This window comes from Oryctolagus cuniculus, chromosome 7 (genome assembly GCF_051225735.1).
Source record: "Oryctolagus cuniculus isolate XC-2025 breed Fujian yellow rabbit chromosome 7, ASM5122573v1, whole genome shotgun sequence".
Taxonomy (NCBI): domain Eukaryota; kingdom Metazoa; phylum Chordata; class Mammalia; order Lagomorpha; family Leporidae; genus Oryctolagus; species Oryctolagus cuniculus.
In genome coordinates, this window is record NC_142873.1 from 140,251,531 (window position 1) to 140,315,390 (window position 63,860).

The 63,860-nt window shown below is 53.2% G+C and overlaps 1 protein-coding gene across 3 annotated transcripts; it reads right to left on the bottom strand.

The window, feature by feature from the left end:
• Window positions 1–348: 348 nt before the first annotated feature.
• Window positions 349–34,285, bottom strand: AZIN2 (antizyme inhibitor 2). Of its 3 annotated transcripts, none has more exon segments than NM_001294156.2 (11): window positions 349–871; window positions 2,840–3,054; window positions 16,531–16,643; window positions 17,831–17,993; window positions 20,452–20,617; window positions 21,328–21,462; window positions 22,169–22,341; window positions 31,404–31,577; window positions 33,110–33,287; window positions 33,915–34,034; window positions 34,128–34,279. In NM_001294156.2, coding segments are annotated over 9 exon segments (1,383 nt in total). In that variant the 5' UTR covers window positions 33,215–33,287; window positions 33,915–34,034; window positions 34,128–34,279; the 3' UTR covers window positions 349–732.
• Window positions 34,286–63,860: the final 29,575 nt, after the last annotated feature.

The window sequence follows — 63,860 nt, forward strand, 5'->3', positions numbered from 1 at the left end:
CAGCTTACAGAACAGGAGGCAGGGGCCACTCACGACCTCCCAGACACCCATCTCTGCCCTTGACCTTTGGCGTGCGTTTCCAAAGTCCTATCAGGTCCTTTGGGCCAGGCCTTGGGCTGGGTGTTGGGTTCACGCAGAGGCCACTCGCCAGTCCCTAGCTACCCCTGCCAGCTCTGGAGGCCTGCGGGGAGAGGGATGAGTCAGAGAAGGTGGGCGCCCATGAGAGAGACCCACACCGCAGCTGGGGCCCAGGGGTGAGGTCAGGGCTGAAGCCGAGGATATGGGTGCACACGGGCAGCGCAGGCAAGTCTCGTCCGGGCTGCTTCATGAATTAACTGCTCGGTGCCACTGGAGTATAAGAAAACTAAATATTTATTTGCTTCATATTTACAAAGGGAGGAAGGAGATGGCAGGAGACCCCGTATTGCACCCCTCCCCCCGACACACACACACACACACACACACACACACACACACACCTGGCTGACCAGGCCCTTGCGAGGCACAGGAGGCAGACACGACTGAAGGGACAGGATTTATGTTGCATACTTGAACTACAGCGAGTGTGAGACTGGTCCTATTTACAGGGCAGAAACTACAGGTGGAGTGTGGGGGCAGCAGAGCAGGCACCTGAGTCCCGGCCGCAGGGCGCTCTGCTCGCCGCCTGCCCCACCTCTCCCAGAGGCATCGCTGGGGCCCCGCGGGGGTTCTCCAGGGGGGAACGGGGCCCGCTCACATGATGCTCGCCGGGGTGAAGACGGGGCCCACACACAAGGTGTCTGTGATCTCCCAGCCGCAGGACAGAGGCTTGCACACGCCCTCGGCGTCCTCCTCCTGGTCCGCGGGCAGCAGCTGCCCTCGCAGCGCTTCCCTGGGGGCGAGAGGGGTGCTGGGGGCTATGGGCCTGGGCACCTGGCTGGCGGTGGTTGGGGGCACCTGCTGACACCTGCCCACCTTCCCACACTGCCCCCTTCCACCACCACCACCACCCACAAAGGAGAAGGAAGTGCATTGATTGAGCACTGACTGTGTGCCAGATGTGCTAGGCACTTGACTTACGTTATCTAACGGTGGCCTCCCCCACACCCCACCAGGGGACATTTTTGCTGCTGAGAAAAATGAGACCCGGAGAGGAGGGGCCTTCCCAGAGCACATCTCTAGCAGGTGGTGGAATGTGAACCCAACAATCACACTCCAAAGTCCGTATCCTCGCACCCCAGGCTTAGGGCCTGAAAAACATCATCTCCTGCCTACCCCCCCAATCCCACAAACCATTCCTCCCCCTGCGTGCCCTCGTTCATAAATGGCTCCACCTTCTGATCAGCTGCGGGGGCTGCCCTTGGGGATCTTGTCCCTGCTCCCACCAGAAGCCCCACCAGACATCCTTGCATGGATGCACTGGTCTCCGCTCCCACTGGCATCCCCACGTGGTCTCCCGGCCTGCTCATGTTGCCTCCCTGGCCCAAGACATCTCCCCAAAGGGCAAACCCCCGCTCCGGAGCTTTGAGCAGCTCCCTAAGTGCTGGAGCCCCTACCCTCCCAGACTGGCACTGTCCTCCCTGCTCCCCTGTTCCTGCAGGCCAGTGACACCCCCTTGCCTGTCGGGTGCTGCTTTCCGAGGGGCGGCCCTGAGCGCCCCTCCCCAGCTCGCTGTCTCCCCCTCCCTGTGGCCCTGTCACTCTCTGCCTGCATCTGGGTGCAGCTTTGCGCCACAGCTGACTGCCTGCTGTTGTAGATGCTCCAGTGGCCCCGAGGCCGGGCACAGAGCCAGGCACTAAAGCGTTTGCAGGAATACAAGTTGATAAGGGAAACGTCTAGACTTACGCATTTCAACGCATCAACATTTTGGGGTCTTAGTGATGGATGCAGCTGACAAACCCACACCCTTAACCCCCTGTCACTCAACCTTCAAGGCAACCCCAGACCTAGCCCCGCTTCCCTCTCCAGTCACAACCAGCCCCTTAGTGCCTCCAGCACACATCTGGGCTCCGTTCCTCCTGCCGGCAGAACCCTGCCCATGCCCTCCTGCCAGCTGACTCCCGCTTCCTCCGGGAGGGAGGGCTCAGAGCTTCCACCCTGTGTCCGAGTACCTGGGCCCCTGCAACCACAGGGGAGACCTGGATGAAGCTCCTGGCTCCTGGCTTCAGCCTGGCCCCAGCCCTGGCCTTTGCAGACTTTTAGGCACCAGTTCCAAACCCAGCTGCTCTACTTCTGATCCAGCTCCCTGTTAATGTGCCCGGAAAGGCAGCAGAGGATGGCCCAGGTCCTTGGGTCCCTGCACCCACGTGGGAGATCAGAAAAAAAAAAAAATCCTGGCTCCTGGCTTCAGCCTGGCCCAGCCCCAGCTGTTGCAGCCATTTGGGGAGTGAACCAGCAGATGGAAGACCTCTCTCTCTCTCTCTCTGTAACTGTACCTTTCAAATAAATCTTTTTTAAAAATAAAAAATAAGTATATGTATACACATCTTATACGTGATTAATGAACATGTTTCGACTGGGGTCCCAGCCCCAAGAAATCTCATTACAGATAGGCAAATATTCCAAAATCCAAAATAAGCCCCGATCCAAAGCCCAGCTGGCCCTCAGCCTTTGGGACAGGGGATACTTGGCCTGGATCGTGAGTGCCTGTCTGCCCCTCGGTGTCTCTCACAGGGCCGTGAGCTCCTCCGGGGATGCTCAGCCTCACTCACGGCCACAGCCAGAGGCCAAGCCCAGGCCTCTCCTGGACTCAGCAGCCAAGAGCTACTTGTCAAACTGGATGACACGGAAGCAGGGTCCCAGATCTCAGCTTCCCCCAGGCTGCTTCTGCACAGCGTTCCCCCTACCCCCCAGTTCTTACCAAGCCACCCGGGACATGGCATAGGTGATGCGACAGGCCTGGGTCCCCTTGAGGAGGGAACCCGTGCCAATGGTGTAGGCGCCCATGTTGTCAAAGACCAGCCAGTCCCCTACGTGTAGTTGTGGCAGCCACAGGCCCTCGGCCACGCAGTCACAGCCCTCGGCCGTCGGGCCCCACAGGCTGCTGCTGTACAGGGGCTGCTCCGCGGATGGTTTCTGTAGGAGAGAGCGATGGCCACATCAGTTCTGCGGGGCAGGCCACAGCCTGAGCACTCCCTCCCTCCAAAGCCTTCCATGGCTCTCGTAGCCACTAGGACAAGGACCAGAGAGAAGCCTCCCCGCTCTGCTGCTTCTCTGCATGTGTTGCTTCTTAGACTTGAAAGCTGCCATGCCTTGTCTTCAATCCGGGTCCCAACACTTGCGAGCTGCGTGACCATGGGCAATACCCTCCATCTCTCTGTCCCTCAGTGTATTCATCTGTCACATGGGAACACTAGCGCCTCCCTGAGTGGAGAGCATTTAGAAGTGGGCACAGGTGCAGTGAGCAGGCACTGTGGTCACTGTCTTATTGTCATCGTTGCTGCTGCCCTGTGCTTTGGTTTTCTCTGGCCACTTCCCCACACCTCCACCCTCAAGCCCAGCCCAGCCCAGCTCCCTATGCTGGGAAGCCCTCCCCGAGCCCTTCATTCTGCGGCAGGCCCAGGGGCAGGAGCCAGAAGTGCCCAGGTGGGTGGGACGCAGCCCCTCTCAGGCTCTGACTCTGGCGTGGAGGACAGGTGGAGGTCACGGAAGACGCGTCGGGGCAGACGTGACTGCTCCCATTGCAGGGAGCCCAGGCTCCAGGAGGTGCAGTGACTTTACCAATGTAAAATCTACCTTGTGTTCTTAAATGAATTTCAAATCCAGAGAAGAAACCTGTAACACAGGTCATCTGGGGGCAACCAAGAGCTCAGTGCCATTTGTCGTGGTGCCAGGTCCTGCCTGGCAGTGCTAGAGGGGAGTCAGCACTCAAAGATGGGCGTGAGAGCACCCCAACTGTGCCCCTCACAGCCCCTCACTGCAGTCCTGTGACCCCAGTCGCTCTGGATTTCCCCGAGAAATCCCTGCTGGCTCCCCCGCCCCGCTGCAGTCCCCAGGCTGTTCCTCGAGGCCCCCGATCTGCCAACTCCTATTTCTCCATCTGATCCCAGGCAGCCTCGGGGAAGCCTCTCCTGAGGTTCCATGCTCCCCAACTTGGCTTTCACAGCATTTGCCATGTTTTTTATTTGAAAGGCAGAGTTATGGAGAGAGAAGGAGAGAGAGAGAGAGAGAGAGATCTTCCATCTATACTGGCTCACTCCCCAAATGGTTGTAACTGTCAGGGCTGGGCCAGGCTGAAACCAGGAGCCCAGAACTCCATATGGGTCTCCCATGTGGGTGCAGGGGCCCAAGAACTTGTTCCATCCTCCGCTGCTTTCCCAGGCGCATTAGCAGGAAGCTGGATCAGAAATGGAGCAGCCAGGACTTGAACCAGAGCCCATATGGGATGCTGGTGTCACAGGCGGCGGCTTAACCCACTGTACCACAATGTCGGCCCTGATATTTACCATTCTCATAATTCAATATTTGTGAAACACCTGCTCAGGCCTGACTTCACTATCAGACCATAAACCCCTCACGCGCAGGGGTCAGCAGGGCTCATTCACCCCAGCTCCTCCGTGCCTGGCAATCTGGCAGCCAGGGGGTGCTCATGTACTCTTTGTTTTAAATGACAGAATAAAAGACATGAGTGATAAGAACAAGAAAGAAAAGGATATAAATAAAAGAGCCTAGCCTTTCTCTGAAGGGAGGAAGGAACCTCCACTGTGATATGGCCTTGACTAAACAAATTCAGAGTTGGTGAACTCAAGGGGCTTCCATAGCCTAGACAGCTCATAGCAAGAGTCTCGGGTGATTGCTGACGTCATAAATAAGAGTGCCAATTGTTAAATCAACAACGGGAGTCACTGGGTTCATGCTCCCCATGCAGGATCTCTGTCCTCAATATGTTTATCTATGAAACTCAAAAACAACACTACTAGTCGAACAATACCCTATACCTGGTTCGGTTGTGTGAGTGCAACCTGTTGAAATCCCTGCTTAGTATATACTAAATTGATCTTCGGTATATGAAGGTAACTGAAAATGAAACGTGATGAAGGGCAGGATGGGAGAGGAAGTGGGTGAGGGGAGGGCCACGGGAGGGAGGGAGGTCGGGGGGAAAAAAATAAAATAGAAAAATAAATAAATAAATAAAAGAGCCTAGAAAAAGGCAATGGAGAAAAAATTGGGAAAGAAAGGTCACAGATTCCATAAAATAACATGCAGACATTTGGCCCAAAAAAAGCATTAATAAGCTATTCATCCCATTAATAAACAAAAACACACATCTTATTAAAATCAATAATGAAAAGGATCCTAAAGCCATGATTCATTCAGTCAGTACTTATTGAGCACCTGCTGTATTCCCAGATCTAGGAGCTGGGACAGAGCAGGGAGCACAGTGCTCCAGAGGTTCTTGCTCCAGGCCGGAGAGACAAGTGTGTCCTGTTTATTTAACATTCACCAGGGCGGCTTTGTGGTCCGCTGGGTCAAACGGTAGCTTGCAACTGCGACCCGTATGGAAATGCAAGTTGGAGCCCCAGTTACTCTGCTTCCAGTCTGGTCCCCTGCTAACGCTCCTGGGAAGCAGCAGATGATGGTTCAAGTGCTTGGGTCCCTGCCACCCACAAAGAAGACCCAGCTGGGGGCCGGCGCTGCGGCTCACTAGGCTAATCCTCCGCCTTGCGGTGCCGGCACACCGGGTTCTAGTCCCGGTCGGGGCACCGGATTCTGTCCCGGTTGCCCCTCTTCCAGGCCAGCTCTCTGCTGTGGCCAGGGAGTACAGTGGAGGATGGCCCAAGTGCTTGGGCCCTGCACCCCATGGGAGACCAGGAGAAGCACCTGGCTCCTGCCTTCGGATCAGCGTGATGCTCCGGCCGTGGCGGCCATTGGAGGGTGAACCAACGGCAAAAGGAAGACCTTTCTCTCTGTCTCTCTCACTGTCCACTCTGCCTGTCAAAAAAAAAAAAAAAAGTAAAAAAAATAAAAAAAAAAGAAGACCCAGCTGGGGCTCCCGGCTCCTGGCTTCAGCCTGGCCCAGCCCTGACTTCTGCGGCCATTTTGGGAGTGAACCAGCAAATGGAAGACCTCTCTCTCTGTAACTCTGCCTCTTAAATAAATAAATAAAATCTTAAAAATAATACTTTGCTATCTTTTACAGATGTGGTGTATGGCATGCTTTATAAATGTATCCACAAGGGGCTGGCACCATGGCTCACTTGGTTAATCCTCCGCCTGTGGTGCCAGCATCCCATATGGGTGCTGGTTCTAGTCCCGGTTGCTTCTCTTCCAGTCCAGCTCTCTGCTGTGGCCCGGGAGGGCATTGGAGGATAGCCCAAGTGCTTGGGCACTTGCACCCGTGTGGGAGACCAATAAGAAGCACCTGGCTCCTGGCTTCAGATCGGCACAGCGCGCCAGCCGTAGCAGCCATTTGGGGGGTGAACCAATGGAAGGAAGACCTTTCTCTCTGTCTCTCTCTCTGTCTAAAAACTCTGTCAATTTTTTTTTTTGACAGGCAGAGTGGATAGTGAGAGAGAGAGAGAGGAAAGGTCTTCCTTTGCCGTTGGTTCACCCTCCAATGGCCACCATGGCTGGCGCGCTGCGGCCAGCGCACCGCGCTGATCCGAAGGCAGGAGCCAGGTGCTTCTCCTGGTCTCCCATGGGGTGCAGGGCCCAAGCACTTGGGCCATCCTCCACTGCACTCCCGGGCCACAGCAGAGAGCTGGCCTGGAAGAGGGGCAACCAGGAAAGAATCCGGTGCCCCGACCGGGACTAGAACCCGGTGTGCTGGCGCCGCTAGGTGGAGGATTAGCCTAGTGAGCCGCGGCGCTGGCCACTACCTGTCAAATTTTAAAAAATGTATCCACAAGGATTGTTGAGAAAATGGGAGTTAAATGTTCATCCACAATGAATGCAAAGGCACCCTTGGTGATAAGTTATCACACACTCACTTCTCCATAGAGGTATAAATACAAAGTAGGTGGAAAAATTTTTTGAAACTTCATAAGAATAAAGTGATTTGTAAAGTCACTATTTAAAAAAGAAAAAAGTACAAATCTGCAAGATAAATATTCCAAAAGCACATGTCAAGCTTGTGAATCTCAGCTGGCGGCACGCGTGGTAAGTGCGTGGAAAAGACAAGGTCTGTACAGGAGCCTGATGCCAGTCAGCCAGCTGCAAGCCCTCTGAGGGGGTGGGGCTTCCTGGTCTACAGCGCGTCCACCACGCCTTCACACCCATCTGGGAGGCAATTGGCAAGGCTGCAAACTCCCATTTTACAGATGAGAAAACTCAGAGGAAGAGACCCTCCCCAGGTTCTGCAGGGGGTTGGTAGCAGGGCTCTGAGCTGCCCCAGACAAGGGACCTCCTAGCAGCTCCCCACAGATCCACAGAAGACAGGGCTCAAACCTACAAAAGACAGCTGGGCCTGAGGCCAGCATGGTGGCATGGCGGGTAAAGCCGCTACCTGCGGCGCCAGCATCCAATATAGGCGCCAGTTTGTGTCCCAGCTGCTCCACTTCCAATCCAGCTCCCTGCCAATGCCTGGGAAAAGCGGCAGAAGATGGCCCAAGTGAAAAAATGAGATGAATAAGAGCAATACACAAACAGGGTAGGGGCACAGAATTAAACCCCAATGGCCAAAATCTCCTTCGTGAACAGAGACAAAAATCTGACACGAAACCTCAGCTAACCAAATTCTAACTTATACTCAACAAGCTTCAGTGATCAATAATTGTAAATGGAAGGCAGGAAGAGCAAAGTCAATTACTGCCTTCATCCTAATACACAAAAAATACAGATCTGTGATTCAAATATAATTTTCCCAGTCCATGTTAACAGCCTGTAGCATCCATATTTGATTAAAACTGCAGAGAAGGGGCCGATGCTGTGGCTCAATTGGTTAATCCTCCACCTGCAGTGCCAGCATCCCATATGGGTGCTGGTTCTAGTCCCGGATGCTTCTCTTCCAGTCCAGCTCTCTGCTGTGGCCCGGGAGGGCATTGGAGGATGGACCAGGTGCTTGGGCACCTGCACCCATGTGGGAGACCAGGAAGAAGCACCTGGCTCCTGGCTTCAGATCGGTGCAGCACCAGCCGTGGCAGCCATTTGGGGAATGAACCAAAGGAAGGAAGACCTTTCTCTCTGTCTCTCTCTCACTGTCTATAACTCTACCTGTCAAATTAAAAAAAAAAAAAAAAAAAAAAAAAGAAGGACAAATTTCGGGGCCGTCGCTGTGGCGCAGCAGGTTAACGCCCTGGCCTGAAGCGCTGGCATTCCATAGGGGCACTGGTTCTACTCCCGGCTGCTCCACTTCCTAGCCAGCTCTCTGCTATAGCCTGGGAAAGCAGTAGAGGATGGCCCAAGTCCTTGGGCCCCTGCACCCACGTGGGAGACCCAGGAGAAGCTCCTGCTTTGGATAAGTCTTTTGCTAATAATTCTATTGGGTTGCTTTTTCCTAATTTTCTTAAGATTCTTATAAGGAGAATTCAAAAAAGTTAGTGGGAAATAGTGCTGTGGTGTAGCAGATAAAGCCGCCATCTGCAGTGCCGGCATCCCATATGCTTGCCAGGTCAAATCCCGGCTGCCCTACTTCCAATCCAGCTCTCTGCTATGAACTGGGAAAGCAGCAGAAGATGGCCCAAGTTGTTGGGCCCCTGCACCCATATGGGAGACCCAGAAAAAGTTCCTGGCTCCTGGCTTCAACCCGTGCAGCTCTGGCCGTTGCGGCCAATTGGGAAGTGAACCAGCAGATGGAAGACCTCTCTCTCTCTCTCTCTCTGCCTCTCCTTTTCTCTGTAACTCTGACTTCTCTCTCTTGGCCTCTCCTCTCTGTGTACCTCTGAATTTCAAATAAATAAATAAATCTTTTTTTTAAAGGTAAGCTTATTCTGGCACAAAGCAATTTTGAAATTCATGCATAATTTCTCATAATGTGCATTTTCATGAACTTTTTGAAGACATGGACTTCAAAATTGTTTTGTAACAAAATAAACTTATCATTTAGTTCCATTTGCTAGAAATCTTAAAGTGCTCCCCCACTTTTCATATTTTAAGATATTCTTCCCTGTTTCAAGGTCAAACAGAGATTCTCCTATATTGGTTTCTGGAATTTATATTTGTAGAGGGTGTGAGTTAGGGATCCAATTTCATTTCTTGCATATTGACAACCGGTTGCCCAGCATCAGCTATTCAACAATTCCTAATGACCTGTTGTGCAAACCCTATCGATACTGAAGTTTTGGGGTGGGTGTTGTGGAACAGTAGGTTAAGCCACTGCTTAGAATGCCTGCACCCACATCAGAGGGCCTGGTTTGAGTCCTGGCTACTTTACACTTTTGATCCAGCTTCCTGCTAATGCATCTGGGAGACAGCAGATGATGGCTTAAGTCCTTGGGTCCCTGCCAACCACGTGGGAGGCCAAGATGGAGTTCCTGACTTCTGGCAAAGACCTAGGTTTTGCAGGCATTTGGGGAGTGAACCAGCAGATAAAAGGTCAATCTTTCTCTTTCTCTCTCTTTCTCTTTCCCTTCAAATAATCTTTAAAAAAAGATTTATTTTATTTATTTGAAAGACAGAGTTACAGAGAGAGGTAGAGACAGAGAGAGAGGTCTTCCATCTGCTGGTTCACTCCCCAGATAGCTGCAATGGCCGGAGCTGCACCCATCTGAAGCCAGGAGCTTCTTCCAGGTCCCCCACATGGGTGCAGGGGCCCAAGCACTTGGGCCATCTTCTACTGCTATCCCAGGCCATAGCAGAGAGCTGGACCGGAAGTGGAGCAGCTGGGACTAGAACCAGTGCCCATATGGGAGGCTGACGCTTCATGCCAGGGCTTTAACCTGCTGTGCCACAATAAATAAATCTTTAAAAAAAAAAAACTTAGGTACTGTGGTATAATAGGTTGATCCTCCACCTGTGGCACCGGCATCCCATATGGGTGCTTGGTTCTAGTCCTGGTTTCTCCTCTTCCAGTCCAGCTCTCTGCTATGGCCTGGGAAAGCAGTAGAATATGGTTCAAGTGGCTGGGTGCCTGCACCCTTGTGGGATGCCTGGAAGAAGCTCCTGGCTCCTGGCTTCAGATCAGCTCAGTTCCAGCAGTTGAGGCCATTTGGGGAGTGAACCAGACGATGGAAGATCTCTCTCTCTCTCTCTCTCTCTCTCTCTCTCCCTCCTTCTGTCCCTCCTTCTCATGGTCTGTAACTCTACCTCTCAAATAAATAAATAAAATCTTAAAAAAAAAAAACACTTGGGGCTGGCACCATAGCTCACTTGGTTAAATCTCTGCCTGCGGCACCAGCATCCCATATGGGTGCCGGTTCTAGTCCTGGTTGCTTCTCTTCCAGTCCAGCTCTCTGCTGTGGCCCGGAAGGGCAGTGGAGGATGGCCCAAGTGCTTGGGCCCTGCACCCACATGGGAGACCAGGAGAAGTACCTGGCTCCTGGCTTCGGATCGGCGCAACGCTGGGGAGTGAACCAACAGAAGGAAGACCTTTCTCTCTGTCCCTCTCTCTCACTGTCTATAACTCTACCTGTCAAATAAATTAAAAAAAAAAAAAAAACACTTAAGTTCTCAGATATGTGTGGTTTTCTGTGCTGACAATGAAGTGTCAATGTGTGTTTTTTCTATTGCATGATTCAGTCCTGGTCAGAAGGCTAGGACTAGGAACTTCTCCATGTCTTATAGGTATTCACTGTTGGTATACGGCCGATCACAGCCATCCTTTGCATTTCTGTAGCATCATCTGCAATGTCGCCTCTTTCATCTGTAATTCTGTTTGAGGCTTCTCTTTTCTCTTAGTCTAGACCAATACGTGTAAGTGCTAACGCAGCACCTTCCAAACCCAGGCACATCTTTTAAAGCACAAATACTGGGCGGCGCCGCGGCTCACTTGGCTAATCCTCCGCCTGCGGCGCCGGCACACCGGGTTCTAGTCCCGGTTGGGGTGCTGGATTCTGTCCCGGTTGCCCCTCTTCCAGGCCAGCTCTCTGCTGTGGCCCGGGAGTGCAGTGGAGGATGGCCCAAGTGCTTGGGCCCTGCACCCCATGGGAGACCAGGATAAGCACCTGGCTCCTGGCTTCAGATCGGCACAGTGCACCAGCTGTGGCAGCCACGTGGGGGGTGAACCAATGGAAAAAGGAAGACCTTTCTCTCTCTCTCTCACTGTCTGACTCTGCCTGTCAAAAAAAAAAAAAGGCACAAATACTAGAATAAACAGGATGGCACCAGTCTTCCCTCCACGTGAAGCAGGGTGACTGGAGCTTCCACTCTGAATTTTGCACCCCAAGATTCCCACAAAACTCCTATGGCACATGCTCCCTCTGGGTCTCTATCTGCACTGAGCCACACCTTGCATCTATGAACGAGTGACACACGCTTTAAACTGCATCTTTACACCCAAAAACATGTCATTTTAGACCACACAATAAACACTTAAAATGTTTATATAATAAAATTCCACCCAACATGCAGTATTTGAAGAAAACCACGTGCTCACAGTGTATCAGTTTAAAGAAATTAAAACAATGTGCTGTGTGGTACTTTAGAAAAAAAGGGAATGTATATACAAAATTTTATATTTATTTTACTGTCTAGGGCTAAAATTTCTCCAATAAACACTCTGTTTCTATAAGAGAAAAACCTTACATATTAATAAAAAGGGAATATAGATGCTGCGGGGCATAAAAGGGAGACGAATTTCCTCACTGTTCATCACAGCACACTTCATTAAGACATACGAGTGCGTGTGGAAACGTCTATGGAAAAATAACAAAGAACCACAAAGCTAGAATAAACAAACAGGTTGAAAAAATACATTTGGATTCAATAGCATATTAAGTACACACACATACCTATGCAAACCAGTCTCTGTTAGACTTCACGACCTCCCAAATTAGGTGAACGGAGGATTTCAAAGGTTTTGACACTGAAGCCAAAGGGAATAAAACCACAAAGGATCAACATGCTTTCACCACGTCAAAGACCTACAAATGAAGGAAGTGTTGAGGAAAACTTCAGATAAACTAGCAACACAACAAAGGGCGTAGCGAGCAATGCCTGTGCAATGGGCACAGCTGGTCACCAGATATTCACGGGAGCCCTTGGGAAAACCACCTGGCATATACACCATGAGGCCAGGAAATGCTCCCAGCTTCTCGCCCAGTCCTCCTAGTCCTAGTGCAGACTCAGCCTAAGAATGAATGCGCTTTCCATGAGTGCCTCGAGCCGGTTCTGCAGATCAGCAGCGCGCATCCTAGGCAGAGGGCACATTCAGGGAAGCATGAGTCAGAACACAACCAGCAAGGGCTCAACACTCAGTGACAGAGCAATTTTATAAGGAGGCAGTCATTTTGTAGAAGTGCAGGGAAGAGCTTTTTCCCTGGCACCAGACGGATAATCAAAGATGAGCAAGACATGAATCCCAGCCCCAAGGGGCTCACGGTCTCTGTGTAGTTCACAAGCATTACTCCTTGTTAACCATGGGACTTTGGGCAACACACTTCACCTCTTTAAGCCTCTGTCTCCTCATCTGTGAGTAGCATAGTAGTATTTACCTCACAGGAGTACTGCACTGTAAGTGCACAATGACTTCAGCTGCCACCAGTGTGTGTGCGACATTCACAACCGTGCACCACTGCACGTGCGTGGTGAAAAAGGAGGGGACGTGAGGGGCGAATGGGTAGAGCTGTGCTAGGGGACAGGATTGCAGGAAGGGCTTGCATTTTATCCTTTTTGAAAAGTCCCTTTAAATTTTATGCTGCTTGTGATGCCAGTGTTGTGTTATAGTAGGTAGAGCCATTGCCTGTGACCCTGGCATCCCATATGGGCTCCAGCTCATGTCCCGGCTATTCCACTTCCAAGCCATCTCCCTGCTAATGAGCTGGGAAAAGCAGCAGAAGACAGCCCAAGAATTTGGGCCCGTGCCATCCACAGGGGGGACACAGATGAAGCTCCTGGCTTTGGCCTGGCCCAGCCCTGGCCATTGTGGCCATCTGAAGAGTGAACCAGCGGATGGAAGATCCCTTTCTCTCTCTCTCTCTCTCTCTCTCTCTGTCTCTCTCTCCCTCTCTCCCTCCCTCCCTTCCTCTCTCCCTCTCTCCCTAACTCTGACTTCCAAAAATAAATGAATAAATCTTTAAAAATAAATAAAATAAAATTTTATGTTGCCTATATAATATCTAAAAATAGATTACTGTAAAATTTAAGAGTGGGAATTCAAGAGGGAGGGGGAGGAAGGGTTGGAGCATGAGTGGGAGGGAGGGTGGGGGAAGCCACTGTGTTCCTAAATCTTTATATATGAAATATATGAAACTTGTATAACTTAAATAAAACTAAAGATTTATTTATTTATTTGAAAGGCAGAGTGACAGAGAGAAAGAGCTCTTCCATTCATTGGTTCACTCCCTAAATGCTCTCAACATCCAGGGCTGGGCCAGGCTGAAGCCAGGACCAGGAACTCCTTCCAGGACCCCGACATGGGTGACAGGGTCTCAAGCACTTGGGCCATCATCTGCTGTTTCCCAAGGACATCAGCAGGGAGCTGGATTGGAAGTGGGGTAGCCAGGACTCGGACCAACACTCCAATGTGGGATACAAGTGTCCCAAGTGCGGGGTTAATCCACTGCACCACAACATCTGCCCCTGCTTATTGACTTTTTAAAAATCTACTCAATTCCAACATATACTAAGCACCTGCTGTGTACCAAGTTGTGTTCTGGGGAAGCAGATGTAAACAGCTCTTGCTCCCCAGGTCTCACAGCATAGTGGATGATGGATCCATTCATAAGTCATTCAACAAATCTTTGTGGAGCACCTGCCATGCCTGGCACGGTGCCACAGCCTGGGAACTCCGAGGGAACAAATTGGAGAAGGCAGTGACCCTCCCAGAGCCTACCTGCCCGTGGGGAGAGCAGACTTTGAGCAAGAAAACAAAACAAACAAGAGAATTTCAGACGATGACACGCTACGAAGAAACTAAACAGGTGACCAAATGATCTGGAAGGTGAGAGATGAGGCAGTAAGATGATAAGGATGCTTCTTACTAAGAGGAAAACAAAGCCAAGACTTCTCCTGAAGAAAGTTCATCCAGAAACTCATTGGGAATGTGTTCAAGAAAAAAAGTCCCAGGCTCCGGGCAACCCACTCAACAGCACGCGGGGGAACCCCAGAGACGGCCACCAGCAGAGCCCAGCACGCAGGCAAGTGCAGGACAGCAGCCCGGTGTCGTCGGCAGATGGGCTGCCAGAAACAGGTCTGCAAGGCCAAAGAACGGTGGCGATGCTGGCAGGTGAAGAGGGAGGCACTGCAGCCGCCAAGCGCACTGCGTGGACCTTCTTGGGTTCCTGATTTAAGCAAATCAAGTATAGAAACCTTTTATGAGGGGCCGGTGCTGTGGCGTAGCAGGTAAAGCCGCCGCCTGCAGTGCCGGCATCCCATATGGGCACTGGTTCGAGTCCCAGCTGCCAGCTCTCTGCTAGGGCCTGGGAAAGCAGTAGAGGATGACCCAGGTCCTTGAGCCCCTGCACCAGCGTGGGAGACCGGGAAGAAGCTCCTGGCTCCTGGCTTTGGATTGGCGCAGCTCCAGCCATTGTGGCCATTTTGGGGGGTGAACTAGGGGATGGAAGACCTTTCTCTCTCTCTCTCCCCCTCTCTCTCACTCTGCAGCTCTGCCTTTCAAATAAACAAATAAAACCTTTTTTTTTTTAAAGGAAACCATCTTTGAGATGCTCAGGGATCTCTAGACACTGCCAGTGTGATGGGAGATACTGGGGACTTGTTAACTTGGCTAGTGGCGCTGTGAGGTTTTGTTCAAAGTCCTTGTCTTTTAGAGATATGTACATGAAAAATATTTCTGAAAGAATAAAAATGATAAAAATGCTGGTATTTGCTCTGTATGTTCCTGATGGTACTGTTGTAACTTGTGGACCAACCTGACCCCCTCTCTCCCTCCCTCTCTCCCTCCCTCTCTCCCTCTCTCTCTCTCTATCTCTCTCTCTCTCTCTCTCTCTCTCTCTCTCTCTCTCTCACACACACACACACACACACACACGTCTATCCCATGAGTTTCTATTTCCCAGGCACAGACAATTCTCACTCACCCCCGTCCCTGCAGGCCCCTGCTCAGATATTTGTTGAATTTTAGAAAATAAGAAACACAAAAAAGGGTCAACCGAGGTTCAACAATAAGAAGTAAACCCTGAGACACGATTATGCGTCCCACAACTTTTTACACTTGGGGTCTAAACACCAACTCCCTGGAGGGAAGAGCAGGAGTGCAAAGCTTGCATGGCCAGCAGGGTGGGGACCCTGGCTGGGGGAAGAGGAGCAGAGACCCCCACCCAGCCAGGCTGAGCGCCCCGGACACACACTCCCACTTGTAGTACGTGTGCCGTCAGCCGCACGACCTCTGTCTCTCACAGCAGAGTCCAGAGGTGGGACTGCACAGGCCCCAGAGAGAGTCAGTGACATCCGGTGCCGAAGTCGGGAATGCCGACCAGAGATCAGACCAAGGGGGCACCCAGGGATGGGGCGTGGCAATGGCTGGAGCCACAGTCCTGCTCTTCTGTGGGGTGCGTGAAGGGAAGACAGCAGGCGGCAGGTGGGGGGCGAATCGCTGGGGACAGCTGCTGCCCGCTCCCCTCTCCATACAGGAAGTGGGGTGTGAGCAGCCACAGGAACACAGGCCACACCCGTGTGTGGATTTCTCAGCCAGCATGAGGCTTCCTCAGACAAGCAGACATAGCCACGCTTAAAGACGGACCTGGAGCCACCAAGCAGGTCCACATCTACGTGGGTTCCCGGAGGAGGGAAGCAAGGGGGAGTTCCCCCACCTGCAGCCAGATAAGGGGCCAAAGAGAAGCTGATGTTCGAGGTCCCCCTGATGGGGTCTTGAGAAATAAGATGGTGTGAGAGGAAGGGAAAAAGCATAGTGAGTGCTCGCAGGGGTCTAGGTGCCGCTCAGGAAGGGGGCGGGGCGCTCCGACTGAGGCCCAGAGCTGTGTCTGCCGTGGAAGCTGCAGAGGCCCTGGGCTGACTCAGCAGGCTGCGAGGGATGCTTGCTGTCTGTTCCTGCATCCCTGTTGCTATGGAAACACTCAACACAGGCATTTCCCCCGGGGCCGGAGTTGGAGATGTATGTCCAGATACACTCCCAGGGCTCAAACCAGGAAGCCAGACGGGCAACCCAACCAGAGTGAGAGGGGTGGAAATACTACAAGGTCATCAAAAAGCACATTGTCACAAAAAAGAAGCAGAAGGCACGTCTGTCAAAGAACAGGGAAAAGGCACAGAAATAGCGACACCTCATACAATGACAAAGGCAGGTCGCAAAGCCATGTGAGCCCAATGTTATGGCGGGGAAAGTCTAATATATTTTAAAAACACAAACAGAACGTTCAAAGTCTGCGTGGAGTGGACAACATCTTTGTTGTCCATTTTCCACAATGAGTATGTCGTACTTTTAACACAACAGTAAAACACAAGCAGTGTGGCTCACACACACACACACACACACACACACACACACACACGCAGAGGCACACAACTGAAGACAGCCCCACCCACGTGCGGGCGGCTCACCTTCTGTAAGATGGGGGTTGGGCAGACGCTGTCAAACAGGACTGAGTTGAAGATCCCGTACACGCCCTCGGCGAGGTGGTACATGATGGTCTTGGGGGTGGAGCCGTTTTCCTCTGCGGGGGGGTGGGGGGGTGGGGGGGACAGGGGTCAGGGGCAGCACAAGCTGGATGGGAGGGGGCTGGGCGTGAGGAGCTGGTCCAACTGTGGCCTCAGCAGGGGCAACAGGTCCGTGCAACCACAGGGCGGGCCCTTCTTCAACCACCCGGTGGGTCTCGCTCCAGGAGCCACCGACAGCCTTGTCCTGTCACTGACCCCCGTCATTAGGAGGGTTCACAGCCATGCTGGGAGCACTCACCCTGCAGCAGGGCAACCCTGCCTGGGACACGGTCCCCCCCCTGCACCTGAGCCCCAAGCTGCCCCAGAAAAGGCAGAAAGAGTAGCCCCCCCCAATCTGAGACCCCAAGGGGTTAAGCCATTTGCGCAGAGGCACACGATAGGGAGGGTGCGCTGGCAGGAGAGCCCAGGTGTCCTGGCCAGAGACAACGCTCTAGCTCTATAAAGGAAGCCGCGGGAACACCATCCTACACACACACACAGGATGGCCTACCTGAGCCCACCACCCAGCACGTGCCTCCCCCTGGGGAAGAATGCACAGCACTCAGCCTCCCCTGCCTGAGGGTCCTGCAGGGGGGCGGGGAAGCCCCAAGCTCAGAGTCCCTTTCCCCTCCCTGGGAACGGATCCATTTGAAGGTCAGGGAAGAGCATAGATGTGCTCAGTGTTGGCCCAGCAGCTCTGCGTCAGCCCAGCCTGAACTTGAACTCCGGCACTGACCCTTATCAGCCTTGTGACCTTGGGCCAGTGACCCAGTCTCCCTGCCTACACTCGTCATCTGTAATATCGCCATTAGTCATTTTCATGATGTCTTGAGAAGCCCCTTGGAGAGGAGACAGGCGTGGGGTCAAACGCAGGCCTTGCCACTTACTCGCTATTAAGCAATTCACTTGCAATCCCTCTGGCTCTCAGTTTCCTCATCTGTAAAATGGGGTCAACAAAGCATCCATTCTCCCTCAAAGGCTCTTTGGAGCCCATTCTCAACATAAGAACATGCCTAGGAAAAAAGACGCCAGCTATGCGTCATGGGGATGGGGGAAGTTGACTGTAGGTTTCTCTAAAGCAAGGACCCCTTCTTCTCTCGTCCCCCCAACCCCCGTCACTGGACCCAGAAACCAGACCCTGCTCAGCCAGCCACCGTGCCTGCTTCAGGGGCGAACGGGGCTCCACTGCCCACCTGGCACCTACCCTCCCTGCCGGGCTGGTCCAGGAGAACCTCCTTCTTGGCAATGATGCTGACAGCCACGGTGAAGGCCGAGGTTACGTAGTAGCGGCCCAGCTCGGCAAGGATGTCCACACCGCAGCCCTCTGGGAAGTACAGGTCCAAGGCTGAGTTGATCACAGAAGCAACCTGGTGGGACGGGGGCGGGGCACAGTTACGGGTTTCGGAGGGGGGCTTCCTGCTCAAGACTCGCTACAGCTCCCCTGAAAGCTTCCGTGACTCCGGGCTGGAGGCTGCTACGGCTCAGCGGCGACTCGCAGTCGGGCAGAATGTAGGGAGGGGCGGGGCTGCTGTAGGGAGGGGAGACCCTGCCAAGGCACTGCAAGGTGGGACTTCAAAGTCAATCAATCCAGAGCAGGTTACTTTTTTTTTTTTTTTGACAGGCAGAGTGGACAGAGAGAGAGAGACAGAGAGAAAGGTCTTCCTTTGCCATTGATTCACCCTCCAATGGCTGCCGCGGCCGGCGCACCGTGCTGATCCGATGGCAGGAGCCAGGTGCTTCTCCTGGTCTCCCATGGGGTGCAGGGCCCAAGCACCTGGGCCATCCTCCACTGCACTCCCGGGCCACAGCAGAGAGCTGGCCTGGAAGAGGGGCAACCGGGACAGAATCCAGCACCCCGACCGGGACTAGAACCCGGTGTGCCAGCACCGCAAGGCAGAGGATTAGCCTAGTGAGCTGCGGCGCCAGCCCAGAGCAGGTTACTTTTTAATCTGATAATTTTGCATGGCCCACACATGAGGTTATGAATATCCACACGGCCCTTGGTAGAAAAAAATGCTCCCTAGCCCTGAAGATGAACCTAATCATTGCTAACTTGCTAGACTAGCTCCTTTCTTTTTTCAATGAACACGCAAAAATGCTTTTTTATAAGATTTATTTATGTATTTATTTGATGGGCAGAAGATGCAGAGAGAGGGAGACAGACAGAGAAGCATCTTCTACCTGCTGGTTCACTCCCTAAATGGCCACAACAGCTGGGAGTTAGTCCAGGCCAAAGCCAGGAGCCTGGGACTCCATCTGGATGTCCCATGTAGGTGCAGGGGCCCAGGTAGTTGAGCCATCATCCGCTGCTTTCCCAGGTGCATTAGCAGGGAGCTGGATCAGAGGCAGAGCAGCCAGGACTCAAACTGGTGCTCATATGGGATGCTGGAGCCACAAGCAGAGGCTTAACCCACCGCATCACAACACCAGCCCCCGCAAACAAACTTTTTAAAATTATAAACATAGGGGTCGACATTGTGGCACAGCGGGTTAAGCTGCTGGCACCCCTTACGAGAGAGCACCAGTTGGAGACCCAGTTGTTCCACTTCAGATCCAGCTCCCTGCTAATGCACCTGGAAGAGCAGTAGAGGATGGCCCAAGTGCATGGGCTTCTGCCACCCACATGGGAGACCTGGATGGATCTCCTGGTTCCTGGCTCAGCTTGCCCCAGCCCTGGCTGTTGCAGTTATTTGGGGAGTCAACCAGCAGACGGAAGATTCATATTCTCTCTCTCTCTTTCTGTCTGTCTCTCTTTCCCCATCACTTTGCCTTCCAAGTAAATAAATCTTTTAAAGATTATAAAGATAAAGGGCCAGTGCTGTGGTATAGTGGGTAAAGCCACTGTCTGCAGTGCTGGCATCCCATTTGAGCACTGGTTAGAGTTCCAGCTGCTCCACTTCCGATCCAGCTCTCTGTTGTAGCCTGGGAAAGCAGTACAAGATGGCCCAGGTCCTTGGGCTCCTGCACCCGTGTGGGAGACCTGGAGGAAGCTCCTGGCTCCTGGCTTCAGATTTGCCCAGCTCTGGCTGTTGCAGCCATCTGCGGAGTGAACCAGTGGATAGAAGACCGACCTCTCTCTCTCTCTCTCTGTCTCTCTGTCTCTCTCCTGCCTGTCTGTAACTCTGCCTTTCAAATAAGTAGTTATAAAGATAATGGGAACGTGTATCTGTTTTTAATAATCTGTTTTACTCAGCAGACTTGGGAATGACCTCCCCACAGCATGTGTTTTCCTCTCAAGAATGGATCATAATTTAAGCAACCCCGAGTGTTAGGTGCACCGGGGATGTCCACTGGTCTTCTGTTATCGACAAAGCTGTCTTCCAGGCTGAGTCTTCCTGTCTATCTGGAATTATCTCCTTAGGGTCAATTGCCAGCTCTTTTGGAGGAGCAGCGACTCCTAGTGGTTGTTGGAGGGATTGCTATAACACATTTTTCTTCCTCTCACAGATGGGAAGGAGACAGATGACCCAGGCTGTGACTCAAGGTTGGTTTGGCCTTTCCCTGCCTTCCCACCTGATTTCTCACCACCACCACCCCCCCGCCTGAGGGTGAACAGAGCCTTGTGAGTTACGCAGATATGGGCTTGTTAAGTGCGTGAGCTGGAGTCAGGCAGAGCCAGTGTGCAGCCAGCCCTGCTGTGGACTCTGGAAGTGAGCGATCTCTCTGAGCCTGTTTGCTCAGCGGCAGCACAAGGTTAATAAGCAGCGAGACAACGCAGCGAAAGCACCAAGCACACAGCATGTGGCACGCAAGACCACTCACGGAGGGCTCCCTGCCCCCGCCCCCCCAAAGAGCCCAGCAAGACACCCCCAGACCCAGGGTTACCTCTTCGAATCTCACTTTGGCCCCCTCTATGCCAGGGAAGCCGCCGCCGAGGTCAAGAATGTGCATCCTGTGACCCAGCTCGGAACCCATTTCAAATACCAGCCGGGCATCTGCGATGGACTGGGCATAGGCCCGAGGGTCAGGACAGCCACTGCTGATGTGGAAACTGGGGAAGGAGGAGGAGCCTTGGCTTACCCGCAGGTCTCTGGGTGCCACCATACTGTACCCATTTCACAGATGCACCGACTGAGGGCCCAAAATGCTAAATGGGTTGCCCAGGGCCTCGTGGCATGTGAAGCGTGGAGAGCAAGGTCTCTTGGCACTTGGCTCTCCTCCCAAGCCCTCCACGTGGCCCCAGGAGGTGACCTTTTCAGGATGAGGATTGGGGCCCCAGAGTCAGCCAGCTCTGGACATGCCTCCTGGTCAGTGGTGTGGCCTTGGTGAGGTGCTCAGCCTGCCTTTCTAGCCTCCCATCTGCAAGGCCAGGGGAGGGAGGCTGGACCACAGGCTAAGGGTGATGTGCACAGAGCAGCTGGCAGAGGCCTCCGGGGATGACTGGACAACGCTAGGTGCCGGGCCATCTGTGTCACTTCTACTTTAGCCCTCCAAGGAAAGCCACGTCTCGAGGCTGTGGCCTCTGAGCTGCTGGGAGAAGCTCCCGGGACAAGGCATTCTGGAGACTGGGGGTTAGGGAAGGGGATATTTCTAACCTTTCCAGAGGGAGGCCCTTCTCCAGAATGCCAGGCCCAGGGATAGGCCCCCTGGGTGGCCCAGGGGAGATCTCAGACCGAAGGGATTCCCCCTTGGGAGACAGAGGGGCTGTGGCCTGGCCCGGTGGAGGCGGGAGGAGGGGAGGGGACAGCTCCCGGTGCGCACCTCACCCCTACCACCTCCACGTGGCTCTTCTTGGCATTTTCAAGCAGATGTCTGCAGGAATTCAGCGCCGCTCCGAACTTCAGGCTCAGGTGGCTCGTGGAGTAGGAGTCGTCCGTGGCAACGCACAGGACCAACCTGATGAGACACGCAGTGCACGCCTGCAGGGGAAGCCCCGCCCCCCCGACACGCCCTCTGTGGACCCCCGCATGGCTCAGAGACAAGCGAGCACATGGGGGCGCCTGGCCCGTCCACTCCCAGTACAGCCAAGCCGCCTCCAAGGCCTGTGTTGTCCAGGACCTCACCGCCTCTCCCTAGAGCTCCATCCTCCCACTCAGCCTCCAGAGCAGCCAGGGCTTTTCAGTTTTCGAGCATGAGACGAACCCGTGCTTTCAACAAAGTCTTAAGGAGAAGCCCAAAACCATGACGGAAGCTGCTCCGGGTGAACCTGGCCGCCAGGCTTCCCGTGGAATCCCAGGATGTCGAGGAACCAGGAAAAGCCACGGCCGGAGGAAAACATCTAGGCCAGACCATCCCAAAGTCCACTGTCCTGGAACCCACGTCGCTCACCGTCTCCTGCCCTCCGTGCACCACAGATCCACTCACCCCGGAGCACCCCGGGCCATTGCTCACTGCCACGTGTTTGCTCAGTTTACTATCTACACCTGCTTCAAATGCCGCCTCTGCCATGAAGCTCTCCTGACCGCCTCCTCTATGGCCTCCCTCTGCCCAGGGCTGTGCCCAGGTAGTTCTGTCTTTATTCTGGCCGGGGCCCTGACCTCCCGGCAGCTCCACACCCCCTCCCCTTCCCCCCAGCCCCGCCCTGGGCAGCTCCTCCACTTACTTGGTACTGGGGTGGCTCTTTGCCACCTTGGCCAGCTCCATCTCGTTGTCAAAGCTCAGCAGCCGGACCCCGTGCTTGGCAGCGTACTTGATCTGGGCAATTTGCTTGCAGGGGTTGGCATAGATGATCTTACTGGTGGGGACACCAATATGCTGGACCAACTCCATCTCTGCCTATGGGGCCCCAAAGGTGGTTGTGTAGAGGCACCGGGGCCTGCTGGCCCACAGACCCCAAGAAAACACAAAGACGGTCAAAGGCAAAGCTACGCAGGTGGAGGTCCATCGCAGGCGGGGCTCACTTTAAGACAACAGATAACACAGAAACCAGGCCCGATGCCGAGGGGTCACAGAGGGACAGGTGGGGCCGCCACGCACGGCCATGTAGCTGGTACACTGCACCACCCTGGGGTGGATGGGATCCCATTTACAGCAAACATAGGCAGATTTGCAAGTCTCTCTACTTCATTATGTCATTCAAATAAAAAGGATTCTATTCATACAGACGACTCAGTGGCTTAAGAAAGAGGAATGGTATGGACTGACAACAGGCGTCTGGCTCCATTTTCCTGGTAGATTTAAATGTTTAGAGACTATCACTTGGAAAGCAGTGTGGAGGTTCCTCAAAAATTTAAAAATAAGACTCCACAAGACCCAGCAACCTCATCCCAGTATAAATTAAAAAAAGAAATGAAATCAGTGTGTCACAAGACATCTGATCTCCCATGAGCACTGCGGCTATGTCACAGCAGCCAAGACTTGGAACCGGCTAAGAATTCCCGCCATTTGCAGCAGCGTGGATGAACCTGGAGGATGTTGTGTTAAATGAAATAAGCCAGGCACAAACCAACGTGCACGGCCTCACCCATGCCTGGGATCTGACAGAGACAAAGGCAGAGAAGTGACAGGTAGAATGGTGTCGCCAGGGCTAGGAGGGGACAGGGAGCGCCAGAGAGACGTTGGTCAAAAGACACAAAGTGTGAATTCAGAGGAGTAAGTTGAAGATCTCTAGTGAGGACAGATGACTGCAGCTACCAATAGTGCACTGAGATGAAAAGCTGCTTGGGTGGGGCAGAGTTGTGGCCGCAGAGCGGCAGGTTAAACCGCGGAAACCGCGGCTTTCAACACCCACATCCCACACCGGAGCGCCAGTTCAAGTCCCAGCTGCTTCCCTTTCGACCCGCTTCTTACTAATGCACCTGGAAGTACCCAGAGACTGCAGTTCCTGCCAACGTCAAGGAGACCCAGATGGTGTTCCTGGCTATTCCAGGCTTTGGCAGATTAAGCCAGGGCATGGGAGATCTCTCCTCTCCTCTCCCCTCCCCTCCCCTCCCCTCCCCTCCGTTGTCTCTCCACATTTCAAATATATAGGGAAAGGAAAGGTGGAAGAGACTGTAGATTCTCAACACAAAAAAGTGACGTCTGTGAGAAAATGCACATGACAGTGAGCTTGATTTAGCCGTTCCACAATGTGCACGGATATCGAAACAGCAGGCGCTGGCAGACCCTCTCTATAAAGGGCTAGAGTAAACACTTTGGGCTTTGCCAGACCTGGATCTCTGTTGAAACTACTCAACTGTTACTGTGGCCCCAAGGAAGCCTTAGACAACAGATAAATGACTGAGTGTGGTGGCATTCCATAAAACCGTTCATTTGTATTCATTTATTTTCATTTTATTTGAAAGGCAGAGAGATAGAGGTCTTCCATTCACTGGTTCACCCCCTAAATGCCTGGAACAGCCAGGACTGGGCCAGGTCAAAGCCAGGAGTCTGGCACTCCATCCAGGTCTCCCATGCGGCATCTGAGTACTTGATCTGGGCAATTTGCTTACAGGGGTTGGCAGAGATGATCTTCCTGGTGGGGACACCAATATGTTGGACCAACTCCATCTCCACCTGTGGGGCCACCATGCAGCCCTCCAGGGAGCACATTAGCAGGAGGTTGGATTGGAACCAGAGGAGGTGGAACTCAAGCCGGGCACTCCAGTGTGCAATGTGGGCACCCCAAGCAGGGGCTTAACCCCATCCCGCAGAACTCTGCACAACCCAACGGCGGGCTGGGTTTGGCCACCTGTCCATAGCTTGCCAGCCCCTGCTTTAGAGCCAGCGTTTTATTCAGGTGTTACGAATCGCCCATTCAGATGGGCGTTGGCTCCATTCTATGGAGAAGGAAAAGAATTCAAATAGCAAATGAGTGGCAGAATGCACCCCTCCCCCCATTTTCTAAAAATTTATTTATTTGAAAGGCAGAGTGACAGAGGGACAAACGAAGAGAGAGATCGATCCTCAGGTCTCCCCAAGTGGTTGAGCAACCAGCGCCGGGCCAGGCTGAAGCCAGGAGTCTGGAACTTCGTTAGGGTCTCCCATGTGGGTGGCAGGGGTCCAAGTATTTGAGACCACCTTCCCAGGCACATTAGCAGGGAGCTATGTCAGAAGTGGAACAGCCAGGACTAGACCCGGAGATCCCATATGGGATGCCGGCGACACAGTGGTAGCCTAACCCGCTGCACCACAATGCTGGCCCCAGCATGGACTTTGAAACTCAATTCTGATGCTCTGTGAATTACGAAGGGAAGGAAGTCCAGAGAGAGCCAGTTTTGAAACCCAGCAGGAGACACGGGAGCTGTGTTTAGCCATCCTGAGTTTGTAGTAAGACTTGAACTGAGAAGTAAGGGACATTAGGCTTGGCTGTGCACACACACTGTTCCACACAGCGCCTGGAACTCACCTATGAAATGCTCACAGGCCACGCTTTATGGAGGACGAGATGGGGTACAGAGAGGGCCACCTGTCTGTGATGACACATCCGATGTGCAGTGGAGGGGGATGCCAGGTCAATTCCAGAGCCAGCCTCGCTGCCATCATTGCACCTTGCTTCCCAGAAGCCACTGTGCCACCCCCCTGGGTGTGAGTGTGGTTCTGCTCCCTGCCCTGTGACATGTGATGACAGGAGGGAGCTGGGGACCTGGGATTTAGCTTTGATTCTAAATATTTAAGTAGGTGTTGTCATCCACTAAAGACTTACTATATGCCAGCCACGGCATTAAAATTTTATATACATTCTCTCGGGATGGGTGTTATGTGCAGGTTAAGTCATCACTTGGGATGCCGCATCCGAAATCGGAGCCCCAGCTACTCTGTGCTCCCAATCTAGCTCCCTGCTAATACACCTGGGAGGCAGTGGATGATGATCCAAGTACTTGGGTTCCTGCCACCCACCTGGGAGACCCGGATGGAGTTCCAGGCTCCTGGCTCTGGGCTGGCCCAGTCCTGCCTGTTGTAGTCATTTGGGAGTGAACCAGCAGATGGAAGATCTCTTTCTCTCTCTGACTCTCCCTCTCTTTCTGTCACCCTGCCTTTCAGATAAAATACATACACCTTGAAAAAGCTTTATATACAGTCTCACTGAATCCTCATAATAGTCTCCTGAGATAGGAAAGGCTCAAAGAACTTTGAAGTGACTTCTCCAAAGTCACAGAGCTTCTGAGGGCACACGAGGTGGCACCCCAGCACTGCAATGGGGCACAGCCTCACCGCTGCTCTGACGGCTGTCTCTGGGGCATCTGTTGGGCTGCAAGCTCTGAGACAGGTGCCAATGCACACCTGTGAAGTGGTGACCAGAGCAGGCAGGCATCCTCTGCCCCACAGAGCCTCGAGGCTGGCAAGGCAGGCAGGCAGTCATGACCGAGCACTGAATTATGATGGTGTTACAATGGCTAAGAGCCCTGGAGAGGCTAGAGAATTTGGGATGGGGGCCGGGGTGAAGAACCCCACAGGAGGCCTCTGCAAGGCCAGGAGGGAAGGAAAGAATGTTCCCAGGGCCGGTGCTGTGGCATAGCAGGTAAAGTCACTGCCTGCAGTGCTGGCATCCCATATGGGTGCTGGTTCAAGTCCCGGCTGCTCCACCTCTGATCCAGCTCTCTGCTATGGCCTGGGAAGGCAGTAGAAGATGGCCCAAGTGCTTGGGCCCCTGCACCCACCCACGTGGGAGACCCGGAAGAAGCTCCCGGCTCCTGGCTTTAGATTGGCGCAGCTCCAGCTGTTGCAGCCAACTGGGGAATGAATCAGCGAATGCAGAACCCCTCTCCCTCTCACTCTCACTCTCCCTCTCCCTCTTTCTGTGTATAACTCTTCAAAAAAAAAAAAAAAAAAAAAAAAAAAAGAGTGTTCCCAGCAGAGAAAGCAGCCTGCAGCCTGCAGCCTGCGCAAAAATTCTAAGGCAAGATGCTCAGCCCGGCTATGGAATGGAGGACACTAGAGGGGCTGGGGCAAGGGAAGAGCAGCAGGGAAAAGGAGGTGGGAGGGAGGCAGGCGCGGCCAGCCAGGAACCCAAAAAGGCTGCATCTGGCTTTATATCTCACAGGTTACGGGAAAGTGTGGCGGGGTCCAGGAAGGGAAACGACATGGTTCGATTCGCAGTTTAAATACAAGGTCAAAACACACCATCATTGGACTGGGTATTTGGCCTCGCAATGAAGGTGCCACCAGAGATGCCTGCATTCCATATCAGGATGCCCGGGTTCAGGTCCAGCTGCCTGCTAACGTGCACCCTGGGAGGCAGCAGGTGGTGGCGCCAGCACTCAGCACCCCACCACCCATGTGGGAGACCTGGTGGAGTTCTGGGTCTCCGGTGTCAGTCTGGCCCAGTGCCAGCTTGTTGCAGGTATTTAGCAAAATGAACCAGCAGATGGAAGATATCTCTCTCGCTCACTCACTGGCTTGCTCACTCTAATTCTGCCTTGCAAATAACACCAAAATTAACACATCATTTTTTTAAAAATGCACTTCACTCCAGCTACCTTAGGAAGGGCCTGAGGGAATTCTGGGGAGTCTGGCCAGAGGCTGCCAGCGCCCTGGGACAGATGACTTGGCCAGCTCTAAAAGGACAGGAGATCCGTTCTAGAGGCCGGGTTGGCCAGCAGGGTGACAGATCGCAAGTGCAGAGAGTGCGGCTACACGAAGGGCCTGCACAAGGGCAAAACAAGGCGCGCATGCGAACACGCTGGTGCCAGTCCGCGGGACAGCCAGGCCCCACTGCGGCTGCTGGTGGCATGGCATGCTGCCGGCACGTAAGGCCATTAGAAGAGATAATCAAGAAGACAGAGTCACAAAGAAGGTCCCTAAAGGCAGAGGAAGGCAGGAAGGGAGGTCTCCCGGCACCTGCAGAGGGGCGGGGCGGGGCAGCGCGGGAGACCTTGTCTGGAAGAGGGCACTGCACTGATCATAACGTTTTCTTGTAAAACCAAAACTCGCGTCTGGGCGGCCGGCACTGTCTCAGTGGTCAGAAGCGCCCAGTGAGGGTGCGGCAGGGCAGAGCAGTGTCCACTTGCCTTACATCTGTCTGGTCCATAAAACCAGGAGTGTGGGGCCGGCACTGTGGCACAGCAGGTGAAGCCACTGCTTCTGATCCTGGAATCCCACACTGGAATGCCAGGCTGGGTCCTGTCTGCTCCACTGCTTATCCAGGTTCTTTCTCGTGGGCCTGGGAAGGCAGCAGCAGATGGCTCAAGTACTTGGGGCCTTGCCACCCATGTGGGAGACCAGGATGGAGTTCCTGGCTCCTGTTTTCAACCTGGCCCAGTCCTGGCTGTTGTGGACATTTGAGAAGTGAATGAACAGTGGATGGATGATGAGTCTCTCTCTCTCTCTCTCTCTCCCCACTGTGTGTATGTGCATTCGTTTCTCTTCCTGTCACTCTTTCAAATAAATCGATTTTTTAAAAGCTAGAGGTGTATGTTATTATTGAGTACTTTTTTAAAAAAAAAGAATACACTGCCGCGTTGAATGATGGTGAGAGGTTGGATAAGAGGACCAAGGAACTTCCCACAGATCAGGTGCCCAACATCACACAGACAGCTTTCCACGCCTGCTGAGCTTAAAGCTGCCGTGAGACAGCATACATCCCACGAATATCTATCTGCTCATGCTTCATTATAAAATCACAAAAGACTTTATCTATTTTCTATGTATCACCTGTTATTCCTTAAGATATGGATGCTCCTTAACTTAGGATGGGTTACACCCCAACAAAGCCCAGCACTAATTGAAAACATAGCGCCTCGGCCGGTGCCGCAGCTCACTAGGCTAATCCTCTGCCTTGCGGCGCCAGCACACTGGGTTCTAGTCCCAGTCAGGGCGTTGGATTCTGTCCCGGTTGCCCCTCTTTCAGGTCAGCTCTCTGCTGTGGCCCGGGAGTGCAGTGGAGGATGGCCCAAGTGCTTGGGCCATGCACGCCATGGGAGACCAGGATAAGTACCTGGCTCCTGGCTTCGGATCAGTGCGGTGTGCCGGCTGCAGCATGCCAGCCATGACAGCCATTGGAGGGTGAACCAACGGCAAAAGGAAGACCTTTCTCTCTGTCTCTCTCTCTCACTGTCCACTCTGCCTGTCAAAAATAATAAAAGAAAGAAAGAAAGAAAAAAAGAGAGAGAGAGAGAGAGAGAGAGAAAGAAAGCAAGCAAGCAAGCAAGCAAGCAAGCATAGTGCCTCACCTACCAAGCCTTCTGACTTGGGCACACAGCGCCCTGTAGAGGAGCAGTGGTTCCCCCTGCCTGGGAGCCACGGCCACGGCCACTGCCCGCAGCATGAGAGGAGACCGCACGGCACATCGCTAGCCCACGAAAGGCCACAATTCAAAACTCAAAGGGCAGTTTCTAAGGAATGTGCATTGCTTTTGTAAAGTAGAAAACCCATCCATCGGGGACTATCTGTACTGCATTTCCACCAAACCCCTAATGGTGATTACCTGTGATGATACAAAGATACTTTCTTTTTGAGTGAACAAGAGGATGAGTTGAATAATTCAGTGATTAATATTTAAAATAAAGCATTTATTGGGTCCTGGAGATGGCGAGGGACCTCGATAAAAGGAAATTCATTAGCATAGCGGTGTGCAGGCTGGGGAGCGATGACTTAGGGCGTGAGATGAGGGCAATGACTACATTTAGTTTGGCAAGGGATGGGCTGCAGGAGGAAGTGGAGTCCACAGGAAGCTTTTAAAGATGGGAGGATGCCAAGGGAGACAGCAAAGCCTGGCAAGGGATGAGGGCACAGGGTTTTTGGGAAGGTGACCAGGAGGACCACAGCCTCAGGGCAAGCAGTGGCTGTTCCCCCGGCCCTGGGGTCTGTCCAACATGCACTTGTCTGTACCTGTGACTCCAGCTCATGCCCAGCCCTTGGTCTGCTAAGGCGCGGCGATGTTAAGCATGGCCACCCACCACGGCTGACCAGCAGAGGGCAGCCTCGGCCTTCTAAGAGTCCTCAGTAAACCCACAGAGGAATCAGCAGATGCCAAGGCCGGGAGGCAGGGCCTGACCTTGCTCTTGAAGTAAGCGGAGGTTGTCACCAGCCAAGTCCAGGGTCAGTCAACCCCCTTTCTGAGGACCTTGGAGGAGACAACAGTGGCAGAGTTGGGACCACACTACTCAGACTCAAGGTGCCACCACTCAGTGCGGGACCCTGGGTGAGTGGCCTTGCTTCCTTCTCTAATAAATGCACTTCCGCAGGGCTGTCGTCAGAATTCCGCCAGAACAATGACCTCACAGGGTTGTTTCGAGAATAAAATGAGCTCACGTGCAGAAAATAACTAGCAAAGCACTTGACACGGCAGGCGCCATCAGCCAACGGTGGATGCGCCTGCTGTCCCCACTCGGCTCCAAGGTCTTCCTCAGCCTAGCACCGCCCAGCTCTGGCCTTGGGGCCGGAGGGCCAAGCACCTCGCCCCTGGGTTCCCAGACACAGAAGACTCTGGCCAGTGTGGGGACCGCTCCTCGTCTTCACCCCAACCCAGGGGGTGGGAAAAGGTCCTATTCCTTCTCGCTGGGAGCAGAGGCAGCAGCGGAGGGCTACAGCCCTGGCCCCCAGGACGGTACAACTGTACAGTGGCACTACCTCCCCACACAGGGAAAGAGCTGTCAGACGAGAGGGAGGGGCTCTGCTCCCACACCAAGAGCTGCCATTCAGACCTGGAAGGCGAGCCCACTCGTTCTGAGCGTCTGCGCCCCAGCTCCAGGACCTCCCCTCAGTGCAGCTGAAACTCGGGCACTGGGCACTTCCCCCTCCAGGCCTTTGTTCCCACCAGGGCATCTCTCCCACCAGGTAGGGCACACCTCCCTAGCTGCTGGAATCACTCCCGTGCCCCCGCCCTGTACAGCCCAGCTCGCCTCTCTCCCCCAGGAACCCTTTCTGGATCTCACCTCACAACACTGCCATGCTGCCAACCAGCAAATCACAAGACAGCAACCACCGGGACTTGTTCCCACCTCAGGGCCTTTGCACTGGCTGCTGCCCATGCCTGGAAGGCTCCTCCCTTAGTTATCCACGGGCATGGGCCCTGGGCTCCTTCAAGTCAGTATCTAAATCTCAACGAAGATTTGGCCAAACTATCTAAAAAGTGCATTCCTCTCACCTAACATTCTCTGCTTCCCTTTCCTGCTTTTTCTCCACAGCACTGAGCAGCTAAGAGACTGTTTATCTCTGAGACAGCAAGCTCCATGAGGACTTTTTAACGATGTGTGTTGCTGTATGCACTGCTAAATCCCCACCTAGAAAAGCACCTGTCCCATGGGAGGTGCTCGGTAAATATCTGATGAACAAATGAACCCACGAGATGTGTTCAAAGCTGTACTCTGAGGAAGTCTCATAGCTTAAAGGCTTTTCTCTAAGAAGAACAGAATGAAAACAGATGAATCCAGCGTTCCAGTCTGTCTTGTGTCATGCTGTACTGCCACCCCCACTGACACAGCTACTGCCACGTTATAGCGGGTCAGCAAACGCTGGATGATAACACACAAGCCACACAAAGCTGAACAGAGCAGGAGGGCATCAAAACAGCAGGAATCGGGTCGGAAGTCAGCAGAACTGGGAGCAACAACAAGCGCTAAGGATCAGTTAAGAAAAAGCGGTCACACGTTTTACAAAAGAAAATAAAACCAACAATATGAAGGTGTTTTGCTTTGTTTTAATCAGAAGATACCATAGATAGCTGCATGCAAAAACATATGAAAAAAAAAAAAAAACCTCTGTTAAAACAGGAACCCATCTGCCAGGGACACACAAGGCTCCAACTCGGAACTTCAAGGCTGACAAATCCCACACTTGTTTCTCCCCCACTCATCCCCTGAGCCCCCTCCTGAGTGGACCGTCTTCCCAGAGGGCAGGGGCCAAGCACCACCGGCACCAGCTGGGCCGCGGTGCTCAGTAGGCATGGAGGGTCAGTGCACCGAGGGGCAGGGGCTCACCTTGTTGGCACAGCTGAAGCCCAGCCCCAGCTCAGCCAGGACCTTCAGCACACCGGGGCTGCTGTTGCACCTGACCACGTAGAAGGGCCGGACTCGCGGCAGGCACTTCAGAAAGCACAAGTGCTTCCTCACCACGGCACCCAGGTCGGCCACGAAGAAGGCAGCCACCTCGTCCTGCGCGACAAGAGGAGGACAGATGTGAGACCCCTCCCGGCCCCTCCCCATGCGTGCCACCCACAGACCTTGCAATTCCCGGCCCCAAGTTCAGCCCTGGCCGAGAAGCCATGGTGCTGTAACATTTTCTGAAGCTCCCCAAGCCTGCGGAGCTCCTGTGAGCGAGCTCCAGCCCCTCCCCTCAAAGCCGCAAAAGCTCCAGCCCTAGACTGGCCCATTCCCCACCTCCAGCCTTTGTTCTCACCAGGCCCTCCCTGTAGAATCCACCCCCCCACCACCACCACCAGATCCTAATCTTGGTCCAATTCCAGCACAAATGCCACCTCCCCCAAACCACGAAGGCAACTGCACCTCTGAGCCTCCCACTGCAACTGCTCCAGCCTCCCAGGCTCTAGGACAGGGCCAATCCCCTGAGGGCTGAAGCTGTGGCCTACAGCCCCCTGCCTTCATGAACAGGTGCTGGATGACGCCTCAAGGTGGTCCCATGCACCGCAACGCAAGCCCGCGGGCAACCCTTGCTGCAGGCCCAATATGTCTGAGCCTGTGGGTGAGACCACGCTGGCTAAGCCTTCCCCAGGACTGTTTCCCTTCTATGCGACACTTTTTTTTTTTAACTGATGCCCATTTGCTGCCAGACATTATGGTGCCAGACGGGGATGACCAGGCAGGACCCTTAGGCAATGACTAATCCATGCAACAAATGGGAATGTCAACAAAATGTAGTTAGGCCATGAGGAAAGAAATGCAGGGGCCGCACTGTGGTGGAGTGGGGAAAGCCGCCGCCTGCGACGCCAGCATCCCTTAGGGGCGCCGGTTCATGTCCCAGGTGCTCCTCTTCCAATCCAGCTCTCTGTTAACGGCCTGGGAAGGCAGCTTGGGCCCCTGCACCCACATGGGAGACCTGGGAAAAGCTGCTGGCTCCCGGCTTCAGCCTGGCCCAGCCCCAGCCATTGCAGCCATCTGAGGGGTGGATCAATGAATGGAAGATCTCTCTTGTCTCTCCCTCCCTCTCTGTAGCTCTTTCAAACATAACTCTTATAAAAGAAGGTGCAAAGGGGTATTTTGTGAAGGGGAGAGGCTGAGGGGAGAGCGTTCCAGGCAGTGCGTGGCCTCCCTGGGAAACATGAACAGAGTCACTGGGCACTGACAAGCCTAGTGTGCCCTGCGGGAAGGCAGGGACTGATCTGTGATCCTGTAAGCACTGGGGCGCTGCCAAAGAACTTCAGGCTGCAGCAGGGCTGTGATGCAGGTGGGGGTGGGCTGCTAAGACAGTGAGGGGGATGTGAGAGGAGCACCCTGGTGAGTTATCTCAGGAGGCCAGATGCACAGAGCTCCCTACCCTGGATGCCTTCAGGAGCCACAGAGAGGGGGAGGAGCAGAGAAGGCCCAGCGTGCTCAGGAGTAGCCCTCTATCTAGGGCCAGGAATGGGGAGAAGAGGAGCCCGTCTCGGGCACAGAGCAAGGGCTGAACCGCACAGGAACCAGCGAGGGCTCCCCCAGGCAGGGGCCCCACCCCCTCTCGCAGCCCTCACCGTGGTGGCCTGGGAGGCCCCCAGAGTGAGCTCCTCCAGCAGGTCGCGGGTGCTGAAACCCTCTTCCACCATCACGAAGTCCGCTTCCCTCAGGTAGCCAGCCATGCCGAGGAAGAGCGGCCGGCGACCTGGATGGAGCCGCCGCCGCCGCCGCCGCCGCCTTAGAAAGTATGCAACACTGCGGGGACACATGGAGAGCGGGACTGGGGGCAGGCTCCGGCTCCGCAGCCGCCTCCCTCCCTCCCGTCCCAGTCCCACCGCGCCCGGCCCCCAGCGCGAGCCCGGGAGCTGAAATTCACTGGGGCTGCTGGGGGTGGGCGGGCAAGAATCCTAGATGCAGCCCTGGGACCAGGCCTCGTAGGCCTAGATGTCACCGGCTCTCGAGCCTCAGTGGCTACATCTGTAAAAAAAAATTTTTTTAAGATCCTTTTCAGTTCTGCAATTCTGGGTCTTTGGAAAGAGGGAATGAATGAGAGAAAAAATATAAGAAACTTGAGTGGGGAAGTTTCCAGCTCCACCGCCCCCCCCTCCTGGCCACGCCCACCCGGTGGGGTTTTGGTAGCCACACCCAGGGGGGTCTCAGCCTCAGAATAGAAACTTAGATTCTAGCGCACTCAGCTCTCAGGGCCTCAGTTTCCCCGTCTGGAGAGGGTGTTCGGGCTGCTCCCGACGTGCCAGGAGGGGGCGCCCCGTGGTGGGCGGGGGACGCGAGCTCCCGGGAGAGCTCCGTAGGCTAAGGCTCTGTCCGGGTGACCCCTCCCGAGCGCAGGGCCGAGGTCCCGCCCCACCCTCTGGACCCCCTTACCAAGCCCCGTCCTCCTTCGCGGGGGCCAGAGCAGGCGCGCTGCTAGGGGGGGTCGCCGGTGACCTCGAAACTTGTGCAACACCCCGAGGAGGAGTGGCAGTTGCGGAGCCGAGGCCCCTGCTGAGAGGAGGCAAGCGGCGCCCGGGGAGCAGGTGAGCGCCCTGGCCCGGGGCTGCCGCTCCCCGAGGCTCCCCAGCCACCCCCCGCACTCGCCTTAAAACGCATTTACACGGCTTCGGCCCATAGGTCTCCCCAGCGAGTGAATCGGATCCTCGGCTCCTCCGCTCGCTCGCTCCCCCCGGCTCGGGCCCCGCGGCCTGCGCCCCGCCCGCCCAGCGGCCACCGACCCCACGCCCCGCCTTGCGCCCGCCGCCCGCTTATATAAGCCCCGCCCCGGCTCCGCCCACGGCGCCCCGGCTCCGCCCCCGCTCGCCGTGTAGCCCTGGCAACCGGGTGCCGCCATCCCATTGGTCCATTCCGACATAAAGCATTCAGCGCGGCGCAGCGTCTCCGCAAACCCGCGCCGCGGTGCCGCGGCCGCCGCACGCCGGCGGGTCGGGAGCGCAGGGTTGCGCGGGTGTGCGCGGGAGGCGGCCTCGGATGCGGCACTTGGGTCTCAGAGCGTGGGCGGGAAGCCTCTTCGATGCTGCCGCTGCGCCCTCCGCTCCTCAGGAGCGGCTCGCTCATCCCTCGAGTCCGGATCCAATGCCATCTCTGTGTTTCTAATAAAATGCGATTTTGTTTCATTGCCGCTTCTGCACATATTCCAGGACTCCTCCGACCCCAAGCCCGGCTAAAATGTCCTCCAGACAGAGAGGACCTGCCTAGCTCGGGGAGGGGTCTCCCTCACCTGCCCCCTGCCAGCGCTCACCTGGAAGTGACTCCAGCTCAAAGCACCTCCTCCTTCCCTCCCGACAAAATCCCGGGAATGGCACCTCCTCTGCGGATCATGCCGAGATCCCCCTGCGCCGAGGCCTCCCTCTTTGGCTTTGGCGGCCGGCGGCCGGCGGCTGGGGTTCCTGTGGTGCCTCACGCTCCTCATTCGGCATGGCTCAGCTTCCGGGTGAGCTCCCGGGGCAGGCGCTGAGTGCCCGGCTCCTCAGAGTGCTCACCGCCACGGCTCAAGAAGACCCAGGAGCTGTGTTACTTGGAAACGCGTGCAAACGCTGAGCTGAGCAGTAACCGAGCGCAGCTGGGTCTCCCTTGGAAAAGAAAAAAAAAAAAAAAAAAAAAGGAGCAATGGTCTCGCTCTGCCCGACTGTGGTCCTTAAAGCAGCCGGGAGCAGGAAGAGGTGGCAGCAGTCTAGAGTCTTGGACCTGTGGGATAATTCCGTGCTCCGTGAAGGCAGCATTTCTTACCCATGTGGCCACAGGGCTTTGGGTCTAGCGTGTGCTCACGTCTGCTGGCAGCAGGTGGCCTTTTTAAAACCCACAGGCTCTGGCTCCACCCCCTAACCCCATCCCCACCTTGTGGCATGTGAGTTAAGCCTCCCTCTGCGATGCTGGCATCCCATTGGGGTGCTGGCTCGTGTCCTAGTTACTCCAATTCCAATTCAGCTCCCTGCTAATGCACCTGGGAAAGCAGTGGAAGATGGCCCAAGTGCCTGGGCACCTGACCCACATGGGAGACCCAGAAGAAGCTCCTGGCTTCAGCCTGGCTCAGGCCTGGACGTTGAGGCCATTTGGGGAGTGAACCAGCAGATGGAAGATATCTCTCTCTCTCTCTCTCTCCCTCTTTCCCTCTTTCCCTCTTTCCCTCTCTCTGTAACTCTGCCTTTCAAATAAATAAATCTTTAAAGTAACATTTAAAAAAAATTTTTTGACAGGCAGAGTTAGAGAGAGAGAGAGAGAGAGAGAGAGAGAGAGAGAGAGAGAAAGGTCTTCCTTTTTCCGTTGGTTCACCCCCAAGTGGCCGCTACGGCTGGCGCGCTGCGGCCGGCGCACCACGCTGATCTGAAGCCAGAAGCCAGGTGCTTCTTCCTGGTCTCCCATGCGGGTGCAGGGCCCAAGCACTTGGGCCATCCTCCACTGCACTCCTGGGCCACAGCAGAGAGCTGGACTGGAAGAGGAGCCACTGGGACAGAATCTGGCACCCCGACCAGGACTAGAACCCGGGTGCCGGCGCCGCAGGCAGAGGATTAGCCTATTGAGCCGCGGCGCCAGCCAAAGTAACATTTTTCAAAAAAAATGCCCAGAGACAGTTCTTGTCCTACCTTGGCCTCTGCCTAAGGCACCGTGCACAACCTGGCCAGAACACGCTCATTCCACGGATGGTGCGGGGCAGTGACCTTGGAGTCAGGGAGGGCCATTTTCTGCTCCACACCCAGTGGGCCCTGGGATGGCTCAGTGTCCTTGGCTGAGTCATCTTGCCAGGACTTGGGACACTGTTATCTAGCTCAGCTTCCCCCTTTGTGCGGAGAGGGTTCAGACCGGCTTCTCGGATGCCTTCCTACCTGGAACCCTCTGGCTTTCTGTGCACAGCGACAGCCTTCCAGGAGGGTCATTTGTAGGTCCGCGGTTTGAGCGCTTGGTAGTCATTTACACCATAGTATGAGAACTCACATCCTAGTCTTCTCTCGTGAGGAAGAGAACAAGCGTCTGTGATGGGGAGGGAACACATCAGGATGGCCACGGCAGAGCCTGGAAAGGTGGAAGTGCAGGGAGGGGAGGCTCTGGCTTTGGCTCTGCCTTCTGTTTGCTCATTCTTGAGAGCTGGTAGCTGTGGATGCTGCGTCCTGGGTCTGTCTCACCAGCTTCTCGTTACCTGGTACACAGCAGGCACAAAATAGGTGCACTCAGTGTGCTTACTGAGTGCCTCAGTAGGAGCAAGGAGGAATGAATCAGAATCCATTCTGTCCATCTTAGATCTCAAGGGTGAGTAATCAGAGCAGATAGGTCTGCCTCCTGGGCTGTGTATAGGTAGGCTGTGGCTTTGCCTTTGTCCCTACCGGCTCTGTGATGTCACTGAATGTCCATGGCAACCCTATGTCACAAGAGCTATAATTGTTCCCATTTTACAGATAAGGACTCTAAAGCTCCGAGAAGTTCAATAACCTGCTGAGTATCACACAGCAAGTAAGGGCAGAGCTCGATTCTGACCCTCAGCCTTTATGCTCGACTGCTTGCCAAAGGTTCAGCAAAATTTACTGTCATCTGCTGGCGTCTGGCCCAAAGGCTCCTGTCCTGCCGGTCTCTTGCCACTGTTTTCCTGCCATCCATGGTTGCTCTGCAGAGCCCTCAAGAACAGGGAACTGGGACTGGCGCTGTGGCGTAGTAGGTTCAGCATCTGCCTGTGGCTCTGGCATCCCATATGGGCACTGGTTCAAGCCCTGGTTGCTACTCTTCTGATCCAGCTCTCTGCTGATGGGCTGGAAAATCAGTATAAGATGGCCCAGTGCTAGAACCCCTGCACTCACATGAGAGATCTGGAAGAAGCTCCTACCTCTTGGCTCTGGATCAGCCCAGCTCTGACTGTTGCGGCCATCTGGGGAGTGAACCAGCAGATGGAAGACTGACCTCTCTGTTCTCCCTCTCTCTGTAACTCTGCCTCTCAAGTAAATAAATAAATCTGATGAAGTAGAAGGAGGAGGAGGAAGAGGAAGAAAGAAGAAGAAGGAGAAGAGAAGGAGGGGGAAGGAGAACAGGGTACTAAAGCAGAATAAAGGGTCTCTGAACTCTGGCCAATTTCAACTGTTCTTCCTAAATCATTTGTGATCCAAGTCACCAACACCGCAGTAATAAAATGCCTATGGGCGGCCGACGCTGTGGCTTGGTGGGTAAAGCTGCCGCCTACAGTGCCAGCATCCCATATGGGCACCGGTTCAAGTTCCGACTGCTCCACTGCCAATCCAGCTCTCTGCTATGGCTTGGGAAAGCAGTAGAAGAAGGACCAAGTGCTTGGGCCCCTGCACCCGTGTGGGAGACTCACAAGAAGCTCTTGGCTCCTGGCTTCAGATCAGCACAGCTGCGGCCATTGTGGCCAATTAGGGAGTGAACCATCAGATGGAACACCTCTCTCTCTCTCTCTCTCTCTCTCTCTCTCTCTCTCTCTGCCTCTCCTCTCTCTGTGTGTAACTCTGACTTTAAAATAAACAAATAAATCTTAAAAAAAAAAAAAGAAGTGGAGCAGCGAGGACTTGAACTGGCGACCATATAGGATGCCAGCACTACAGGTGGCAGCTTTACCAGCTAAGCCATAGCACTGGCCCTACCTGTATTAATTTTCTAAGGCTGCCGTAACGAGCTGGTGATTTAAAACAACAGGACTTTATCATCTCGTAGTTCTGGAAGTAGGAGGTCCAGATCTAGGGGTTGGCAGATCCGAGCTCTCTCTGACGACTCTGGGGGCTGATCCTTCCTGGCTTCTGCCGGCCTCTGGTCTTTGCCAACAATCCTTGGCTTCTGGGTGTATCACTCCAGCCACACGGCTGTCCTCTCCTTGTGTCTTCTCACCAGCTTCCCTGTGTGTCTCTTCTTGATCCAAATTTCCTCTTTTTTTAAGATTTATTTTATTTATTTGAGAGACAGAGTTACAGAGAGAGACAGAGAGAAATGGCTTCCTTCCATTGGTTCACTCAACAAATGGACACAATGGCCAGAGCTGCGCTGATCTGAAGCCAGGAGTCAGGAGCTTCTTCCAGGTCTCCCACACGGGTGCAGGGGCCCAAGGACTTGGACCATCTTCTACTGCTTTTCCAGGCCACAGCAGAGAGCTGGATGGGAAGAGGAGCAGCCGGGACTAGAACCAGTACCTATATGGATGCTGTTGCCGCAGGTGCAGGATTGACCTACTGCATTACAGCGCTGGCCCCAAACTTCCTCTTTCAATAAGGACACCAATCACATTGCATTGGGGTCCACCCTAAGGACCTCACTGTCACTTGATTATCTTTGTAAAGTCCTTTATCCAAATAAGGTCATCTGTGGAAACGAGGGTTGCCATGGATGTTTTTGAGGGGGACATAATTCAACCTTCACCCCCACCAAACACTTCCTCTCAGGTCACTGGCTGTGAGGAGGTGGGGAGACTTAGCCTTTATTTGGGTGCTTTGCTGCTCCTCCCACTCTCCCCTAAATAAGAAAGGGTATTGCAGGGCAACTGCAACCTCTGCCACAAGTAAGAGAGACTTTTCCCGCTTTTAAAAGTCAATATACCAGGGCCAGTGCTGTGGTGTAGTGGGTAAAGCCACCACTTGAAGTGCCAGCAACCCATATGGACGCCTGTTCAAGTCCCAGCTGCTCCACTTCTGATCCAGCTCTCTGCTATGGCCTGGGAAAGCAGTAGAAGATGGCCCAAGTCCTTGGATCCCTGCACCCATGTGGGAAACCTGGAAGAAGCTCCTGGTTCCTGGCTTCGAATCAGCACAGGTCTGGCCATTGCAGCCAACTGGGGAGTCAACCAGCGGATGGAAGACCTCTCTCTCTCTCTCCTCTCTCTCACTCTCCCTCTGCTTCTCCTTCTCTCTGTGTGTAACTCAGACTTTCAAATAAATAAATAAATCTTAAAAAAAAAAGTCAATTTCCTGGAGACCAGCCTTGTGGCACAGCAGATTAAGCCCCCGTAGGCAATGCTGACAGCAACAGCCTAGGCTGGTCCAGAAGTTCAGGAATATTATGAGACTCACTCCACAGGGAGCAGACAGAGAGGAAATTAACACTTGTTGAACACCTACTGTGTGTCAAGCACCATGCTGTTTACAAACACACAATTGCAAGATAAGTGTTACTAGCCCCATTTTACAGATGAGCTCACTGAGACTAAATTCTTTGTCTACAGTTACACATCCAGTGAGTAATGGAGCAGGACCTTAACTCTGGTCTTATTTTATGCCAGTGAGGTGGGCCCTGGGAATAGGACATGAGCCCAAAGCAAAGAATGCTGACAGCAGGCCAAGAGCAAGCAGGGGACCTGAGTGGTGGCTGGAGTCCAGGGTCAGACACCAGATGAACCGGCAGGAAGGAAATCAAACCCCGGTCAGCACGGCAAACTTGAAGGCATTAGTGAGCTGGAGACCCAGAAACGGAAAGACAGTCTTGGGACTCGGTATGGTCGGAGCTGTCCACATGCGGGGATGAAAGTGAATCGTGACTGTGGCTGCCACTTACTGAGCTTCTGCTGCACTCTGGGCACTGCTGCAGGCGTATCCATAGCTCACCCCCCGAGAGTGCTTGCTTCCGCGCAGCCTGCTCCAAGATCTACATAGCCTTGAGCGCCACGGCCACTCCATGAGCTATGTGCCGTTAGTAACAGCCTGTTACAAGGCAGGAATTAACATCAAGAGGCTAATTTGCTCAAGGTCGCACAGCAAGACAGTGGCATCATTCCACTACATGCATTTTTGTCCATCTTCATAACAAGCCTGCAAGGTGGGAACTATTACCCTCATTCCACAAGGGAGGAATTTGAGGTTCAGAAAGGCCAAGCGATTGGACCAAAGCACACAGCACATAAATGACAAAGCCTGGACTCAAACTGAGGGCCAGACACAGGTGAGGAACTTAAAATAATGCAGCTCAGGGTCACGGTAGAACAGATCTCTGGGCCCAAACCCTCGAAACCCTGCATTCTGGTCCTTAGGAAGGGGTCCGTGTCCCCTGACACAGGGACAGGCAGGCAGGCACCTGGCGTGTGCGTCGGGACCCAACCCAGGACCAGCACCAGGAAAGCAAAGCTCAAGTACACTGATAGAAAGGGGAGTTATCCAAGGTAGAATTAAAGGTAAGTTTATTGTGATGCCAAAATGTTTTGAAATCCATGCATTCTTTTTCCATGGTTTGTATCTTCTATAAACTTTTTAAAAAGATTTATTTATTTATTTATTTGAAAGTCAGAGTTACAGAGAGAGAGAGAGAGAGAGAGAGAGAGAGTCTTCCATCTACTGATTCATTCCCTAGTTGGCCACATTGGCTGGAGCTTCCTCTGGGTCTCCTACGTGGGTGCAGGGGCCAAGCACTTGGGCCATCTTCTACTGCTTTCCCAGGCCACAGCAGAGAGCTGGATCGGAGGAGGAGCAGCCAGGACTCTAACCAGTGCTCATATGGGATGCTGGCACTGCAGGTGGGAGCTTTACCTGCTACACCACAGTAACATTCCCTCTGTAAACTTTTTAAAGTTTCCTTATATACATGGTTTTAAAAGTGTTTTCCTTTTCTTTTAGAATTATTTATTTGAAAGGCAGAGTTACATAGAGCGAGGACAAGACAGACAGATCTTCCATCCACTGGTTCACTCCCCAAATTGCTACAGTGGCTGCAGTTGGGCCCAACAGAATCCCAGAGCCAGAGGCTTCATCTGGGTTCCTCAGGTGGGCAGCAGGGGCCTATGATCTTGGGCCATCTTCCACTGCTTTCCCAGGTGCGTTAGCAGGGATCTGGATTGGAAGTGGAGCAGCCAGGACATGAACTGGCACCATATAGGATGCCAGCACATTATCCACTGTGGCACAGTGCTGGCCCTGAATGTGTTTTTCTAAGCATTGATTGATTGATTTGAATGGCAGAGAGAGAGAGAGAATATTCTATCTGCTGATTCATTCCCCCAAATGGCCACAACTGTTGGGGTTGGACCAGGCCTAATCCAGGAGCCCAGAACTCCATCCAGGTCTCCCACATGGGTGGCAGGGGCCCAGGGATTTGGGCCATCTTCTGCTGCCTCCCCAGGCACATTAGCAGGGAGCTGGATTGGAAGCGGAGTAACCCAGGCTCAAACCAGCACGCTCATATGAGATGCCTGTGTGGCAAGCATCAGCTTAACCTGCTGGGCCACAACACTGGCCCCTGATTTCAAAAGTCTTTTGCAGCAAAATAAACTTAGATTTTCCATGAACCTTTGATGTGCCCTCTCCTAGACAGACAACATGCTAAAATGCTGAATTGTGTGGACTGGATCCCTTTGTGTTTATTTTCACTCTCTATTATTATTATTATTATTATCATGTCTATTAATATTATTATTCACACAAATCTGGGGGAAAATCGGGGAGAGGTATACGACAATTAAGGAACTCACACGCTTTCGTTCAAGCCAGACCTGAGTCCTTTCTAACAATTGTGATGAGAAAACAACAACCCTAAAAGAAAAAAAAAAAAAACAAAAAAAACAAAACCTCAGCGGAAAACGCACTTCGTCCAGTGCTGGGAGTGGGTGGGGAAGGGCCGCCGCTGCCGCTCTCAGGCTGGGGCCTGCACAGAATCACATGATCACCTGGAGGACTTGTAGAGCCCGGACTCCTGGCCCCACTCCAGAGACTAGGGTTCCAGGGGGCTGAGGCGCCCCTGAGAACCTGCGTTCCTGACAAATCCCCAGGCGCTTCGGATGCGGCCGGTCTGCAGACCACACTTTGAGACGCCCTGGGCCTAAATGAACTTGCAGCACGACAGGCAGAACGGTCAAAGCTGTGCACCTTTGAGAGGAGGCTTCGTGCTCTCACCCCCACCCCTCCCTGGCAGGGAGGTAGCACAGGGCAAAACCTGGGCTGGGTGGCTGCACGGATTCTAGACAACAGGAGTTAGGCCTCCTGCGGCAACCCTCACTGGCTGTATGACCTTGGTGTGATTTCTTAGCTTCTGTGAGCCTCACTTTACTCATCTGTAAAATGGGCATAGCGACCATGGCTACTTCCTAGGGTTGACGTAAGGAGTCGAGGCGCCCATCCAGCTCTTGCCTAGCGCCTGGCACCTGCAGCATCTGACGTGTTCCGAGTAGCAGCTATTAGGATCCTGACCCTGAGCCGGCGTGCATGCCGTCAGAGGAGAAAGTCCAGAACTGCGTCGGAGGGGGACAGCTGGGGTGGGACGGTAGAAGCAGTCCCCCAGGGAGGTGGGGGCCCTGAGCAGAGGAACACCCAGCGGGGCTCGGGGCTGGGTGGTGGGCGTCCTTCGCATTCTGTGTGAGGTTCCACAGGGGCAGGAGTGGAAAGGCTGAGCCCTGGGTCACGCAAGCCTGACTCAAGCTGGCCTCTTCCAGGATTGGCGCGGTAGCCATGCTCTCCGGAAAAGCAGTTCATTCATGCCAAGGAAGTGGGGGTGCCCAGGCAGCCCCGGCTGCACCCCAGGATTCTCTGCTGCCCTGCTCACCGCTGACTGGCCGCCCACGGGCTCCCCCTCCACATGCTCCGGTAACGAGCAGTCAGAGACACAGAGGCTGTAGCCAGGTGCCAGGTGACAGAAAGGTACAAGGGATCCTCTCCAGAGGGAGCCCCAGGGTGTGGGCCTGTGTCTCCGAGGCTTCCAGCCACGCCAGCATCCATGAGACCCTGGGTCCCTACAGTGAGTCCCTTTACCGAGGCAGCGTGGCAGGGTCCCCAGTCCTATGGATGCAGGAGTCAGAGCTCCTGCCTTGGACCCCTTTGAACATTTCTGCACTGATGTGACCCTGGGAAACTTACTTGCATCTCTGTGCCTGGTTTCTCTCAGCTGTAGAACGGGGAGTTGCTGCCAGTTTACACAGCCTAAGAAGAAGAATTCAGTGAACGTTGCACTACCTAGTTGACAGCACTGCTTGAACACAGGTGTTTCTATCTCTTTGACACCCTAGAATTTTCTAATATGTGGTAAAATGCCCTGACTCCTGGTCCAAAGGTTCAATTTAATGCAAATACCCAAAACCCATGCACTTGCGCTGTTTATGATGCTTGAAGCAAACCGGCCCCTCCTCTGCAGGCCCACCTGTGTTGTCCCCCAGGCATTCCAGCTTTGCTCAGGTTGTTGAGGGGTGGTGATTTTCTTCCTGGCTTCTGTATTTGAGTCTAATGCACGTTCTAACACGATAGAGGCAGCGCATTATTGGGTAACTGTGGTTTTCTAGAGAAGGTGACATTTTAGGAATGGTATTTCAGATCTTAACTAAAATCTATTTCTAAATTTCACAGCACAAAATAAAATAAAGTAAAACTCTTCAGTGACTTTCCATTGCTCTTGGGACAAAGTCTCAGATCCTTCGCAGAGCCCCCAAGGTCTGTGTCAGGGTCCCCGGCTCCGGCCTCATGTCTTCCCCATCACCCTGCCACCGTCTCCTGGCCGTCCGCTCCAGGAAACAGCCCTGCTCCTTTCTGTCCCGGGGCCTTTGCACCTGCTGTTTCCTCTCTCCAGAACTTTTTCTCTGCCTCCGCACCTGAGATCCTGCTGCTCATCCTCTAGGCCTTTGCTTTTCTATCCCTTCGCCAGACAGGCTGCCCCTGGATCAGCCCACCCACTTCTCCCTTGCAAGTAAAAGAAAACCTGGCTCAATCTGGCTCCAGTAAAAAGAGCATTTATTGCCTCGTGTAACTAAGCTGCTGAGGGCTAAAGGTTCAGACATGGACCGGATCCAGGAGTTCAAGAATGTCGTTGGGCATCTGTTTTGCTTCAAGTCTCTGCGCTTCCTTCCTCAGAGTTGGCTTCCTCCTTAGGCAGGCTCGCAGCTCCCCCTCCCCCAACCCTCACCAACCTCTCCCCCACTCCCACCCTGGCAGGGGGGCTCCAAGCCACTCCTCCTTGGCCCTGTTCCCTGATGGGCCAACCAGGGTCCTGAGCCCCCTGGACCCCAGCTGGGGGTTGTGCCCTTGAGGCAGGAAATGAGATCGGGGAAGGGATGATGCTGCCGGGGTGAAACACCAAGGGCTCCCTTTATCCTTGTGGCCAGCACCCAGGTGCTCGCCTTTGAGATCTTTGCCCAGCATTCCTTCTGCTTGGGATTTTATTTTAAATTGTGTTAAGTTTCTTTTTCTTTTTTCTTTCTTTCTTTTTTTTTTTTTTTTCCAGGCAGAGTTAGACAGAGAGAGAGAGACAGAGAGAAAGGTCTTCCTTTTCCATTGTTTCACCCCACAATGGCTGCTGCGGCCGGCGCACTGCGCTGATCTGAAGCCAGGAGCCAGGTGCTTCTCCTGGTCTCCCATGGGGTGCAGGGCCCAAGCACTTGGGCCATCCTCCACTGCCTTCCCGAGCCACAGCAGAGAGCTGGGCTGGAAGAGGAGCGACTGGGACAGAATCCGGCGCCCCAACTGGGACTAGAACCCCAGGTGCCGGCACCGCAGGTGGAGGATTAGCCTGGTGAGCCGGGGTGCCGGCCCATTAAGTTTCAAATTTTATTTTTTAAACATTTTATTAAAATACAATGTACATACAAAGAAATTACTTTTGTCATCAGATCACACTCACAATCAACACCCAAAGGGACTTTTTTTTTGAGTAATATAAATCCTTTTGTAAAACATGGTTTGTTTTGAACAAAGAAAATGTGATGCATATACAGACTGGAATGCTATTCAGCCATAAAAAAGGATGGAATCCTATTGTTTGCAACAACATGGATGGAACTGGAAGTCGTGCTGAGTGGAAGGAGCCAGGCACGGATAGATGATAGATAAGTACCTCATGATCTCACTGAAAAAGCTGATGTCACCATAGAAGTTGACAGGAGGATGGGGGTGTGGGGGAGGGGGGATGGGGAAAGGGAGATTGCTGGGTAGAAGTTAGATCGGCTTTAGCTAGATGTTCTGGTGTGCTACACATAGTAGGATGACTACAGGTAATGAAAATGTACTTCTCTAACATGTATTTCTCTAAAAAATTTAGAAGAAAGGGTTTTAAATGTTTTCACCATAAAGAAATGGTAAATATTCAAGGAGATAGATATGTTACCCCAATTTGAACATAATACACAAATGTAGCAAACATTATATGGTAGCATATACACATGTACAATTTTTTAAGAATTTTCAAACTCCCAGCGCTGCGGCTCAATAGGCTAATCCTCCGCCTTGCGGTGCCAGCACACCAGGTTCTAGTCCCGGTCGGGGCGCCGGATTCTGTCCCAGTTGCCCCTCTTCTAGGCCAGCTCTCTGCTGTGGCCCGGGAAGGCAGTGGAGGATGGCCCAAGTGCTTGGGCCCTGCACCCCATGGGAGACCAGGAGAAGCACCTGGCTCCTGCCTTCGGATCAGGGCAGTGTGCCGGCTGCAGCGCGCCAGCGGTGGCGGCCATTGGAGGGTGAACCAACGGCAAAGGAAGACCTTTCTCTCTGTCTCTCTCTCTCACTGTCCACTTTGCCTGTCAAAATAAATAAATAAATAATTTTAAAAAAAAAGAATTTTCAAACTTAAGAGTTAGAGAGAGAGAGAGAGAGAGAGAGATCTTCCATCTGTTGGTTCACTTCCCCCAAATAGCTGCAACAGCCAGTGCTGGGCCAGGCTGAAGCCAGGATCCAGGAGCTTCTTCTTGGTCTCCCATGTGGGTACCAGGGTCCCAAGCACTTGGGCCATCTTTCTCTGCTTTTCCCAGACCATTAGCAAGGAGCTGGATCAGAAGTGGAGCAGCTGGGACATGAACCGGCGCCTATATGTGATGGCAGCACCACAGACGGCAACTTTACCTGCTACGCCACAGTGCTGGCTCCATATGTACAATTTTTACACCAGCTAAAATTTTTTCTTAATGTTCTATTTTGAAATTCACACAGAAAAAATTCCCAAAATAGTACATACCCTACACCCAAATACTAACATTTTAACACATTTGCTTTCTCACTTTCTCATTCTTTTTTCTTTATATATATGTGTGTATATATAGTATTCACATGTGTGTGTACACATATATGTTGTACATCTATCAACCTATGATATATAATTTATTTGTTCCCAAGTGTTAAGGAGTAAGACAGACGTAAGGCCACCTTACATCAGCGTGTCTGCCGGGAAGGCCTTTCCCAGATGCCCACACTCTGCACGGGGCACAGCTCCGCCCCTTCAAGTCTCTCTGCGATGCCACCTTCTCAAGGAGCCCTGCTGGTGAGCCTTCTAAGAATTCAGCCTGGGCCGGGCATTGTGGTATAGCTGGTGTAGCCTCCGCCTGTGACACCGCATCCCATATAGAGAGCACTGGCTGCTCCTCTCTGATCCAGCTCTGGGAGGCAGTGGAAGATGGTCTTCACGCGTGAGGGAGACAGGATGGAGGTCAGGCTCTGGCTCCGGCCTGGCCCAGTCCTAGCTGCTGCAGCCATCTGGGGAGTGAACTAGCAGATGGAAGTTCTGTCTCTGGATGTGTGCTCTGCCTTTCAAATAAATGAATCTTGAAAACAATATATTTCAACCCACCTCTCTTGCATATCATGTCAATCTTGCTCCTCTTGCCTCTATTTTTCTTCTTGTCTTGGCTTTTTCTCATTTTGAACTTTGTAGATTGGTCTAAGTATTTGAATCTCCCTAGGCTCGGGGATCTTTGATCGTTTTGTTCACTGATATATCCGCAGCTCCTCAAAAACAGTGCTTAGCACGCAAGCAGCTGATTGCTTAGAAATGTTTATTGCCTAGATGAGCGAGGCGCCCATGGTCAAAGCCAGCAGGTGGCTCGGTGCTCTCCCCTCGGCCTGCCTGGGTCAGCCGCTGCTCCCGGCTCTTCTGTGGCACACTCCAGAACTGGGAAGGCCCTCCCCGGGCCCACCCGTGAGGCTGCTTGACACAGTGCCCACCCAGTGTGTGGTTGGCCCCAGGCACAATTACGACATCTGATTTCTGTAGTTGGTTTTTCACTCCTTCCCCCACCTCCTCTCTACCCTAATGTTTCTCCACACGGCGACCACACACATCGGGCAGCAGGAGGCAGGGTGGAAGCCACCTCCTCCCTCTCTGTGACTCAGCGCCCACCTCTGTGACTCCCATGATGGCCAGGTAGCCCTGCTGTCATCTGCCAGCCTCTTCATCCGTGACCCCAGGGCCTCTGAGTGGAGATGTGTGGCCTTCTCTCCGTGCTTTGTCCTCCTAGGACAAGACTCCCAGGGACTGGGCGAGATCAGTGTCTGCAGGTCTAAGGTGGCTGCCTCCTTGCCTCTCTGTCCTGGAACTGAATGAACCGGGCTTTCCCTCTACTGCTGCCACACCCGGGTCACTCTGCGGCCCTTTAGCTTATGGAGACTGCGAGTTCTCCACTGTAAAATAGGCGTAGTAATAGCTTCTTCAGAAGGTCTAGGGAAGAGCGAACGAAGAAATTCACCTGGCACACGGAAATTCACCTGGCACACCGAAAGAGCTCCCAGGATAGCAGCTGTTCCTAGCATCTGGGCCCCGGGTGGATTCCTGCTGCAGCCGGGGCCCACGGGCAGGGCTGGGAGAGCGTTCCTGGAGCCCTCTGCCTGCTGCAGGTGTGGGCCTCGGCGCTTTGCGTGGCTGTGCTAGGCCTGGTTCTATGGGCAGAGTCTGTGGCTGCTTTGGAGAGCCCCTGACGTCTAGACAGCGCCCAGTCCCTCGCCTCCCCATCTCCGAGGCTTAGCCCAGCACCGAAAACCCTTGGAAGTTCCTGGGAGAGCCACCTGGCCCAGAAGCACTTACAACATCCACACGTTTAACCTATTAAAATATTATATTCCTCATTTACTTCTGCGTGACGAGTAGTCTCAAAATGTAGCTGGCTTAAAACCAGCATTTCCTATCTCATACAGGTTCTGAGAGCCAGGAGCGAGGCGGGAGCTGAGCTGCGCGGCCGGGCCAGGTCTGTGGGCCAGCAGGCAGGCAGGCCCACCAGCAGCTGACGGCTGTAGCTGGGGCTGGATGAGCCACTTAGGAGCTCACTTACGTAGCTGTTGGCAGCGACTCCGGGTCCTTGCCACTGCGATGCTTGACATAGGGCCGCTCCCAGAATAAGTGATCCGAGAGAGAGAGAGAGAGAGAAGAGAGAGTGAGAGAGGGAGAGAGAGAGAGAGAGGGAGAGAGAGAGAGGCTGTAGAATCTTGGACAACCTCATCTCGAGAGTGACAGCCCAGGGATGCTGCTTTTGTTCTGCGTGGTGATCTGAGCGTCATCCCTGTTGTTGCAGCTGTCGGTGGCTCACTGAGCCCCTTTTACTGTCGAGTGACGCACGCTCACCTTTGTGTGCTCCTTATCCTGACAAAATGCTCCCCGATACCGGCAGTTAAGTCCTCTTGTCTTTCCTGCTACGAGACAGGGACCTGTTGGAGGACAGAGGTCCCGTCTCCCTTATTTCTGGGTCCCCAACATGAGCTCAGTGCCCAGCAGCCAGTCAGTGCCGGGAACGGTCACATCCTAGGACTTGTGAGTGTGGCATGATGGGAAGCAGGGGTCGGCAGGGAGCAGGGCAGGCTGGGCACTGGCAGGAGACCAGCATCCATGGGCCCCACGAGTTCAGAGGGCTCTCCGACCAGAAGTTCCAAAGTTCCAGTACAACAAACACAGCGATGCACTGAGTCCAGGGCTGCACCCTGGACGAGGATCAACTTCAGGCCACAGTCAGACTGGGGGGCCAGGCCTGAGAGAAAGTAAAAATCCATTCTCAGAGCTGGCACTGTGGTACAGCAGGTAAAGCCACCGCCTGCGATGCTAGCCTCCATTTGGATGCCGGTTCCAGTCCCAGCTGCTCCGCTTTGGATCCAGCTCCCTGCTAATGCTCCTGGGAAGGCAGCAGACGATGACCCAAACACTCGGGCCTCTGCCCTTATGTGGGAGACCTTGATGAAGCTCCTGGCTTCAGCCTGGCCCTTTCCTGGCCATTGCGACTATTTGGGAAGTAAATCAGCAAATTGAAGACCTCTCTCTGTAACTCTCTCAGATAAATAAATAAATAAATCTTTTTTTTTTTTTTTTTGACAGGCAGAGTGGACAGTGAGAGAGAGAGAGACAGAGAGAAAGGTCTTCCTTTTTCCGTTGGTTCACCCCCTAATGGCCGCTGTGGCTGGTGCGCTGCATCCAGCGCACCACGCTGATCTGAAGCCAGGAGCCAGGTGCTTCTCCTGGTCTCCCATGTGGGTGCAGGGCCCAAGCACTTGGGCCATCCTCCACTGCCTTCCCGGGCCACAGCAGAGAGCTGGACTGGAAGAGGAGCAACAGGGACAGAACTGACACCCTGACTGGGACTAGAACCCAGTGTTCTGGCACCGCAGGTGGAGGATTAACCTAGTGAGCCGCAGCGCCGGCCAATAAAAAAATCTTCAAAAAAAGAAAACAATTCTCTCTCTTCTCCTCCCCTTTCACCCAAAGAGCACACCTGATATCTAGCCCCAACACTTAGATGGGGGTTCAAAGGCCCCCCACACTACTCACCCTCTGAGAGTCCCCGAGGAGACCAAGGCTGGTGCTCCCACACCTATAGGTAGGCCTTCTGGAACTCCAGGTCCTCTAAAGCATGGATGTAGGGGTCACAGCTGGCACGCAGTCCCTGCTCTACCACCTGTGCAACCTCCATTTCCTTGCTCCTCTGTGAAATGGGCTCATCACTCCCAGTTGGTGAGATGGGTACAGAACGGGAGAGGTAAGTGCTGATAAGCACAGAGGCTGGCAGAGAAAGGGTGGGGTGAACTGGTGGGGAGAGACCTTCCCTTTTGCCCCAGGAAGGTAGAATCAATACCAGAGTCCACAGCTGAGAACGAAAGGCTAGGAGATCTCTACCTTCTAAGCCCAGAGAGGCCGTGCAGGAGGCACCAGTCAGATCTAACACTCACTGCTCATGGCTGGAGGTGTGCAGGGCTTGTGAAAGGAAGTCATCTGTCTGGGCCTGGCGCTGTGGCACTGTAAACTAAACCTCTGCCTGCGGTGCCAGCATCCCATATGGGCGCTGGTTCGTGTCCCGGCTGTTCCTCTTCTGATCTAGCTGTCTGCTATAATCTGGGAAAGCAGTAGAAGATGGCCCAAGTGCTTGGGCCCCTGCACCCACGTGGGAGACCCGGAAGAACTTCCTGGCTCCTGGCTTCGGATCAGCCCAGCTCCAGCCAGTGGGACCATTTGAGGAGTGAACCAGTGGATGGAAGACCTTTCTCTCTGTCTTTTTGTCTGTCTACCTCTCAAGTAAATAAAGCAAAATCTTAAAAAAAAAAAAAAAAAAAAAAAAAAGAGTCAAAGAAGAAGAAGTCACCACCAGTCACCACCTGCCCCTCTCCCACAGGGCTGGAGCAGCGCAACAGATGGGTTGCTCCCCTGGAGGCAGGCGGCTGTGGCCACCAGCGTTTTGCAAAGATGGCCACCACTTTGCTCTTCTGCACCATGATCTCACCACTCTTCCTCCAGGAGGACCAGTCAAATTCTTCTCCCCGTGAACGCGAACTGGCCTTGGCGACTCCCTTAGAACCAAGAGAACGTAGCAGAAGTCACCATGCTTGACTTTCAAGCTTAGGCCAAATGACACCTTACAACTTCTTCCTCGGTCTCTTGGAGAGCTCACTCTGCAGACTCTCTGCCCTGGAATCCAGCTGCTCTGCCCAGGGAAGAGGCCACACCACAGGGAGAGGCACGTGTAGGCCCTCAGTGACAGGCACAGCACAGGCACCAGACCTGTGAGGGAGGCAGCCTCCGGGTGACTCCAGCTCCCGGCCATTCGTGTCTTCCTAGCCAAGGCCCAGACATGATGCAGCGAAGCATTAATTATCTGTTGTTGCATAACAAATTACCCCAGAATGTAACAACTAAAAACAGCGCCCAGTCGTCAGCTCACAAAGTTTCAGGTAATCAAGAATCCAGGAGCTGTTACCTGGGTGGCTCGGACTCTGGGTCTTTCATGAAGTTGCAGTCGAGTTGTTGGCCAGGGTTGGGGTCATCCAGAACTTTGTCTGGGGCTAGAAGATCCATTTCCAAGTTCATTCATGTGGCCATTGACAAAGGCCTCAGTTCCCCTCCAGGTGGACCTCTCCACCTGTGACTGTCCTCCCAGCAGGGTAGCTGGCATCCCCCAAAGGGAGTGACCCCGCGAGACAGAGGGGCAGAAACCACAGCAGCCCTCACAATCTAGAAAGTGACGGACTATTGGTGACACTGGTAAAACGTGGCTGGGGACTACACAAGGGGGTGAACCCAGGAGGCAGGTGTCACTGGGAAACAGCTTAGAGGCCACCTTCCACAAGCAGAAATCAGCTATGCTCACTCTGCCTTGCCAAATGCCCAACCCCCAGGGGCCAGCCTTGTGGTGCAGCAGGTTAAACCCAATCTCGAATCAGAACACCAGTTCAAGTCCTGGCTGCTACACTTTTTTTTTTGGACAGGCAAAGTGGACAGTGAGAGAGAGAGACAGAGAGAAAGGTCTTCTTCCAATGGCCACCACGGCCGGCGCACTGCGGCCGGCTGATCCGATGGCAGGAGCCAGGTGCTTCTCCTGGTCTCCCATGGGGTGCAGGGCCCAAGCACTTGGGCCATCCTCCACTGCACTCCCTGGCCACAGCAGAGAGCTGGCCTGGAAGAGGGGCAACTGGGACAGAATCCGGCGCCCCGACCGGGACTAGAACCCGGTGTGCCAGCACCGCTAGGTGGAGGATTAGCCTAGTGAGCCGCGGCGCCGGCCCTGGCTGCTACACTTCTGATCTACCCTGATAGTGCACTTGGGAAAGCAGCAGAAGATGCTCCAAGTATTTGGGTCCCTGCCACCCATGTGGGAGACCTGGATGGAGTTCCTTGCTCCTGGTTTCAGCCTGGTTCAGCCATGGCTATTGTGGTCATTTAGGCAGCGAATCCATGGATGAAAAATCTCTCCCTTCCTCTCATTCTCTTCTCCTCTCACTGTTGCTCTGCCTTTCAGGTAAATAGATAACTAAATCGATTTAAAAAAAAAAAAAAACATTTTTAACTCCCTAAATGGTGGTTGCGTTATGCCACTAAGTTTGGTGCACAGTCCCTGGGTTCGGGCTGCCACCAGAGGGCATCGGACTTCTCCTCCCTGCTTGACGGCTGCTGGGCAACTACAATTGCCTGCCTGAAAGAGGGGAGAGGGCGTCGCAGGGAGAGCCCAGGACGTGCCCAGATGGCAGGTGGGCAAGAAGAGATAGAAAGAGAGGTCCCACTCATGTCCGCAGACCCCAGGGTTGGAGCTGCACAGAGCAGATGTGATGGGGACTGCTAGCCTGGTGAGGGCAAAGTGGTGAGCTGTTAGGGGCCAGTGCAGGTTAACCTGTTGCCTACAACGCAGGCATCCCTGTATGGCATGGGTTTGAATCCCGGCTGCTCCACTTCCCATCCAGCTCCATGCTAATATGCCTGAGAAAGCAGCGAAAGATGGCCCAAGTGCTTGGGCCCCTGCTCCCATGTGGGAGACCACAATGAAACTCCTGGCTTTGGCTTGGCCTAGCCCTGGCCATTGTGACCAGCTGGGGAATGAACCAGCAGATGGAAGACCTCTCTCTCTCTCTCTCTCTCTCTCTCTCTCTCTCTCCTTCTTTCACCTCCACCCGCCTCTGCCCTTATTCTTTCAAATAAATAAATAAATCTTAAAAAAAAAAAAAAAAAAAAGAGGTGAGCCATGGAGGGTGAGCTGGAGGCGGTAGGCCATTAACAGAGGAGAGCTGCCTGGCACCAAGCCCTTTATCAGCAGGGCCTGTGGGGGTGTGTTTGTTGATAATGAGCTGTGAAGACAGACAGGACAGGAGCCCAGCCACTTTCCAAGACACGAAGAAGGGACTAGACAAGGCCAGGTGGCAGCCTTTTCCCCTTCTTCCTCCCCACCAGAGGGCAGGGCAAGGACAGCAGCCCATGCCCACCTCCTCTCCAGGCGCTAAGTCCTGCCTTCTGCACTTTGACTCCGACAGGACACTGACCTTTGGAAAGGCCGAGTTAATTCCAGGAACCAGAGACAGCATTAATAACTAAAAATGAAAGAAACATTCCCCAACCAGCTGGAGACGCTACTAGGACAGCCTAATGCCCATTAGGAAAGGGGCATGGTGGATTCCAATGAGTAGAAATTATTTTTTTAGGATTTATTTATTTATTTAAAAGGCAGAGTGTCAGAGAGAGAGAGAGAGAGAGAGGGAGAGAGAGAGATCTTCCATCTGTTGCTTCACTCCCCAGATGACCACAATAGCCAGCGCTGGTCCAGGCCAAATCCTGAAAGGTGACAGGGGGCGAAGTTCTTGGGCCACTCTCTGCTGCCTTCCCAGGCACAATAGCAGGAAGTTGGATCAGAAGCAGAGCAGCTGGGACTTAAGCCATTGCTCCGATATGGGATGCCAATATTTTTTTTTTTTTGACAGGCAGAGTTAGACAGTGAGAGAGAGAGACAGAGAGAAAGGTCTTCCTTCCATTGGTTAACCCCCCCAAATGGCTGCCATGGCCAGTGCCCTGCGCTGATCTGAAGCCAGGAGCCAGGTGTTTCCCCCTGGTCTCCCATGCGGGTGCAGGGTCCAAGCACTTGGGCCATCCTCCACTGCCTTCCCGGGCCACAGCAGAGAGCTGGACTGGAAGAGGAGCAACCGGGACAGAATCCGGCGGCCCAACTAGGACTAGAACCTGGAGTGCCAGCGCCACAGGTGGAGGATTAGCCTAGTGAGCCGTGGCACCATGGGATGCCAATAAACAGTGGTTTAACATGCTATACCACAACACTGGTCCCAGAAATTATTTTTAAAAGAATAACTGATCAATGCTTAGTTGAAAAGGTTGATACTCCTCAGTCAAATTAGATCAAGGAGTTGTCATTGCCATCAGCTCCTCCTCCTTCATCTCATTCATTCATTCATTCATGAGCATTTACTGTATGCCAGGCATTGTGCTAGGCACAGGCTCCCAGAGTCTGGGGAGGGAGACATTAAACAGCTCATCACACAAGTACATGTACAGTTTCAGACTATGAGAAGTATGGTTATAAGAAGTACAACCAGGGCCAACATTGTAGTGCATCAGGTTAAGTCACTTCCTGCAAAGCTAGCATCCCATGTGGGTTCCAGTTTGAGTCCCAGCTGCCCCACTTTTGATCCAACTCCCTGCTATTGTGCCTGGGAAAGCAGCAGAGAGTGGCCCAAGAACTCCCCCCCCGCCCCGCCACCTACATGGGAGACCCAGATGGAGTTCCAGGTTCCTGGGCCTGGCCCAGCCCAGGCCATTGTAGCCATTTAGGGAGTGAACCAGAAGAAGGAGGGTATCTCTGTCTCTGTCTCTGTCTCTCCCTCTCCCTCTGTATTTCAAATAAATAAATAAATCTTTTTAAAAAATGAAGGAAGGAAGAGAACAGTTAATTATCAGCAATTAAGTTGGTGCCTGGTATGCCTGCATCCCATACTGGAGCACCCGGTTCATGTGTCAGATACTACACTTATTTTTTTTTTAAGATATATTTTATTCATTGCAAAGGCAGAGTTACAGAGAGAGAGACGGAGAGACAGAGAGAGAGCTACTCCGTTTGCTGGCTCACTCCCCAGATGTCCGCAACGGCCATTTGGCTGGGCCAGTCCAAAGCCAGGAGCCAGGAATTCTGTCCAGGTCTCCCATGTAAGTTGCTAGGGTCCAAGTAATTGGGTTCATTTCCCACTGGTTTCCCAGATGCATTAGCAGGGAACTGGATCAAAGCGGAGCAGCCAGGACTTGAACCAGCGCTCGTATGGAAGGCTGGAGTCCCAGACCTTATCTCACTGCACCGCAATGCTAGCCCGCCACCCCGATTCTGACCCAGCTTCTGCCAATGTGCACCTAGGAGGCAGCCACGTACTGGCCACTTAACTCCAAATATCTCCCAATCCTTCTGCCACTTCTCGTCCCACATGGCTCTGCCTGGACCTCAGTGTCTTATTTTGGTCTTTCCCTCGGCTGTGACCCCGATCATCTGGCCCATTCTCCAGCTTTCTCCAGAGAGAGCTTTCCAAAAGGCAAGTGGGATTGTCCCTCCCTGTTGGAGAAGCTTGTCCTCCGGCATCTATCTATCATGCCTCCTGGCTGAGCTCAGGCCTGTCCGGAATAAAAACGACATTTCCCCGCACCCCAACTGCTGTCTGCGCTGTGTGACTCAGCTCCAGCAAGTGCAATGTGAATGAAAGTCACGCGTGCAGTTCCAGGTTGTGCTTTTACCCCTCCTCCCTTCTGGCTGCAGCACACAAGTGATGATAAGAATTGGAGCTACTCTCCTGAACCACAACAAGGAAGCCGCCTGTTGAAGAAGTCAGAGCGCTCATCCAGGAGGAGACAGGGTCCCTGATAGTAGGGCAAACCACCCCCTCTCTCTTGTCACCAAGGTTTTACATACATGAGAGCTAAACTTTTATCTTGTATAGGCCATTGTTATTTTAGAGTTTCTGTTATAATAGCTGATCTATACTAGCTGAACCTGCTTCCTAAATGATTAGTACACAACTCAAAACCCTTCCAATGGGTTGTTGTCAGGTTAAGTCCAAGCTCCTAGATCCAGCACCCAGGGCCCTTCAAGACGTAGCCCCTGTCAGCCTAGTCTCTCACATGGTCTCCCGCTCCTCTTCTGTTTACACTCCATGCTTTGGCTACACCAAACCACTGGCAATTGCCCAATGAATGCTTCTTTCTTCCCCTTTCTTTTTTGCTGCCTTCAGTTCTGGGATTATGAACTCTAAAAAGTTATCCCCACCCCAGCGTGGGTTATATCATTAGACTGTGCCGCAGTAAGAAACAACCGGGAAAGTCTTAGTAGTTGCAAACAACAAAATCCTTGCTCGTACTATCTGCTCATCAGAATCAATTCATTTGCTTTGTTCAAGGTAGTTTCTCAAGGACCTAGGTGGAAAGAGTTTCCATCTCAACACAGTTTTGTTTTGTTTTTAAGATTTTATTTATTTATTTGAGAGGCAGAGTTACAGACAGCAAGAGGGAGAGGCAGAGAGAAAGGTCTCCCTTCCGCTGGTTCACTCCCCAAGTGGCCACAACAGCCGGAGTTGTGCTGATCGAAAGCCAGGAGCCAGGAGCTTCTTCTGGGTCTTCCTGGTGCAGGGACCCAAGCACTTGGGCCATCTTCATGGCTTTCCCAGGCCACAGCAGAGAGCTGGATCAGAAGTGGAGCAGCCAGGACTCAAATCAGCACCCATATGGGATGCTGGTGCTGCAAGCCAGGGCTTTTAACCCGCAGCACCATAGCGCTGGCCCCTCAACATGGTTTTCTAGGAATGCAGAGGCAGGGAGAAGAGAACAAATGAATCCTGCCTTGGCTCTCAAAACTCCAGCCTTGAGGTGACATGCGTGTCACTTCTGCCAACATTTTATTGCTCAGAGCAAGTCACATGCCCTCAGAGAAGTTCAACAAAGCAGATACATAAAATCCTCCCATAGAGAGGGACATCAAATATTTCTGGAAAGCAGTACAGTCCTCCAAAAAAGAACATGGTATGTGTGACTTCAAGCAAGCCAATTACCCCTGCTGAGCCTCGGGTTTTTCTTGCGTAAAACAGAGATAAGATATTTCTGATATAGCAGAAGTAGTGTGGTGATGCAATGGAATTGTATGTGGAGAACAGAACCCAGGGCCTGGGACCAGTCCTTACTCAACAAATGGTGGCTTATTTTATCAAGTGATAGGAAACCTGGATTGTCACATGGTGGGAGCAAAACGGAAGCCCTGTGACTGCTTCCCTGTCAAAGGTCACAGACAAACGCCAGAGGCCAGGTCTCAGAATCCTTTCTCAGTCACTGCCCTTGACTCCTCCAAGGAAGGCAGGCTATGTCCTTGTTCATGAATATTCATTGCTTCCCCTGCGAAGTCCCCCCCCCCCCCCAGTGGGAGAAGGGGATTCCTGGCTCCCTTGACTACCAGTTGGCCAGGAGCTTTTTTTGACAAGTAAAATATAAGTACATGTGACCTGGGGCACTTCCATGACCCGTGCCAATCCTGTCCTTTAGCAGTGCTGTGCCGGTGTTCAACAACCAGCTCTCCGGGGGGAGGAAACATCTGCTGGTTTCCATAGCAGGAATCCTCCCATCACGACTGGTTTCAGGCCACCAGGGTTAGGAAGAGATGTACACTGTCAGCTCTCTCTAACGCAAGGGGACTCCAGTACACCAGTGTATGTTTTCCCTCTCCCCTAAAGGCAGCGCTATTCCAGATAGGAGCTGCTCCTTCAGCTTGCAACAGAGCCCTGGCTGAACTGCAGCTCAAGGCAACCCTTTCCGTAGGCTGAGATTCAGAGGCTGTCACTGCCGCAAACTTAGTTGAAACTGACGAATACACTCCCTGAAACTCTTACTGTCTTTGGTAACGAATCCTTCACCATTTCAATCAGCAAACATTTATCAGCACCCATGACATATAAAAGACACCACGGCAGAGTGGTTAGCAGGCTAGGCAGGCAGATCCCCTGAGTCTGTAGCCGTACTGAGCAAGTTACTTAACCTCTCTGTTGTTTTTAAATGTTTATTTGTTTTCATCTACTTGAAAAGCAGAGAGAGATAGAGATAGAGATAGAGATAGAGATAGAGATAGAGATAGAGATAGAGAGAGAAATATCCTCCATCATCTTCTGGTTCACTCTCCAAATACCTTCAGGCCAGGCCAAAGCCAGGAGCCAAGAACTCTGTCCCGGTTTCCCACAGCGGGTGGCAGGGCCCAAGCACTTGAGCCATCATCTGCTGCCTCCCAGGATGCATTAACAGGAAGCTGGAACAGAAGCCGGAGGTGCCAGGACTCCAGCCAGCACTCTGATACGGGATGCAGGAGTCCTAAGTGACAGTTTAATCAGCTGTATCGCAACACCCACCCCAGCCTCTGCTTTTAAAGCTCTTCATCTGTCAAACGAGGCTAAAAATAGCACCTACCTCATCAAGTTGTCATGGGGATTAAATGATTTAAAATACATAAAGCAGTCAGTATAGTGCCTGGTACAAGTTAATTAATCATCCAAAGATAGCTCCCATTATTGCCACTGGCTGCCAGGCCCCAGGCTAGCAGCAGGAAATACAGTCAGGGCACCGCTGGGTTCTGAATTCTATCATGGTCTAGGACAAGGACAGATATAGAAGCAGGAAATCATAATAAATCACGACAAATGCAAGGGGAGAAAGGGCAAAGCTTTGGGCGCGTGAGGCTGTGGACCAGTCTCCCACAAAGGTTTCATGAAGGGGCTATCTAACCTGGGCTTACATGGATGAGTAGGAATTCTCCAGATGGGAAGGATGTGGACAGGATGGAATTTCAGGTTTCCCCCCAAACTCCCGAATCATCCCTGACTCCTATGTGGGCCACCTCTTTCCTCTCAAGTGTCAGCTCCTCAGATTTTTTTTTTTTTTTTTTTTTTGACAGGCAGGGTGGATAGTGAGAGAGAGAGACAGAGAGAAAGGTCTTCCTTTTCCATTGGTTCACCCCCACAATGGCCATCACGGCCGGTGCGCTGCAGCCGGCGCACTGTGCTGATCCAAAGGCAGGAGCCAGGTGCTTATCCTGGTCTCCCATGCGGGTGCAGGGCCCAAGCACTTGGGCCATCCTCCACTGCACTCCCTGGCCACAGCAGAGAGCTGGCCTGGAAGAGGGGCAACCGGGACAGAATCCGGCGCCCCGACCGGGACTAGAACCCAGTGTGCCAGCGCCGCTAGGTGGAGGATTAGCCTATTAAGCCGCGGCGCCAGCCACCTCCTCAGATTTTTAGTCTTCATTCTCCTTTTCACTCTACTCTCTCCCAGGACAAACTCATACATGCCATGGTTTTAACGCAGGTGGTCACAGTTCACATAGGTAAGTTACCGAGCGCTTGCCGTGAGAGATACACGGTGCAAAACCCTCGACATAAACGCTGTCGGATTTGATGCTCGCCATGATCCTGGGAGGGAGCTAGCTGGCAGCTTGCTGATTTTGCAAAGGGAAATTGAGACCCAGAGGGGTGAAGCGACTTGCAGTGCCATAGAAGGTGCTTTTGACAGGGACTGGAATACTCCAATAAATGTGCTTTGAGCCTTAGGAGATCATCCCCCATGACGAGGAGTCTGGGGGAAGGTGACATGCGGGTTGTTGAACTCCACAGCTCAGTGCTTTCAGACTGTGGATCAGCTTCTCTCTCAGCTCTCAGCTCTCCCCTTGTGGTCCCAAGATGTCAGTTACTCTGAACGTTGCATCCAAAGGCAGGCAGGCAGGGAGACTTTTCCTCCCAGGCATCTCTCTTGTCTCTTGGGAAGCAAAGCCTTCTCAACCTACCACCTGGCCCAGATCCCAGCGAGAGGAACAGAGCAGGTCCCCAGCGTAGTGCACTTCCCTGAGCTGTGGGGCTTGTACCTGGACTTGGCTCAAACATGAAATCCGGGTAAGGTAGGACTTGGCCTCCACTCCTCTATTTCTTCCCTTTCCCTGTTGAGTTGGAGCTCTGGGTACAGTGACCCTCTCCTGGCTCTGCACCAGTCTGGGTTCTCGGGGGCTAACCCAAGCAGTGAAGGGATTTCTTGGAGAAAGTCAGGTTGTCAAGAATCCCAAACATGAGTAGGAATCAAAAACAATTAGGCGGCCGGTGCCGCGGCTCACTAGGCTAATCCTCCGCCTAGCGGCGCCGGCACACTGGGTTCTAGTCCAGGTCGGGGCGCCGGATTCTGTCCCGGTTGCCCCTCTTCCAGGCCAGCTCTCTGCTGTGGCCAGGGAGTGCAGTGGAGGATGGCCCAGGTGCTTGGGCCCTGCACCCCATGGGAGACCAGGAAAAGCACCTGGCTCCTGGCTCCTGCCATTGGATCAGCGCGGTGCGCCGGCCGCAGCGTGCCGGCCACGGCGGCCATTGGAGGGTGAACCAACGGTAAAAGGAAGACCTTTCTCTCTGTCTCTCTCTCTCACTGTCCACTCTGCTTGTCAAAAAATAAAAAAATTAAAAAAAAATAAAAAAAACAATTAGGCTAAGTACATAGCCAAAGACATGGCACAGGCAAAACACGGATGGACAGCCACGACGGCCAGTGGCCACCCACTGCTACTGGACTCTCACCTCCCCACCAAGAAGGAGATCTGCCCCCCATCCCTTCTGCCCCAGGGGTCAAAGTCCTGGTTAGGGACAGGCCCTGGCCAAGCCTGGTCATGCACTCATTCCCTTGTGGCTGGGAAGGCAGGTACAATGCTGCCCTTCCAGCTTCTCCTTTTTTAAGATTTATTTATTTATTTGAAAAACAGAGTTATGGGGAGCTGGGGGTGGTGAGAGAGCTTCCATTTGCTAATTCATTCTCCAAATGGCCACAATGGCCAGGGCTGGGCCAGGCTGAAGCTGGAAGCCTGGAAATGAATTCAGGGCTCCCGCATGTGTGGCAGGGGCTCAGACACTTGGGCCATCTTCTGCTGCTTTCCCAGGCACATTAACAGGGAGCTGGATTGGAAGTGGGGCAACCAGGAATGAACTGGTGCTCTGGTATGGGATGCTGGCACCACCACGCCACAACGCCAGCCCTTGCCCTTTCAACTCTGCAAGGTGAACAACATCTCTGTTTGCCCCGAGTCCCTCGCAGTAGAGGATTTTCACAACGCCCAAGGGGTGCTCCTCCTGCTGGGAATCAGAATTTCTCTCATTTCCATGGTCTCAAGCCTTTGCACACGCTGTTCCCTGTAACTGGAAAAGCTTTCTTCTCTGGCAAATCCTGCTCATTCTTAGAGGTTCATCTCATCTTGACTTCATTTCCCCTCAAACCTGAGCGAGGTGCCTCCTGCCTTTGTGTTCTCACTACAGCAAGCTGCCATCAACACCATTTTTGTTTCTTTCCCCCGCATGACTGCAGGTTGTATGAGGATAGAGACCTGGCCCTTCTCATTCATGCCTGGGTCCTTAGCACCAGGCACAGTAGTGGGCACACAGTAAATGCTCACTAAATGGATGTCGAACGAATCAATTAACACATGAAGGTGATGTCTATTAATGGCACCATCATCCCCCCAGCCATGGGGTCCCAAGACTGGGACGTTGCTATCCCCATCTGGCCTGGTGTCAAGTCCCATTCATTCCACCTCCATAGTCTGGGCCCTGGTTGTCTTTCTCCTGGACCTATGCAGTCACTCCCTGTGGAGGACACATCTGCTGCTTCTGCCTCCCCCATAGATCTTCCCTCTTACTTTGGAAACAGCCACCATTTGCTTTGAGGAAATGACTTCCGTTCCTTGCATTCCTGAGGGAGCCGTCAATCAAGATCTTCTCCCCCTTTGCCCATGGCTTGAATGTGAGACCCACGGTGAGCCAGAGATTTGAATCTTGAGTGAAATAAGATATAGACAATGGCAGGGACTGAGTCATTCATAAGAAATTGTTGGATTCTGGTGTGGCCTCACCCCAGTTTAGAATTAAGTGAAGCGAGACCACTGCAGGAAGGCAGAGGAAGAGGAACCCATCGCCTTTCTGGCTGACACAGCTGTGTGAGACGTATCTTTATTCATGGATAGGTGGGCAGACTCAGGCTGGGCCCCGAAACCAAACTTCTACTCCTGGTCCCGGCCGGTGCTAGAAAACCATAGTCCTCCCCAGACAGCCAGACCCTGGGAAGCTTGGAGCACGAAGGAGAGGGATGGGGAATGAGTCCAGGTGGCAGACAGATCTGAGGGGAAAAGAAAAGGGAAGGGCTAAGCTGTGCTCCGTTCCTCCTCCCTCCGCTCACCAGTCAGACCCTACCTGCCTACTCCTCCAGGGAGCAATGGGGAATGCATGCAAGCAGAAAGAGGGCCACTCAAGGCGGTACACACGCAGAAGGCTGGGGTGGAGGTGAGCAGCTCCTCTCACTTAGTCCTGGTCTCCAGATTACCCAGCAGTGCTCACTCCTTGCATTTCTGAGCCCACGGCTGTACAACTATAACCGCCCAAGGGAACTGATTTTTGTTTAATGTAGCCAGAGTCTGTTTCTATCCCTTGCACTCACATAACAGGTACTAGTTTTCTATTGCTCCTGTTTAAAAGTTACCCTATATCTGGTGGCTCAGAAAAACACAAATTCATCTCATGCTTTTGAAGGTCAGAGGTCAAAAATGAGTCTTAGGGGGCTACAGGCAAGATGTCGGCAGGGCCACATTCCTTCCAGAGGCTCTGGGGGCGACTCTGCTTCCTTGCCTTTTGCAGCATCATCCCTCAACTTGGGCCGTGTCCTCCTCTGCTCCCCCCAGGCAGCAATCAAGCAGTTAGGTCTCTGCCAGCCACGTGGGAGACCCAGACTGAGTTCTCAACTCCCTGGCACTAGGGAGTTACCAGTGGATGGGAGTTCCTCTCTCTCTCTCTCTCTCTCTCTCTCTCCCCCTCTCCCCCCACCCCCAAGATAAAAATAAATAATAAATATTTAAACAAAGTTTAAATTCAGGGCTGGTGTTGTGGTGCAGCAGGTTAAGCCATCGCTTGTGGCATCACATCCCATATCAGAGCGCCGATTTGAGTCCTGGCTGCTCTGCTTCCAATCCAGCTTCCTGCTAATGCATCTGGGAAGGCAGTGGAAGATGGCCCAAGTACTTGGGCCTCTGCAACCCGTGTGGGATTCCAGGATGAGTTTCCTGGATTCTGGCTTCAGCATGGTCCGCACCTGGCCGAGGCCATTTGAAGAGTGATTTAGAAGATAGAAGATCTCTCTCTCTCTCTCTCTCTCTCTCTCTGCCTTTCAAATAATTAAGTCTTTTAAATATTTTTTAAATTAATGCTTGAGTGAATAAATGAATGAGCCATTTGCTTGTTTCCCTGGGATGTCAGTCTCCTTCTTGGGGTCGTTAGTAAAAATATTGTAGGTTCAAAATCTTTTTTTTTAAGTGAATGGCTAAATGTTACATTTTGTGTACTTTCGTGTGCACAAAGTCTTGGCTGCTTTCCTTCCTGGGGGAGACCATGTCTGGTCAGAATCACCACAGAAAATAGAAGGGGAAGGCTGCTCCCACTCCCCTTGTCTGTGCCATGCACACAGCAAACCTTCATAAACTCCTGTTTTATTGGAGCCAAGTGAATTCCTGCCACATAGAAGCTTCCACCAGAGAAAACATGCTTGTCCCTTCACCCCCACCCCACAAACCCTGTGCTCTTTGGGCACCAGTTGTCACTCCTGGTCTTAATTGTGACTTTGGGCTTATCACTGCGTATCTCGTAGACTGCAGCTTCCTTTCTGAAAAGTGGGCATGCAATCCCTGCTTCCTTCAAGGTCACTGGCAGGACCTACCAAGGTCAAGCAGGCACCTGTAAAAGCTCAGTGTGGAGATGAGAATTGAATGCTCATTTCTCCTGGGAGGAAGAAGAGACCACACTGAAGGGGTAGAAGCATTGATCACCGCAGTTTAGAGAAAGAGTTGCACTAAGCCTGTGGAGAAGCACAATGGTTTCCTAATCATACCCTGAACCCAAAGACCAAGGCGCCTGT

Excerpts from the sequence above, each read along its gene's own strand:
- AZIN2 (XM_089336739.1), bottom strand. The coding sequence starts at position 33,214 with ATGGCTGGCTACCTGAGGGAAGCGGACTTCGTGATGGTGGAAGAGGGT. Across the intron at positions 22,342-31,403 it reads GCTTCAGCTGTGCCAACAAG|GCAGAGATGGAGTTGGTCCA; the intron begins GTGAGCCCCTGC and ends GGGGCCCCATAG. Across the intron at positions 17,994-20,451 it reads CCAAAGTGAGATTCGAAGAG|GTTGCTTCTGTGATCAACTC; the intron begins GTAACCCTGGGT and ends CCGTCCCACCAG.